The following is a 72,089-nucleotide window of genomic DNA, read 5'->3' as shown; positions in this document are numbered from 1 at the left end:
ACATAAATTACTTTCAAGATCCCTCCATTGAGTGGGGTTATACCACATGAACCTAAACACGAGACTTGACTCTCGGAAAGGCACTTTGGTTATACCACCGTCCTATCTTATGTTTCTCTCAAACCCGGGTGTAGGGCTTTATCTCACCACTCATATTTAAGAAGAAAGGAAGAAAGAGAGAAAAGAGAAGATAAAAGATATATACAATTATTTCCATCTTTTTGTTTTTTTGTTTTTTTTTTTTTGTTTTAAGCAAGTTATAGCATAGGGAATTAAATAAGGCCAAGTTAGGCTCAACCCTCTTTAGGGGGTATCCCCAGTGAAGTCGCCATTTCTGTCGCGTCATTTTTCGGAGATCAAGGCTATTTGATTAGCTTTTGACTCACTAATTTATTTCACGACCGAACATTTAATTTTTAAGGAAAAGGGGAAAAAAAGTTCAAAACACCCCATATTGAAAAGATTTAGGGTTCGGGGGTTAGTTACATAAAGGGAAGGTATTAGCACCCTCTACGTCCGTAGTACTCTACGGGAACCTCTTGGTTTTATTTAATTTAATGTGCTATAACTTGCTTGCTTTTGAAAAAGAAGTTAATGTGATGATTAAAAGAAAAAGAAAGTGAGACCTAATTTATCTACATTTTTTATTGTTTGGAAGGACATGGTCCTCTGCCTACGTACCCGTGAAGGATCAAAACCTCGTAGTTCGGGGTAGAAAACGACGTTTGATTGGTTTTGTGTTTTTTATTAGTTTTTTTTGAAAAAAAGGTTTTAAAAAAATAAAAGCCAAGTGGCAAATGAGAATTTGTTTGTGTTTTTTATTAAAAAAAAAGGAGATAACTCGAAGTATGATTAAATTGATTGATTTTTGATTAAGAAAATAAAAATGAAAAAAAGACGATCACTTGATTTAGGATCAAGGTTTATTATGAAAAAATGTTTTTTTTGTGATTTTTTTTGGTTATTTGCATGTTTTTGTGATTTTTGAATAAATATATAAACTAACGGAGCATAAAGAATAAAAGCGCGGTTACCCTAAGTTAGGAATATAAAATCTATGACTATTACATAAAAAACCTATTTACATTCTAAGGTCTGCAATAAAATTAAAATGCTAAGAAAAATAAATAAATACGAAAAAGAATAAAGAAAAGGGTCAAACACATGGTGGGATGCAATGGTAAACAGGGGTGTGCAGAAAGCAGAAAAAGGAATTGGGCTTTAAAGAAACGAACCGGGTCGCGGGTCATGGGTTATGGGTTGACCCGGTTTGGGGGATATATAAGGGTTGTAAACCCTAAGTTTCTCATTTCTTCTCCCCCTTTCTCTCTCTTCCGTCTCCTTCTCTCTCTGTTTCTCTCTTCTTCTCCGGTGGGAGATGGGGCGGCCGGGAGGAATCCGGCGCGGTGGCCGGCGAGCCATCGCGGCTGCGCCGCCGCGCCGAAGCTAACAAGTTCCCTTTTTTTGATTTTTTTTGGTTCTTTTTGCTTATTCTTTCCCTCTCTACTTGAATCTGAAACTATATTTTCAATAACCCACACTTAGAGGCCTAGATCTAAAGGTGAAGTAAAACTACCTTTTGAGCTTTTGATTCGGATTTGGATTGCACTGGTTACGGTCGGTCTGGCTTGTGCCGCCGCGCGCCTGGGGGTTGTGTCGCTTCTATATATGTGTGTGTGTGTGTTGTGTTGCGCGTGTGTGTGTGCTGTTGTGTGTCTTTGTTTTTCGTGTGCTCTGCTCCGTGTTGCTCGCTGTTGTTTTTCGTCTTGGCTTCTCCGCCGTTTTGTCTTTCCCGTGTTCTGTTGTGTGTTTTCTTTGTTATGCAGGTTATGTATTTATAGTGCTGTTTGGGGACAAGGATTTGTTACAAAAATTGCAGATTTTAGGAGATTGAGACGGAGATAGGCGCGTAACAGACTGGATGAGGATGAGGATGATGGTTTGTGATTTGTTACGCATGAACCTGGACTGTTCTTGGGACTCATGGACATTTTTGGGGCTTTGGACAATTTTGGGATTTAATAAAAAAGAAAAATTAATAATAAAAGGATTATATCTATATTTTTTGGTTTTAAATAAAATAAATAAAAAAGAAAAATTTAATCTAATCTTGGACTAAAATTAAAATTAGAATTCTAAAATAAAATAAACAAATAAAATAAAAAATAAAAGATGGAAATAAATAATTAAAGACTGAGAGAAGAGGGTCCGATTCGGAACTTTATGAGGTATTTCAAAATACCTCCCTGCCGAATTTTTCACTGAAATGTGAGTCTGATCCGAGTTCGGAGACGTGTGTCGGTGGGACCTTAGGTCAAAATTTGGGGTATGACAAACCTACTTAAATTGAGTTTACAAAACAAGGAAAACACAAAATCGCAGAACTGAGAACCCATAAGAAGAAAAACAAAATCGATTGAAGAACAACACTTGCTAACCTGATTTGCTTCGAATTTTATTTGAAATCATAAATGGACGTGAGAAAGTATGGTTTTGAAAATCTTCGCAGAACACAATCGATCGATTGGAGAATTATGGTTTTGGAAGAGGGGTTTTGGGGTGTAACCATGAAAGGAGGAATATGCTTTTTGAAAATCAAATTTTATAAAAGGGTAATATTGTCATTTTGGGGTGCAACCATGATTAACTAGGGTGCAAGTAGAAAAACTCTCACTCTTAATGATTAAATTTTGTTTTAGGAATGATTGTGCGGTTTGGGTAATTAACTGGATGATGCAACGTGGAGAGAATGGATACAAGATTGAAGTATGAAAAATTCACGTTATAAAATTTTGCAATTTCATTACATTTTGTGGAATTTTATGGTCAATTATATTCTATCTAAATATTATGGTCAATTATTGATATCCAAATATTATGGTCAATTATATTCTATCTATGTATGGAGGAGTATACTAGGAAGGTAGTAGTCTTTTATGTGAGATGATGGTGTCGAGTGGATTCAATTATTTTTGATATTGTCTCGAATTTTCTATCATTGTGTTGGCACAACTCAGTGTGTTTCGATAGTATAGGCTGTTTTGGAGTGTAGTTTTTTCTACGACAATTGGTTTTTCTATTGTTGTCTGTAGCATGTCTCTGTACTGTATTTTTTTTATCTCAAGCTGCAGGTTGTGTTTCTATTTGGTAGCTCTTTAGAAGCCCGTTTCTTTTATATAACAGAAGCTTATTTTTCTAAGTACCTTTGAAATGGTTACATTTCATGACCTTGTTCACATAATTTTGATTGTTTTCTTGCTTGCCAATTATTCTCATGGCCGTACAGTTCTTGCTTGCCAAATCATTGGCTTGGTTTGTAGTATATTATGCGGAAAATAAACAATGAGAAAAAGAATGTAAGTCTATTTTTGTTAGTTACATGAGAGAAAACAGAAAAGAAAAACAAGCAAAATTCATAAAAACTAGAAACTAGGTCCTTTAGAAGGACACCCCTAGAGTATCAACACCTGCTGAGCTAATTGGACACTTCAATTATGATATTATTCTTGATATAGTGTGTAATTATTTGAGTAGGATATTTAACTAAACTTATATCTTGGCCAAACATTGAATTAGTCTAGTGTGCAGTATAAATTAGAAGCTTTTGCTAGTGAGCAGGTTACCTTATGCTGGACTAATGCAATTTTAACAAATTTAAACTTCAACAATATTTCAAACATGATACAAATGAACGTTTGTAATTTATACACCATATATATTTGTGAAATTCATCCACGCGACATAATTGTTTCAAACACATGTTGCTGATTTACTTTTTATGATAGTATTGTTGATTGATTTAAATACAACAAAGCCAGAATGGGAGCATAACCATGGACTTTTATGATAAGATTAGAATCATGTATTAGCAATTTAAATAACTTCAAATATCTATTTACATTTTTGTTCATTACATCGTAAGCATTCTGCTAAAGAAAACCATTTCACTAAACTTTACAAGAACCTAACAACTTAAAACTTTACTAATACTCTTCGCCTGAACAAGCCGTACCGGTCGGAGGATTGAAACAAAACAGAGCATGCAGCTACAAATAGAGACCATATTGCCATACAAGGCTCAGGAGCACCCATTATAACAACTCCAGGAACTTACTATAACTCACCTAACTCATAACAGCTAGCACTACAAAAGCATAGACTAAAAAACAGAAAAAATTGGAACAGTAAGGGATCCCTCTCCCAAAACCAACAAGTTGTTGAGCACAGAAACCGCAGCAAACCAAACTCATCACATCAGCAAACCAGACTCTGCACAGCAGTAGACCAAACACAAAATAGTCGCCCCTTGGTCCAACTCCAAACAACCTCCGCTCCACCACACCAAAAATGTTACCTTAGAAGGCATTCCCTTGGATTTTACTACTGATAAATAAACCAACCAACCATAATGCTTCCTAAAATGTGATATGATATGTGACTCATTTATTTACTATAGACATATTTTTATGTGGACACACTATTTAGAACGCTTCTACATGTAACACCAGGTCCAGAACTAGGAGCAAGTAATTCAAAAGGCAAAACACCAGCACCACAAATTCCTATCACAATTCCTACAATCAATCACCTTCTCAATCTTTCCAATTTTTGCAGAGAATTCATAAAACGCTTCAACAATCTCAGCATCACCACTCCAAATCGAAGGTTGTTGCCTCTAGGATTCTAGGCAACAACAGCCATATATTTTGTAGCTTGCAATAATCTAGGATTCTAGGCAATGCATTGAGAAAATTCTTTTGTGGATTAGATATAAAACTTGCATATTCAGGATCGCTTTATTCTGGTATTAATCTTCTCATCATAGGGGACGATTTGGCATGTACCCTCCACAAGGGTATTGTCCAAAACTAAGTGCAGCATGTTGCAGGGATATGCATTCCAAATTAAGATTGTTAGGACCGAGACAAGATTGTCATTGTCGTTCAATTTCGGCCACCATGATTCAGAATACCAAGCTTGTAACTCTATCATTGATTATTAGGCTTGGATTTAGGTAGTAATAGTTCACATAGATGCATACCCAATTTTATATTGTTGACCAAATTAGAAGACCATCTTTTGCATAAGGGTAATCTTTCATTATTAGCTTTAGGCCATTTAGTTGTGTTGGGTCAGGTACTGGCATTCCCCTGAAATGTTAAAGAGTGAAAATCTTAGTTAGATTTATATGTAATTTCTTTACACCAAGTAAAGCAAACATCAATTGCATGTTAAGAAAAATGCAGGGCCTCTTTTCATTAGAAGTTAACAAGATCCTAAGAGCATCTCTTTCCCATTCACACCATCCTAAGCTAAAGCTAGGTGTGTATTTGGTCTACGGTGACAAAAATTGATTTTGTAAAATTGATTATATTTAAAATTGAGTTGAATGTAAAATGGCTTATATTTGGATAAATTCACATAGTGAGTTGAACAATAAATATAACTGTAAAAATCATGTCTGGAGCAAACACTACAAATCTTAGCTTCAAATTAAAATTAATTCTAGAGTGAAAATTCATAATTCTGAAATGCATTCGAACATGTAAAAAACAATTATACAAAGATTTTGAGCAGAAACAAAGAGTTATTGGAAGATATAGGAATTTGAGCAGTGCTGTCAAAAGTGAATTGCGAAAAAATAGCTGTCTATTCAAATTCTGCTATGCTGCCATACTATAGTGCTGCCGCTATAGCAACTATTTAACCAACACTTAGCAATTTGTTTAAATTTCACTACAATATAGTGCAATAGAGCTGATATTTGACAACACGGTGCACAACAACATTAAGTTGTTCAATGTACACGCCGAACCAGGTACCTTTGAATCAGACCTATTTATGCGTTTAAGACTTTGAAGATGTTTATGTCTTGATATCTATACTCTACGTTTAATCATATGATATTCTTCAAGTGTGTAACTAATAACACTTTGAAACACATTCAGGTGTAAAATCAAACCATGCAGAAAACAAAGAAAATCAATCAAACAATGGTATCAAGAATGAAGAAACACACATGTGACATTTCACATCAACAGAATTGTTATCAGAACATAAGAAACAGTAGGCAACTTCCATGGTAAAACTAGCTTCATACATGGCCAACTTCAACTAGCTGCTCAAAGGGTTCATCTATTTTCCTTTGAAAAAGAAGATAACTTTATAAAACCAATATCCAATTACTGTATCTAATGTATCTCTAATCAAAAGGACAAGCAAAAGCACATTGCCTATCCCGGACTACTTCCTGTATCAATGTGATCTGTTTAGGTATAGAAATCTCATTGAAGTAGGAAGTAGCATGGGGTTTCTTCACCTAAACATCTCAATCAGATAAACATTCAGAACAAACCCACACATTCTAGATGGTGCCTACCAGAAATTGAAGTGATTCTTTCATAAGAACTAAAAGGACATAAACTGGTTCACAAAACCAACACAACAGTACTTCTCAGATGCTCCATATGAATGTATGGTGGTAAATATGATCATAGAGTTTAAGCAAGCTCGACAAAAATAAGCCCTTGCATAATAATTCACACAAAACCAAAATTCAATTCACCGTTCATTGCAATTCACCTATCCAGGTTATACGGCATCTCGCATTTTCAAAATCTTCAAAACATAAAATCATAATCAATTATATGACTGAATACGTTGTTAGATTTTCTCAAAAACATTTAAGCATCGTAATGATGTCGAATTTCCGTCCAAATGCCTCTATAAAATAGGCACTATATGTCAATTATATGACTGAAGGATATATAGCTTGTGAAAAACTAAAACATTTTCAATAAGCTCCAACACAGTTACAACTTGTAGTAAAAGGTTTTGATCCAGATGATGGACATTGAGAAAAGATTTATGGTTTATCCAGAAAAAGGTTTTGATCTAAACAAGAATAAGATCTTGCTATTGCTATTGCTATTAGTATCCCTATTGTATAGCCTCTAAAAGGAATTAAAAAGTCAATCATGTTGTGCTAGAACTCCAACTAAAAAAATTACTTAATAAAACAACTAATGGGGCAGATTTCAAGCAACTTCTCCATTTATAACACAAAACAAAGTAGCACAAAGCATGATGAGTGAATAAAAAAAATGCAGAAGGATTATAACATATTTGTATCAGACCTAGCATGATTCATAAACCCCAAATCAAACAATCACAGTCAGTGAATAATTCAATATTCATTAAAGAGCTTTGCTATACACAAAGAAAGTAATTTCATGAAATTCTAGCGACTGCACTCTCACCGTTGGATTTTTATATGGCACAATATAAAAGTGGTTGTAACAATAAATGAGTGGGTGAATACAAATTAGAAAAGACTACAATACATGTCGCTGTACAATCGTGAAGAAAGTTTTCGCTTTAAATAGCTTTTTCCTTCATTAAAACATGGAGAACCCTAAACCCCCAAATCAAACAAAACAATTTGAACCATTTAAATAGCAATTAAAACAAGAAAACTTACTTACTTGCAAATCCGCAAGGAATAAGTTGAATGAGAGGGATGAAAGGCTTACTTACTTGCAAATCTGCGAGGGTTTCGTGACAGAGATGAGTTTCTTAGGGCATTTTCCCCAAAGATGAGAGAGAAGAAACGGTATGACTGGAGAGTAAATACGATGGATGAATTTGATGTTGATGAATCAATTTTTTCCCAAATTACAAATGGATTGAAGGAAGTAATGGTTAGGTTGAAAAATTGAAAGATGAAAACGCAGAAGCAGAATGTAGTCTGGACAATTGTTTTGAGAAGATAAAACTTAATTAATGTTTGGGTAAATCTGCAAAATAACAAAAGTATATGGTTACAATTTATATTTATAAAACTAAATAATAAGTATTTCAAATACAATGAGTATACGTGGCTACTTTTTATTATTGTTAACTTACATGGGTAAATTGCCCATGTGTTTGTAAAGGTAGGCTAGGCCTCAACTTACATAAAAGTTATCTATGTATAAGTTCTTCTTTTGAACAACACTACATGCTCCAAAGTTTTGAATCAAAGTTTGATAAAAGTGTCGTTCTTGTAACTTGTAAAAGTTCTTGTATTATTCTCTTCACATGCATGTACTTAATATAATATGGCTTTAATTTATAGTATACAAATAGGTAAATGAATGATCAAACTAGCTGTTATGAATAAATGAAAATATGATGTGGATGTACATTGTCTCTATACCTTCTATATTCTTTAACTACTATGACTAAATGACTTTATTTATTCATATTGATATTTACTCTCATGGCTCTTCATGTAATTGTAAGTTACAACTTTTGTATCCTATAAATAGGACCTACATTGCCATGTAAAGAACACACCTGTGAAGAAAATAATACAAAGTGCTTTTATATTTTTCTTCCTCTTCTTCTTTGATCTTATGCTTTGAGTTTATTTCATACACGTTATCAGTATGAAGCTCTATCAATCAGATGATGCTTGGGTAGTGGTGTTGAACCTTTGATTTAAAGTGAAAGTCAAATAAATTGCAGACATTATACCATACATATGCTTCATCCAGGTTAACTATTCCACCTTACTTCTTGGTTATATATTTGGGTGAAATTTATACCTGTTATGAATTTGTGCAAATGATATCTTGATATTTGATTTGATCGGTATTATACTATACCTCTTGTGAAGTTGTTCTTAATATATTATCATTTAATTGGTAGATGAGAAATAAAAATCCCTTAGTGGATAATGGATGAAGAAAGTTATGATTTATGAATACCAATTGAATAAGATATGCGTATCTTATTTGATATATGTGTAAGCTCGTAAACACAAACTTGGTTGAAAATGATGAACCAATGATTGATCTATTTATATGCAGTACAATATTTCTGGTTGTTTATTATTTTATAATAATTATATGTCATATTTTTACAACAAGTCTTGAATGATATGTGAAATTATTTTTCAAGTTTATCTTGATTGTATTTGTTTAACCAATTTTTTTTTTTATGGTTAACTTGATTGATCTATATTTATATTTTGTATATAATTTTTGTTGAAAAATTTCTTTGACTTGTACGGTCATCATATATTTCTTTATTTTTGTTAAATTCCGGAAGAATTTAATATTTGAAGTATCCTTGAAGGATTGTTTAAACAATGAAGTTCTTTTGTGATATAGTTCTTGAAGAACTATATTTTTCTTTTAATATTAAAGCACTTCTGAAGATTTTCTCAAATAATGAATTTACTTAACCATTATTTATGAATATTGGTGTTATAATTCTTGAAGAACTAATAACACCAAAGAAGATCATATTTTCAAGAAGTCCATAAGTTCTTAGTATTAATTTAAAAGAAAGAAATTCATAACCCGAAGTTTGTTAGATTATTATGTCAACAATTTGATTAAGATTTTATTTTTTGAACTTTTTAGAAAGCATTTGATAAGTATCATTCGTTAGTTGAAATTAACATTGAACAGCTGGTAGCATATACTCATAAAAATGGATTAGAAGATTCATTCGTCGACGCCAGCCCTTAGATGTATCTTTTTCCATCGATGAAAATGGTATCCTAAATGTTTCTACTAAGGAAATATCTAGAATAAATAAGAACGAGATGACCATAACCAATGACAAAGACGAGATGACCATAACCAATGACAAAGACAGGTTGTCAGCGTTCGAAATTAAAGAAATGACTGAAGAAGCTGAGAGGTGCAATGTGGAAGATAAAATTATTTCAAGGAAGGCCAAGGTAATAAGTGTGTTCATATCTTGTTTTATAAATCCAAGACTGTCTAGTTTTTTTTTTTCTTTATTTAGATGTCTTGCTTTTAGCAAGTGCTCAAATCTTTAGGTTAATTATCATTATCTAACATTATTGAAGTTTATTGTAAAATTTGCATTGAACATGTTACTTAAATTTTGTTTCTGTTTTCTACCTTGTTTTATAGTTTTAGCAGCATCTTTGAAAACCATGCTTCCATATAAAGATCTCTCTCAAGCCCTTGTGTGGTTGAAACCGTTGCAGAGCTAGACATCTTCAAGAAATAGAATTGACTCACTTCATTATATGTTTATATGCTTAATAAGTAAAAATAACGTGAATTTGATCTCTTAATTAAATAAGATTAGATTAAATTATGTTAAAATATGAAAAATAACATGACATTAATTAGTACATATATGGTAGATGATGCAACAAGTTCAACGTTGGGCCTTTTGTTGGCATCTATCTATCTGATTGATTTATGAAACTGATTTTCCCCATATTCTTCGGCCCAAATTAGAGATTGCAACCAATCTTCTTCTCCGTCTAAGCTAACATGTCAAGTTCAAGAGGTTTCTCATCAACTTCCTTTATAAAATCGGTGAACAGGGTGCAAAGGATGGATCCAAAACAAATTCGTATGGATCTCGTATTTCAAAACCACGAATTCGCATGGAAAGGACTAATGTGATACCAATTAAATAAAGAAAAATGTTAACTAGTGCCCCGGGTACTTTTTAAGCATTCTAATTCAAGAAATTATCCATTAAAAAGTCAATTGTTTTAATTTTCAATGCATTAAATACAAATCTGCACTTTTTTAATAAGGGACCAATATGAACACCGCAATAAAGACAAAGGACCAAAAATATGTTTAAACCGTCGTATTTTTTTAGCCCAAGGCAATCTTTTTCCCTTGCATCTTTGTCATTTTTACTTTCTTGTTATTTTGTAATCTGCAGGGTATGATACCTTATAGCTTTACAGTTACAAGTCATTTTCTCATTACTTTGGGTCTCTCATTTTCCATTTTTATTGGTATAACAATAGTTGCCTTGCTAGCCTTACTCTTGGCCGACCCTGCTACTTATAGAAACATGACTTATAATGCCTCACAATCGACTCTTGGCCCTTCTAGTCAAAAGGTTTTGTAATGTAATTATTTACGTAGCACAAATACTTCGGATAAAAGGAGTGTCAAGTGTCCAACAAGTGTCATCTTTGAACTCCAACAAATGTTATTATATTCAATGACTACTATTTTCTTAGATTATTACCCATGTGTGTGTTCAAGTGTCGTGTCTGGCATCCGTATGTCTATGTTAATTATCCCCACCTTTTAGATTCCGTCTTCAAAATTTGATTGTTAAGTGAAGGCCGAAGGGCTTTGTGTGAGAAATTATTCTCATTATCATAACTTGTATGGAACTGGAATGTGGAAGGCTTATATATAGTGGATATAAACTCATTCTTCCTTTTTAAGTCGTGCAACTAGTTTCGTTTCTTGTTGCTTATTGGGTATTGCGACATGCATACGTTTGTGTATTTGTTTCTGCATGCTTCAAACTGTCAATCTAGATTCTTGATGAGTTTTGTAAATACTAATTTGTTTTTTTGGTTTGTTAGAGCTTTCTTTGTTCCTTGTAAGAGGATTTACACATGTGACCTATGAAGCCCGGATATATATTATTAATACGGGTTTCATACTACACAGATACAGACACGACATGCATACACAAATTTGTAAAATAGGTTTATAAATAAGCATGGAGATTGTATTTTATAGTCACTTAGTCATCCTTTTAATTGTATGAATCGGATCACTTAGTATAATGAACCGATTCACTATAGGCAGAAACTCAAAAACATGAAATTTGAAGGATTTCATTGGTAAAGGGTTATTCTTAAGCTTGAATGAGAGAACCATTAAGAGATATTTCTTATATATACATCCAATTCAAATATAATCCTAGTTTTGACATCTAATCAAAACGGTCTAATCTATCTAGGATAACATGAACTTACACACTCTTTTTCTTTTTATGATGGCAATGTTGGATTTTTCCCTATTTTTAATTAAATATATAAGTGGTAATTACCCACTAAGTGCACATGGTGGTAATTATCCATTAATCAGAAAATAGTCTTTATTCTTTCTCTTAAATTTAGTAACTGCCCATTATGAGTGAGTGGAGGAGCAGTTTTGTTTTGCACGTTCACTAACTTCTTGATGGCAGAAGTTATGTAAAGGAGTGTAGTTCATTTGTTTTGGTTCGCTAAGCCTAACATCTCTATTCAGAAGACTTGCACCATCAAAGTGAGATTGTGGAATGTTTAGAAGAGCCTCAACTTCTTCAAGTAGGAGCAATGGCGGAAGGTATGCCTTAATCCTTTAATTTAAGTTTCCGCTGTTTAAGTAGTTATTTCTTTGTTCTTTATGAAATAACTTACGGGCAAAACTAAGATTATATTGGATTATGTTAAAAACATTAAAAATTATGGTTAATAAAATTCAAAATGAGGTATGTGCATAAGAGATGATGAATGTATGTTTGTCCTTGTTAAAACCATGTGGTTAACTGATACTACGCTCTTGGTATTGCAACAAGCTAGGGATTATGCAAGGAAAATAAACAAGACAGAAATTTAAATAAACTGAAAAAAATAATAACTTCATTCCTATCCTCTAAGGAGGCAGTCGAACAATATATATAGCTAGGTTAAGTTGCTACTAGGTGCTACTACTAATGGGCCTTATTACATCTTATTGAGTAGTGACTCTGTTGGGCCTAGGCAATTTTACCCATCACAAAGTCTTTGGTCCATGCGGGTCGGGTAACCTATCTCTTGGGTTTACCCAGGTCCAGCTTGCTAACATCACTATCGGCCCCACCAGAAACCTTGTCCTCAAGGTTTGGGACGCTGGATGAGATGAGTGGCTGAGATGGAGCGTGAGGGAGTTTCTGAGGGCGCGTGGACGCATCTGGGAGAGTGGGACGCGCGGCGTGTGAGAGGGAGGGGTCAGATGGAAGTGATTAGTCCTTGAGAGTGGCAGGATCATCCGACAGTGAGAGGGTAGCATGGGGAGAAGATAGAGCATCCAAGGGGTTAGAATGGTCCTTGGAGATAGAGAAGTCAGAACGCGGATCTAGAGGTGTAATGGCTGTCTTGGTAAGAGAAACCCTTGTGGAAATGAAGTCATTTGTCTTTGCTGAAGTTGGGAACTTTCCACTTTCTCCCTCTGAATGAAAATATCCAGGGTCTTTCCCTTCCTCTTCTTGTGTAACCTCTTGAAAGTTCCGATCCATTTCATGTGTGTCCACTCCTTCCTCAGCTGAGTTTTCACAAGCAGGTCCAGGAAGGTGGGCTGGAGTAGGGAAGGGCTCATCTCTTACTGGCTCTACCTCTCTGGTTGGTTCTTGTCTGAGTTCCACATCCCTAGAGGATAGACCTGGGTCATTCTCACCAAAAATTTCACGGACCAGCTCGGACGGAATGGTGGTGGAGTAAGGGATGGTGGTATCACCGTGAAAAGCACGAAGCTGGGAGATGTGGATGACCGGATGGATGCGAGAAGAAGATGGCAAGTCCAGCTCATAAGCTAGGGAACCGATGCGGCGTTTGATGGTAAACGGACCAAAGTAGCGTTTGGCCAATTTCTGGGAGGATCGATGTTTGATGGTTGATTGGCGGTAGGGTTGAAGGCGTAAAAGCACCAGATCTCCAGTGTCGAAGGTACATGCTCTTCTCTTCTTATTTGCCTGTGTTTTCATTTTTGATCTGCTTTTGACGAGATTAGCTTTGAGATCAGTTAAGATGTGCTGGTGCTGACCTAAGACAATGTCAACAGATGGGAGAGTGGCTTGGCCCTAAATGTAATCCTTGACAGTGGGTGGTTGACGGCCATAAAGTGCTTCAAAAGGGGATATTTTAATTGCGGAATGGACGGAGGTGTTGTGCCAAAATTCTGCTAAATGTAAGTATTTGTACCATTTCTTTGGTTGCTCACTCGCAAAACAGCGGAGATAAGTCTCCAAAGTGCGGTTAACTACCTCTGTTTGCCCGTCTGTTTCAGGGTGGTAAGCAGTGCTGAACTTGAGGGTTGTACCTTGAAGGCGAAAAACTTCTTGCCAAAATTTACTCAGGAACAGGGGATCACGGTCATAGACAATTGATTTGGGAACACCATGGAGGCGGCAGATCTCGGAAGAGAAACGAGCGGCCAAGGTTGGAGCAGTGAATTTGGTTGGTAGGCCGATGAAGTGGGAGTATTTTGAAAGGCGATCACAAATGACCCAGATGGCAGTGTGCCCAAAGGAATTCGGAAGGTGAGTAATGAAATCCATAGAGAGATCTTCCCATGTCTGAGATGGAATTGGTAAAGGTTGTAATAATCCTGGTTTTTTTGTGGGCAGGTATTTGTTTTGTTGGTAAACGGCGCACTGTGAAATGAACAACTTAGTATCTTTGTAAACTCCAGGCCAGAGGAAGGAGGCAGTCAACCTGGAGAGGGTAGGTTGAAGGCCAGAGTGCCCTGCGAGGGGGGTAGCATGATATTCAGTGATTAAGGCACGGCGGAGATCATCAAAATGAGGTACGAAAATTCTTCCTTTGAAATGAATGAGACCCTTGTTGAAACTATAAGAGTCAGTCATTGTGGTATTGGTCTGTATCTGAGTGACCAGTTGTTTTCCCTCTGTGTGAGTCGTGTAGTACTTGTGGAGGCTGGAGATGATGGTGGGTACAGCTGCAGTGATGGTGAACAAAAGTGTTGCGGCCTCTGAATCGGTGGCTTTGCGACTTAAGGCATCGGCAACCAGGTTAGACTTACCCGGTTTATAGAATATATTGAAACTGAAACCCTGTAATTTAGCAGCCCACTGTTGCTGTTCTGGTGTCTGAATGGTCTGTGTGAGCAAATTTCGAAGGCTTTTCTGATCCATATATATGTGAAAATGTCTACCAATAAGGTACTGACGCCATTTTTTTATTGCTTCAGTTATAGCAAACATTTCCTTTACATAGACGAAGGAGGCCTTCATGCGGTCACACATTTTCCTGCTGAAGAAGGCGATAGGGTGTCCATCTTGAGAGAGTACCGCGCCGATTGCAGTGGCTGAAGCATCAGTTTCTAGTATGAAGACTTTGTCGAAATTTGGAAGAGAAAGGACCGGTGTTGTGGTCATCCTGTTTTTAAGCGTTGTAAAAGCTAATTCTGCCTCTGTATTCCATTTTAATCTTGTAGATCGTAGGAGATCCGTGAGTGGAGCCGCGATTGTAGCATAGTGTTGAACAAACCGTCTATAAAAACCAGTTAGCCCTAAGAATCCTCGAAGCGTTGTGAGAGAGTGTGGCACCGGCCAGTCTAAAATAGCTTTAATTTTATCTGGATCAGGGGCAACACCGCGAGCATAAATAATATGGCCTAGATAATCCACTTGATCAACTGCAAAGACACACTTAGGCAATTTTGCAACAAAAGAATTTGAAGCAAGTAAATCCAGAACTATTTTCAAATGAAGTAAATGATCATCTAAACAGCGGCTGAAAATAAGTATATCATCAAAAAAAACTAAAACAAACCGTCTTAAATGAGGACGAAAAAGGTCATTCATTGCGGACTGAAAGGTCGACGGAGCATTGGATAGCCCAAAAGGCATCACTAAAAATTCATAATGATCGTCGAAAGTCCGAAATGCTGTCTTATGAGTATCCTCTGGCACAACCTTAATTAGATGGTAACCCGAGCGTAGATCGATTTTTGAAAAAATGGTGGCATTCCCAAGTTCGTCTAGGAGCTCGTCAATAGTGGGTATGGGAAAACGATCTTTAACCGTTACAGCATTGAGTGCGCGGTAATCAACGCAGAACCGCCAAGTTCCGTCTTTCTTACGCACCAATAGGACTGGTGAGGAGTATGGGCTAGTGCTGGGTGTGATGATACCCTCATGAAGCATGTCATCAATGATGGTCGTCATAGCTTCTTTTTGAGAGTGTGGGTAGCGGTAGGGCTTAACGTTAACCGGGGCTGTATTGGGGTGAATGGGGATACGTTGATCATGATGTCGAGACGGTGGTAGGCCATGGGGGGTGTTAAAGATGGACGGGTATGCGTGTAACAGTTCATGCACTTGGGGTAGGGTGGTAGTGGTTAAGATGGATAGGCTTTGAGTATCGGTGGCAGTATCAGAAGTGTGGTCTGTAAAAGTGAGAAGGTGTAAAGAGGCGATGGAGTCATTTTGTAGGTAGTGGTGGAGTTGGTTGGGCGTAGATGGCAGAGGTAAGGTGAGAGGTTCACCAGTGAGTGTGATGTGGGTGTTATTGTGATTGAAAGATATGTAGGGAACTGAAAAATCTGCAGTGATAGTTCCTAGATTCCGTAACCAGGCCATTCCCAATACCACGTCCGCTCCTTCAATAGGGAATAAGTAGAATGGGGCATGAAACATGTTGCGTTGTAGTGTAAGAGGAACATCACGGCACAGGTCGGCGCAATGAATATGTGACCCATTTCCAACCATGACAGAAAAATTTGGGATGGGTGTGGATGGAATGTTGAGGTGAGAGGCGATGCGGGGTTGAAGGATGTTGTAGGTGCTGCCTGTGTCGATCAGAACTGTGACTTTAAGCCCATGAAGTGTCGCGTAAAATCTCAATGTTTGAGGGGAGAATTGACCGGTCATAGCTTGGGGTGAGAGGTGAAAGTAAATGCCGTCGGCTTCAATGGGGGGGTCTGTGTCAAGTTGGGAATCGTCGGATTCAAACTGATCATCTGGGTCAAGAATGAGCAGTAGGTAACGTCCTATTGTACATCAGTGACCAACCACGTACTTCTCGTCACAATTATAACACAACCCTAAAGCGCGTCGTTCTTGCATTTGAGTAGGGGACAAACGACGGATAGGTAACTTTGTAGGTTGGGAGGGCTTTGGTGGGACGAGTGGGCCGGTGGTTTTACTGGTGGTTGTAAGAGGAAGACTAGTTGTGGGAGGTGTGTTGTGGGGGGTGGGGAAAGTAGCGATGGCTGTGGCTTGATAAGGACGTGAAAATCTGGGTTTAGCATCTTTGAGTTTCGCTTCTATAAGTTTAGCCAAACCAATGGCTTATGAGATAGAGTGTGGCCTTTGAATGGCTAGTTCGTTGCGGATCTCTGGAATAATACCCGAAATGAAACAGTTAAGGAGGGCTTCGGTAGGCAGTCCCAAAACACAATTGCCCACCTTTTCAAAAGCTGTTTGGTAGTCCGACACAGTGCCGGTTTGTCGCAGCTTGAAGAGTTGAGCTTGATGGTTCTCGTAAGTGGATGGGCCGAAACGTAACTCTAGAGCGCGAGAAAATGTCGACCAGTCGGTGAGTTGATTATTCTGAAACATTCACTTGTACCAACTTAGGGCTTCACCCTTCATGTAGAAAGCTGCCATTTGAAGGCGGCTGTCTGGGGGGATATTGTAGAAAACGAAAAACTGCTCCGCCTGAAACAACCAATCCAAAACTTCGGATCCGTCAAAATTTCCCATTTCGACTTTGGGGTTTCGAAAAGGGGGATAAGAGTTTGGTGTGTTATATTGTGGTGAATATGAGTGATTAAAGTACGGGGGGTATGGTGTAAGAGGTGAGGAGTAGGGACCGTTGTAAAGTGGTGATGTAATGGCTGAGAATCCAAAAGGAGGTGGTGGATATGGTGGCGGTGGGGGGTAGACTGTTGTAGTTACTACCGGTTGAGGGATATAGCCAGAGGTAAAGTTGGGAATGGGAACAGTGAGTGGTGTGGTGGAGTAAGGTGGTATGTGATAGTTTGTTGTGTAAGTGGGTGGAGTTGAGGAGAAGGGTAGTGGTGTAGAAAGGGAAAAGGACATTTGTGTGGTTGATGATTGTGGTGGAGTTTGTGAGAGAGATAGGGGAAGGGTAGTAGTATGGATTGGTGTGGTTGGGATGGGAGAAGAAGAGATATGAATGATTTCAAAACCTGTAGATCTGGAAGAGGAGGCTGAAACCGGTTGTGAAGTTGTAGTGGGAGTGGCTGTGGATGACTGGGTTTGTTATGTAACACCCCGTTTTCCCAATATGAAATTTTCTTAAAACATTTATCAGAGTAAGCATCGTAAACAACGGGATATCATATAAACGTAATCCAAAACAGTTAAATAGTGATTTAACCAAATATCTTAAACATCGCAGCGGAAATTATGTCATAGTCATAAAACGTTTTGGCACGCAGGCCTCATCTTAAATCTTAAAAGAAATTAGTTCATAATCATAAACAGCATAAAAGTCACGTAATAGAATGAAGCATGCATAATCATAAAGCCCCATCCCGTTACGTATCAGAGCGACCTAGACGACACAGTGAAGGCAAGGCCACTCACGACGGAAACAGCACACTAAGCTCGATCACCTGCACGTTACCCACGGTCGAGGTAACATTCAAACAGAAGGGGTGAGATTTCATAACAGAATAGCGTTAATCAATGCAATTAAGAATCATAAATTAACATCCTAATCAATCTTGATCATAATCATTTTAAACATAATCATCATTGTATCCTTAATAAGCATTTATCACGTAATCACATAATCAATCATCATCAACAACATAACATTATCACGTAATCACATAATCAATCATCATCAACAAAGCATAATAGACATGACAATGTGACAATGCTCCTAGACTCCGTATATGCATGTGGTACCAATCGTCATCATAAGTATAAATAAACTTTAATCGTGCGGAGGACAAAGCTCCTAATAATCGTGCGGAGGACAAAGCTCCTAATAAAACGTGGTGAGGACTAAGCTCAATGATATGCTATGCATGGACTCTTAACAACAAAACTTCGTAATCATGTGCATTCAATAACTTGAAGCGAAACGTCATCATTTTCATTATATTCATAAATAAACATTGCATACTCAGTTAAATAACAGCAGCAGCATAGTCAAGTCACATATCAGCAGGGAGATATCAATATATCAACAGCAATTCAATAGAATCATAATCGTTTCATTACATCTCACATATTGCATAATACATTAATCATGCTCAATTAATATCAACATATCTTAATAGCTTTACAGACTGCATTAAACGTTATCATAAGGTTTCATTACCAATTAGGGGTTCACTCCTGATCAAAAGGTGCGACACAGATCGCACAACCACTCAAACAGCTACATTCTGGACTTGCTCGCGAGGCGAGAGTTCTCACTCGCCATGGCGAGTACCACTCAAATTCCCAACTAATGTTGTTTGGGGTTCAATCCTGTCCTAAAATCATTCCTAATCATCTCTAGGTATGTTTAGGCACTTAAAGGCACTCAAGGTCCAACTAAAAAGGTCGAAACACGAAATATGACATGCACTCTGCCTAAGCTCGCGAGGCGAGGAAGGGTTGCTCGCCATGGCGAGTTGCACCAAACAACTCGCGAGGCGAAGGGAAGGGGCTCGCGTGGCGAGCGATGAAGTTCATCACTCGCGAGGCGAGGATCATCACTCGCCGTGGCGAGCGATGAACAGAAGCACGGGCAGACTAGGGTTTTTCTCAAAAATTCATCACACAACATGGTTCAAAGCCTAATTTTGATTCCATAACCCATCCTAAACATGTTCTAAGGTTAAAGGACGGTTTCTACATCAATCTAAACAAGTTTTACCGTTTGATCATCAATTTTTAGGGTTTTGACCTAATTCCAAAACTTCTCTAAATCAATCCTAACTTTGTCAACTAATCATCAGAATTACAGAGATTAATGTTACTGAGTTATTAGTCCCACCCTTACCTTGTATGAAGAAAATCGCAGCACTCTACCTTGGTTCTTCTAGACTTGGCTTTTTCTCCCTTTTCCAAAAGTTTTCACGTACAAAGTGTTTTTTCTAAACCTAGGTCTATTCTTTTATATCTCCTCTTAAAATACTTATCTTATCTCACTTTCTCCCCCAAAACTATCTAAAATATCAAAACAGCCCTCAACTAAATATTTTATATTATTTTCAAATCTTTATTCTATTTATCAATAAAATAATTCTCATATCATAATCAAATCCTCCAAAACTCATAACTTATCACGTCATCAATCAAATCACTAAATTCACCACAAATCATCAAAACATATCAAAATCATGCATATACTATATAATTATAATATAATGGCCTAAACTCGATTAAATAACGATTAAACGAAAGTGGGCGTTACAACTCTCCCCCACTTAAAAGATTTTCGTCCTCGAAAATTTACCTCAAGCAAACAACTCTGGATAAGACTCCAGCATCTTACTCTCAAGCTCCCACGTCAAGCTTTCACCAGTCGCTCCCGACCAAACGACTCTCACGAGAGGTATCTCCTTGCCTCTCAACGTCTTCACTTTACGATCATCAATCCTCAACGGTAAAGTCTCTACCGTAAGGTTGTCTCTAACTTGCACATCGTCACTCTGAATTACATGAGATGGATCCGGAACATACTTTCGAAGTTGCGACACATGGAAAACGTTGTGCAAATTCGTAAGATGCGGCGGTAAACCCACTCGGTAAGCCACCGTTCCAACTCTTTCCAATATCTGATACGGACCAATGAACTTCGGGGTCAACTTCTTTGACTTCAAAGCACGTCCTACACCAGTCATAGGAGTGACTCTCAAAAACACGTGGTCTCCTTCCTTAAATTCAAGATCTTTTCTACGCTTATCATGATAACTCTTTTGTCGACTCTGCGACGCCTTCATTTTCTCTTGGATCATCTGAACTTTCTCAGTAGTTTGCTGAACAATCTCTGGTCCTAAGACCGCTCTTTCTCCTGATTCAAACCAACACAACGGAGTTCTGCATCTCCGACCATACAAAGCCTCGAACGGTGCCATTCCAATACTAGAATGATAACTATTATTGTAAGTGAACTCGATCAACGGAAGATGACTGTCCCAAGTTCCTCCTTGTTCAAGAATACAAATTCTCAACAAATCCTCTAGCGACTGAATTGTCCTTTCCGACTGACCATCTGTCTGTGGATGATACGCCGAACTCAATCTCAACTTCGAACCCAAGGCCTCTTGCAAACTTTTCCAAAATCTAGAAGTAAATCTTGGATCTCTATCTGACACGATGCTCGAAGGAACACCATGCAACTTCACAATCTCCTTGATATAAATCTCTGCCAACTGGGCAACGGGAAAACTAATATTAATAGGTAGAAAATGAGTTGACTTCGTCAACCTATCAACAATAACCCAAATTGCGTCGTTCCCTCTAGGAGTATTTGGCAAACTCGTCACAAAATCCATGGATATACTATCCCATTTCCATTCTGGCACGTCTAAAGGTACCATCATCCCAGCGGGTTTCTGATGCTCGACTTTCGACTTCTGACAAACTAAACAGGAATACACAAACTGTGCCACATCTCGTTTCAAACCAGACCACCAGAAAATCTTCTTTAAATCATGATACATCTTCGTAGCTCCCGGATGAATACTCAAGCTACTTCTATGACTCTCTTCAAGAATCATCTTCTTAATCTCTTCATTGTCTGGGATACAAATTCTTCCTCGGAATCTCAACACACCTTGATTGTCGATTTCAAAATCACTGTCTTCAGTCTGATCTCTAGCAACCAACAAGTCCACAAACTTTACATCGACTTTCTGTGCTTCCTTGATGCTTTTCAGAAATTCACTATCAATCTTCAGCATACCCAGTTTCACACTCTGAGGTGACCATTCGCAAACCAAACTCATATCTCTAAACTGTTCAAGCAACTCGAACTCTCTGACCATCATGGCGGACATATGCAATGTCTTCCTACTCAAGGCATCTGCAACAACATTAGCTTTACCTGGATGATAATTCAAACCAAAGTCGTAATCTTTCAACAATTCGAGCCATCTTCGCTGTCTCATATTCAATTCCTTCTGATCGAACAAATACTTCAAACTCTTGTGATCACTAAACACTTCAAATCTCGAACCATACAAGTAATGTCTCCATATCTTTAATACAAAGACTACGGCCGCCAACTCGAGATCATGCGTAGGATAATTCTTCTCATGAATTCTCAACTGTCTTGAAGCATAAGCTACCACTTTACCTTCTTGCATAAGTACACCTCCTAAACCCAACTTGGACGCATCATAATATACCACAAAAGGTTCATCTGACTTCGGCAAAATTAACACTGGAGCAGTCGTCAAACGCTTCTTCAATTCACCGAAACTTTTCTCACAATGAACGTCCCACACAAAAGTTTTACCTTTACAAGTCAACTGTGTAAGCGGAAGAGCTAACTTAGAAAATCCTTCAATAAATCTTCTATAGTAACCAGCTAAACCCAAGAAACTTCTAATTTCAGTAACGGACTTAGGAGTATCCCATTGCGATACAGCTTCGACTTTAGACGGATCCACAGCAATACCATCTCCGGAAATAACATGGCCTAGAAAACTCACTTCTTTCAACCAGAATTCACACTTAGACAATTTAGCATAAAGCTTCTTCTCTTTCAACACTTGCAAAACAATCTTCAGATGCTCAGCATGTTCTTCTTCAAAATATCGTCGATAAACACAACCACAAACCGATCCAAAAATGCATGGAAGATGCGATTCATGTACTCCATAAACACTCCAGGTGCATTGGTCACACCGAAAGGCATAACTTTATATTCATAGTGACCATAACGCGTTCTGAAAGCTGTCTTCTGCATATCTTCATCTTTTACTTTAATCTGGTGATAACCTGATCTCAAATCAATCTTGCTGAAAACTCGTGAACCCACTAGCTGATCCATCAAATCATCAATTCTCGGAAGTGGATACCTATTCTTGATAGTTACCTTGTTCAACTGCCGATAATCAATACACAACCGCATACTACCATCTTTCTTCTTTACTAACAAAACCGGCGCTCCCCAAGGTGAAACACTCGGTCTAACAAACTTCTTCTCAAGCAAGTCTTCCAACTGTTTCTTCAACTCAGAAGCAGACATACGATAAGGTGCCATCGAGACCGGCTTCGTTCCAGGAACAAGATCAATAGAAAACTCAACTTCTCTCTCTGGAGGCACATCAGGAATCTCATCTGGAAAAACTTCAGGAAATTCACACACCACCGGTAACCTATCAATCACTGCTTGATTCTCAATAGATAAGGTAGCCATTAACGAAAACATCAAGATACCGTCGCGTTCCAGTTGCTTCAGCTGCTTAGTAGATAAAAACTCTGCACCACTTTCCTCTTCGACGGAAGAGAAATGTACTGACTTGCTAAAACAATTAATAAGAACGTGGTTGTACTCTAACCAGTTCATACCCAAAATCACATCCATACCACTCAAAGGTAGACAAACTAAATCCATTTCAAAATCACGACCAAACATAGACAAAGGACATTTCAAACATACGAGAGAAGTAGTCACCGAACCCTTAGCTGGAGTTTCGACAACCATCTCTCCATTCATATCAGACAAAACAAGACCCAAAGCAGAAACACAATCGAAAGCAATAAAACAATGCGTAGCACCAGTATCAATAATAGCAACTAAAGGAGTATTATTAATATAGCAAGTACCTCTGATCAAACGATCCTCATTCTCTGTCTGAGTCCCAGTCAAAGCAAAGACCCTACCAGTAGTTGGCGCCCTCTTAGGCTGAGTACACTGTGAACTAATGTGACCCTCTCCATTGCAATTAAAGCACACAATGTCTGTACGATTGCAATCAGCTACAACATGACCTTTCTTGCCACACCGGACACACTTCTTGATTTCCTCAGGGCAGACGTTGCTTTTGTGTCCTTTCTCACCACAATTGAAACACACAATCTCTGCAGCATCCTTCTTCTTAGGCCGCCTAACATCGACCATCTTCTGTTTACCTTTGTCAGCGGGGGCACTGTACGGCTTAGGACGACTCTGCTGTCCCTTGCCCTTCCTTTCATTCACTACCTTGTAGTGAGCCTTCGTATCCTCTTCATAGATCCTGCAGCTATTAACCAAATCCTGAAAAACTCTCAGCTGTTGGTATCCAATCGCCCTCTTAATGTCGGGCCTCAAACCGTTCTCGAACTTGATACATCTCGAGAACTCAGCATTCTCAGCAGTATAGTGCGGATAGAACTTAGACAGCTCCACGAACTTGGCAGCATACTCTGTCACAGACATATTTCCTTGCTTCAGCTCAAGGAATTCGATCTCTTTCTTCCCGCGAACATCTTCCGGAAAGTATCTTCTCAGGAACTCTCTCCTGAAAACAGCCCAAGTCACAACAGCTCCCTCCTGCCCAAGGGTAGGCAGAAGAGCAACCCACCAGTCATCAGCTTCCTCGGCCAGCTGATGAGTACCAAACCGCACTTTCTGATCCTCCGTGCACTGCATAACCGGGAAAATCCTCTCAATCTCCTTAAGCCACGTCTGGGCTCCATCAGGGTCATAACGTCCTTTGAAGGTCAGAGGGTTCTTCTTCATGAACGTCTCCAACATCCTAGCTTCCGCGTTCGCACCAGCATTCACGTTAGGTTGTTGTCCCACAGCTTGGGCAACAGCTTGTAGAGCAGCAGCTAACGCAGCATCGTTTCTTCCAGCCATTTCCGAGATTCTACAAAAGTAGCAACAACAACATAAGATAGTAATATAAATATTACTAAGACTCGACACGACTCTCTAATTGACCGGACGGACCGACCTGCTCTGATACCAATTGTAACACCCCGTTTTCCCAATATGAAATTTTCTTAAAACATTTATCAGAGTAAGCATCGTAAACAACGGGATATCACATAAACGTAATCCAAAACAGTTAAATAGTGATTTAATCAAATATCTTAAACATCGCAGCGGAAATTATGTCATAGTCATAAAACGTTTTGGCACGCAGGCCTCATCTTAAATCTTAAAAGAAATTAGTTCATAATCATAAACAGCATAAAAGTCACGTAATAGAATGAAGCATGCATAATCATAAAGCCCCATCCCGTTACGTATCAGAGCGACCTAGACGACACAGTGAAGGCAAGGCCACTCACGACGGAAACAGCACACTAAGCTCGATCACCTGCACGTTACCCACGGTCGAGGTAACATTCAAATAGAAGGGGTGAGATTTCATAACAGAATAGCGTTAATCAATGCAATTAAGAATCATAAATTAACATCCTAATCAATCTTGATCATAATCATTTTAAACATAATCATCATTGTATCCTTAATAAGCATTTATCACGTAATCACATAATCAATCATCATCAACAACATAACATTATCACGTAATCACATAATCAATCATCATCAACAAAGCATAATAGACATGACAATGTGACAATGCTCCTAGACTCTGTATATGCATGTGGTACCAATCGTCATCATAAGTATAAATATACTTTAATCGTGCGGAGGACAAAGCTCCTAATAATCGTGCGGAGGACAAAGCTCCTAATAAAACGTGGTGAGGACTAAGCTCAATGATATGCTATGCATGGACTCTTAACAACAAAACATCGTAATCATGTGCATTCAATAACTTGAAGCGAAACGTCATCATTTTCATTATATTCATAAATAAACATTGCATACTCAGTTAAATAACAGCAGCAGCATAGTCAAGTCACATATCAGCAGGGAGATATCAATATATCAACAGCAATTCAATAGAATCATAATCGTTTCATTACATCTCACATATTGCATAATACATTAATCATGCTCAATTAATATCAACATATCTTAATAGCTTTACAGACTGCATTAAACGTTATCATAAGGTTTCATTACCAATTAGGGGTTCACTCCTGATCAAAAGGTGCGACACAGATCGCACAACCACTCAAACAGCTACATTCTGGACTTGCTCGCGAGGCGAGAGTTCTCACTCGCCATGGCGAGTACCACTCAAATTCCCAACTAATGTTGTTTGGGGTTCAATCCTGTCCTAAAATCATTCCTAATCATCTCTAGGTATGTTTAGGCACTTAAAGGCACTCAAGGTCCAACTAAAAAGGTCGAAACACGAAATATGACATGCACTCTGCCTAAGCTCGCGAGGCGAGGAAGGGTTGCTCGCCATGGCGAGTTGCACCAAACAACTCGCGAGGCGAAGGGAAGGGGCTCGCGTGGCGAGCGATGAAGTTCATCACTCGCGAGGCGAGGATCATCACTCGCCGTGGCGAGCGATGAACAGAAGCACGGGCAGACTAGGGTTTTTCTCAAAAATTCATCACACAACATGGTTCAAAGCCTAATTTTGATTCCATAACCCATCCTAAACATGTTCTAAGGTTAAAGGACGGTTTCTACATCAATCTAAACAAGTTTTACCGTTTGATCATCAATTTTTAGGGTTTTGACCTAATTCCAAAACTTCTCTAAATCAATCCTAACTTTGTCAACTAATCATCAGAATTACAGAGATTAATGTTACTGAGTTATTAGTCCCACCCTTACCTTGTATGAAGAAAATCGCAGCACTCTACCTTGGTTCCTCTAGACTTGGCTTTTTCTCCCTTTTCCAAAAGTTTTCACGTACAAAGTGTTTTTTCTAAACCTAGGTCTATTCTTTTATATCTCCTCTTAAAATACTTATCTTATCTCACTTTCTCCCCCAAAACTATCTAAAATATCAAAACAGCCCTCAACTAAATATTTTATATTATTTTCAAATCTTTATTCTATTTATCAATAAAATAATTCTCATATCATAATCAAATCCTCCAAAACTCATAACTTATCACGTCATCAATCAAATCACTAAATTCACCACAAATCATCAAAACATATCAAAATCATGCATATACTATATAATTATAATATAATGGCCTAAACTCGATTAAATAACGATTAAACGAAAGTGGGCGTTACATGTTATGGTAAAGCGGCAAGGAGAAGAGCTTTGAGAGAGTCGTGACTGGCGGTTAACGACTGTTGGAGTCTCTCTTCACGGTCGATTAGTTTTTGGTCGAAGGTTTGTTGTTGGTTGTCGAGTTTGGAGTGAATGAGATCTAGCTGTTCGGTGAGATGGGTGTTGGTGGCTTGAATGGATGTGTTTGTGGCTTGCAGGGAGGTGTTGAATTGAAGGGTGGCGGCTGCAATGGCCTCATCAATATCTTTGGAGGAGGTAGATGGTGGTTTAGGAGGCATGGTCGCAAAAGAATGAAAGCACCAATGATACTACGCTCTTGGTATCGCAACAAGCTAGGGATTATGCAAGGAAAATAAACAAGACAGAAATTTAAATAAACTGAAAAAAAATAATAACTTCATTCCTATCCTCTAAGGAGGCAGTCGAACAATATATATAGCTAGGTTAAGTTGCTACTAGGTGCTACTACTAATGGGCCTTATTACATCTTATTGAGTAGTGACTCTGTTGGGCCTAGGCAATTTTACCCATCACAAAGTCTTTGGTCCATGCGGGTCGGGTAACCTGTCTCTTGGGTTTACCCGAGTCCAACTTGCTAACATTATCACCCGTCTATAATGTGGATATAGGGAAGCTCTAGGTCTTTTTCATATTCTCCATTGAGTCCATGACTTCTATCTTTGATAGTATTGAATCTGCTCCCAGTAAAAAAAGTGTCGACTATTTGAATAAAGGAGAGGGTGATATTACGAAGTTTGGTCATGTGTTGTCAAAATGTATGTTTCTTATTTTGAAACTCTAGTGTTGAGTTTAATCGGAGACAAGACAATGCAAACACTCATACTTTAGTAGGGGTAATCACATCCTTAGCCAACTCCAATATAATCATTCATTTGCCAATCTGTATGGTAAGCATTGTTTCCTTAAAAAAAAATCAAAATGATTTGAGCAAGGATCAAACATAACCATATATTTAAGCTGCATTAAGAATATAATTTGTTATCAAATTTGTATGTCAGATGCTCTATCTTTTTTAATAACCAATACAATAATAGTCACTTCAATATAGCTCTCTATGATGAACAAATAGTGAATAATTGATAAGTTAACTTATAATGAATGAACTTATAATGGATAGTTGATGAGTTAGTTTAACATAAATGATTGAAGTTGTATTGTTTGGTAAAATTTGTCGTTAAATTAACTTATAATTATGAAATGACATAAAATTAGTTGTTGAATTAACTTAATTTGAGGTAACACTTTTGTTCAATTTATCTTTTTTTTTTTTCCGATTTAATCCCTTGTGTTTTAAAATGTCAATATCATTATCCTCTTTATTAAAAAAAAAAGGCTTAAATGCTCTTTTGGTCCCTTAACTATTTAATTGGTATCGCTTTGGTCCCTTAACTAAAAAAAAGATTGTTTGAGGATTTTAAGTTTTTTTTTAGTCTCGTTTTGGTCCCTTCTGTTAGGTTTCCGTTAGGGTTTTAAAAAAAAGTTAACTCCTGGACACGTGTCACCTATTGGCTCTAAGTCTTTTTTTTTTTTTTTACAAAAAAAATTATTATTATTTTTTTAAATAAATTGTTTTTTTGTAAAAAAAAAAAAATCTCAGAGCCACTGACAAGGTGATACGTGTCCACACTTAACGTTTTTTATTAAAACTAACGGAAACCTAACAGAAGGGACCAAAACGAGACTAAAAAAAAACTTAAAATCCTCAAACAATCTTTTTTTTAGTTAAGGGACCAAAGCGATACCAATTCAATAGTTAAGGGACCAAAAGAGCATTTAAGCCTAAAAAAAATGAAAAACTAATGCAAAACTTATAAACTGTTTCGGACCAGCTAGAACCCCAATAAAGCAAAACCCATTAAGCCAAAGCTCACGACAAACAAGGCTAAACACGGTGAAGGAGCGTGTGAATGTGCAAATCACCGCACATGAGTACGCCCTAATTCCATCGAACTCCACTATCCATGTTGTAACACCCCGTTACCCAAAAGCAATTAAATCACAAATATACATCAGAGTAATTCCACAACGGGCATGCTACACGTCATTTCAAAATTTCTTAAATAGAAAATAAAACTATTTAATCAAAACACCTTGATATATATAAAAACATAGCATCGGAATAGTTTTCAAAATCCAACAACAGTCTATGGCATTAAAGGCCTTAGCTAAGTCAACAACATTGTTCAAAAGACAATAAAAGGCTCCACATCACAATTCCAAAATTTGATACATGGAAAGGAAAAACAACAATAATATAAATAATAATTCCCATTCCCACGTATCAGAGCCCTAGACACGACATTGAGCCACCACTAACTACTCAGGATCACCTGCAAGTTACCCATAGGAAGGGCAACATTTTCAAGCAGAAGGGTGAGATTCACAACAATAAAAATAGATATTAAATCTTCAATTGAATCTAACACCCTATAACATCAAATACATCATCTTGCAAATATACATAATTAATTCACAAGCAACAACAACATCATCATAATCCACTTAACAAGTATGTATACAATGTACATATTCACCAACAACATCATCATCATCAAGTAACAACCACAATCAACAACTAAGACTCATGCAAATGACATGACAACACTGCTAAGACAACACCTTACACTTCTCAATGGATGCAAATATGCATGTGGTACCAAACAGGACCGAAGCCCTCACCGCTGTTGAGCAACTAGTACTCCAGGACATGAGTCCTCTCCGCTGTTTTATGCATATGCAATGGACCTACTTGTGTATATCTACATACAACTGACCATGCAATGCAAACTCCATGTGACACCACTTAAACAACATGTATGATTCAATAAATAACATACATTTCAGTCATCATCAGTAATCATCAATCCAACAATCCAATCATCCAGAAATAATGCACAATTAAGTATAACCATGCTCAAAAACAACACTCAATCATCTACTATTCATGCAAGCAAATCAGCACTCTAAACTGCACAGCTCGCCTCGCGAGCACATCTGCTTGCTATGGCGAGTTCACAAAATCACTAGCTCGCCATGGCGAGTTCAAGGCGAACTCGAGGCGAGTGAAAATTAGGTGCTCTCGGGAAAAATGACATTTTCTCACTCAAACTTCTATACTAAGCTCCCTAATCATCTTTTTAACCTAAAACTTGTTCCAGTCTTCATTAATATCATCTAGGTACCTTAAACCATCCCCAAAACATCTTATAACAACTTTTCAAAAATCAAGTTTTGATCTGGGCTACTCGCCATGGCGAGTTGGTCTGCTCGCGAGGCGAGCTATGAAGTTGCTCACTCGCCATGGCGAGCAAGGCTACTCGCGAGGCGAGCGATGAACTTCTGTACGGGCAGAAAACTGGTTTTTCCCAAAAATCCCATTTTTCTTCCAATCACTCCCCAAATCAGTTTACAGATACATAATTAAGTGTTCTATGCAACCAGAAACTAATTCTAACATCAAAATCATGCTTACAACTTCAAAATCCTCATTTTATCATAAAACCCCAAAATTCCAATTCCTCACCAAAACCTGTTAAACTCAAAATCAGAAATCAGTAACTACACTATTGAAGTAAACCTCACCCTTACCTTAGAATTGCAGAAAGAAACGCACAGCAATTTGGTTTCTTGAGTTCTACTTGCTCTTCCCTCCTTTCTCCCAAAACTGTCAGTTTCACATAAAAGTGTTTCTGACTCTAATCTTTCTATCTTAACTGCCTTCTCAACTCCCCATTATTACACTTAACTCCCTTTAATTTTAATAAATTCTATTAATTCCTCAAACACCAAAATAATTATTATTTCACACTTATTCTAATTATTATTAAATAAACCATATAATAAAATAATACACCACATAAATCACCAAACATCATATATAAATATATATATATATATATATATATATATACCCATATAAATCAAAATAATTCAATATAACAATTAGGGCGTTACAACTCTCCCCAAATCACAGAATTTCGTCCTCGAAATCTTACCTCAAGCAAACAACTTCGGATACGACTCCCGCATCCTACTCTCCAGCTCCCAAGTCAAACTTTCACCAGTCGCTCCACCCTAAACGACTCTCACAAGAGGTATCTCTTTACCCCTCAAGGACTTCACCTTTCTATCATCAATCCTCAACGGCATAGTCTCAACTGTTAGGTTGTCCCTAACCTACACATCATCATCCCTCGGTATCACATGTGAAGGATCCGCAACATACTTCCGAAGTTGAGAAACATGAAACACATCGTGCAAGTTCGAAAGATGTGGTGGCAAACCAACTCTATAAGCCACTGTTCCAATTCTCTCTGAAATCTGATACGGACCGATGAACTTAGGAGTCAACTTCCTTGACTTCAAGGCACGTCCAACACCCGTCAGAGGAGTGACCCTCAGAAAAACATGATCACCCTCCTGAAACTCAAGATCCTTTCTTCGCTTGTCATGGTAACTCTTCTGTCGACTCTGCGAAGCTTTCATCTTTTCCCTTATCAATCTGACTTTCTCAGTAGTCTCATGAACTAAATCCGGTCCCAACACAACACTCTCACCCGACTCAAACCAGCATAAAGGAGTCATACACCTCCGACCATACAAGGCTTCGAACGGTGCCATACCAATACTCGAGTGATAGCTGTTGTTATAAGTGAACCCAATCAAAGGCAAGTGACTATCCCAAGCTCCACCTTGTTCAAGCACACACACCCTCAACAAATCTTCCAATGATTGAATTGTCCTCTCCGACTGACCATCTGTTTGAGGATGATAAGCCGAACTCAACCTCAACTTCGAACCCAAGGCGTCCTGTAAACTCTTCCAGAACCTAGAAGTGAACCTCGGATCCCTATCCGACACAATACTTGACGGTACACCATGAAGCTTCACCACACTGTGAATATAAATCTCTGCTAACTGCGCTACCGGATAACTTATATTAATAGGAATAAAGTGTGCCGACTTCGTCAACCGGTCGACAACAACCCAAATAGCGTCATGCCCTCTCGGAGTGTTTGGTAAACTCGTCACAAAATCCATAGAGATACTGTCCCACTTCCAGTCCGGTACATCCAACGGTGTCAACAACCCTGCAGGCTTCTGATGCTCAACCTTTGACTTCTGACAAATCAAACAGGCATAAACAAACTGAGCAACATCTCTTTTCAAACCGGACCACCAAAACAGTTTCTTCAAATCATGGTACATTTTTGTAGCCCCCGGGTGAATACTCAACCTACTCTTGTGACTCTCCTCGAGAATCAAATTCTTCAAATCATCACTGTCAAGAATACAAACTCTTCCTCTGAACCTCAGCACACCCTGATCATCAACTTTAAAATCACTATCCTCAGTGTCATTACCTGAAGTCATCAAATCAACAAACTTCAAATCCGCTTTCTGAGCTTCTCGGATACTGTTCAAGAAGTCACTATCAATCTTCAGCATCCCCAACTGTATACTCTAAGGTGACAATTCACAGACAAGACTCATGTCTCTGAACTGTTCTAACAATTCAAATTCTTTCACCATCAAAGCAGACATGTGCAAAGTTTTCCGGGTTAAAGCATCAGCAACAACATTGGCCTTACCAGGATGGTAATTTAAGCCAAAATCATAATCCTTCAATAACTCTAACCACCTCCTCTGCCTCATGTTCAGTTCCTTCTGGTCAAATAAATACTTCAAACTTTTATGATCACTGAACATCTCAAATCTGGAACCGTACAAATAATGCCTCCAAATTTTCAAAACAAAAACCACTGCAGCCAATTCCAGATCATGTGTAGGATAATTCTTCTCATGAACACGCAATTGCCTAGAAGCATATGCTACCACCTTACCATCTTGCATCAGAACACCACCTAAGCCCAGCTTAGATGCATCACAGTACACAACAAACGGTTCTTCTGGTCTAGGCAAAATCAAAACAGGAGCAGTTGTCAATCTTCGCTTCAATTCATTGAAACTACTCTCACACTGAGCATCCCACACAAAAGATTTACCCTTACAAGTCAACTGAGTCAACGGAAGAGCCAATTTCGAAAACCCTTCTATGAACCTGCGGTAATAACCAGCCAAACCCAGAAAACTTCTGATCTCAGTTACCGACTTCGGAGTCTCCCATTGCGATACTGCATCAACTTTCGAAGTATCCACTGCAATACCACTACCAGAAATAATGTGACCCAGAAAGCTCACTTCACTTAACCAGAACTCACATTTTGACAACTTAGCATACAACCTCTTCTCTTTCAAAACTTGCAAGACAATTCTCAGATGCTCTGCATGCTCCTCTTCATTCTTGGAATAAATTAAGATATCATCAATAAACACCACAACAAACTTATCCAGAAAAGCATGGAAGATTCGGTTCATGTACTCCATAAACACACCAGGCGCGTTAGTAACACCGAAAGGCATCACTTTGTACTCGTAATGACCATAACGTGTCCTAAAGGTCGTCTTCTGCATATCCTCATCCTTCACCTTAATCTGATGGTAACCAGATCTCAAATCAATCTTACTAAAAATTTTAGCACCAACCAACTGATCCATCAAGTCGTCAATTCTAGGAAGCGGATACCTGTTCTTTATCGTGACTTTGTTCAACTGACGGTAATCTATGCACAGTCTCATACTACCATCCTTCTTCTTAACCAATAACACCGGTGCTCCCCAAGGTGAAACACTGGGTCTTACAAATTTCTTATCTAACAGGTCCTCCAACTGTTTCTTCAATTCAGCTAACTCAGAAGCTGACATACGGTATGGTGCCATCGACACCGGCTTCGTTCCTGGAACAAGGTCAATTGAAAATTCAACCTCCCTCTCTGGTGGCACATCAGGAATCTCATCAGGAAATACTTTTGGAAATTCATTCACTACAGGTAACCTGTCAATCACAGCTTGATTTTCTAACGACAATTGTGCCATTAGAGAATACATCAGAATTCCATCACGTTCAAACTGTTTCATCTGTTTTGTAGACAGAAACTCAACCTCACCTTCTTCCTCAGTAGAAGAAAAATGCACCGTCTTACTATAGCAGTTGATATGAACTCGATTATATTCTAACTAATTCATTCCAAAAATAACATCCATACCCGACAACGGCAGACAAACTAAATCAACCACAAAATCTCTACCAAACATAGATATAGGACACCCCAGACAAACAAGAGAAGTGGTTATTGAACCCTTAGCTGGAGTTTCAACAACCATTTCCCCTTTCATATCAGATACATCCAAACCCAACTTATAGGCACATTCAATAGCAATAAAACAATGAGTAGCACCAGTATCAATAATAGCAATTAAAGGAGTACTATTAAAGAAACAAGTACCTCTGATAAGTCGGTCCTCATTGGTAGTCTGCGTACCAGTCAATGCAAACACCTTCCCACCAGTTCTAGCCTTCTTCGGCTCAGGACACTGTGAACTGATATGACCCTCTCCATTGCAATTGTAGCAGACAATATCCCCACGCTTGCATTCAGCTAGACTGTGACCCTTCTGACCACACCTGAAGCATTTTCTATCATCTTTACCACAAACATTACTCTTGTGGTCTTTCTCACCACACTTGTAGCAATCAATCTCAGCAGGAGCATCTCTCCTCTTGGGCCTCCTATCATCACCCATCTTCTGCTTTCCTTTGTCAGCAGGAGCACTGTAAGGCTTAGGACGATTATGTTGTCCCTTACCCCTCCTCTCACTCATTATCTGGTAATGAGCTTTGGTGTCTTCTTCATAAATCCAACACCTGTTAACCAACTCAGAAAAGACTCTGATCTGCTGATACCCAATAGCTCTTTTGATGTCCGCCCTCAACCCATTCTCAAATTTGATGCACTTGGAGAACTCAGCTGTCTCCGCACTGTAATGAGGGTAGAATGTGGCAAGTTCCACAAACTTTGCAGCATACTCTGTGACAGACATGTCACCCTGCTTCAACTCCAGAAACTCAATCTCTTTCTTTCCCCGGACATCTTCCGGGAAGTACCTACCCAGGAACTCTTTCCTGAACATATCCCAAGTCACTACCACACCATCCTGCTCCAGAACAGGCAATTAAATAGTTAAGGGACCAAAGCGATACCAATTAAATAGTTAAGGGACCAAAAGAGCATTTAAGCCTAAAAAAAATGAAAAACTAATGCAAAACTTATAAACTGTTTCGGACCAGCTAGAAGCCCAATAAAGCAAAACCCATTAAGCCAAAGCTCACGACAAACAAGGCTAAACACGGTGAAGGAGCGTGTGAATGTGAAAATCACCGCACATGAGTACGCCCTAATTCCATCGATCTCCACTATCCATGTTGTAACACCCCGTTACCCAAAAGCAATTAAATAACAAATATACATCAGAGTAATTCCACAACGGACATGCTACACGTCATTTCAAAATTTCTTAAATAGAAAATAAAACTATTTAATCAAAACACCTTGATATATATAAAAACATAGCATCGGAATAGTTTTCAAAATCCAACAACAGTCTATGGCATTAAAGGCCTTAGCTAAGTCAAAAACATTGTTCAAAAGACAATAAAAGGCTCCACATCACAATTCCAAAATTTGATACATGGAAAGGAAAAACAACAATAATATAAATAATAATTCCCATTCCCACGTATCAGAGCCCTAGACACGACATTGAGCCACCACTAACTACTCAGGATCACCTGCAAGTTACCCATAGGAAGGGCAACATTTTCAAGCAGAAGGGGTGAGATTCACAACAATAAATATAGATATTAAATCTTCAATTGAATCTAACACCCTATAACATCAAATACATCATCTTGCAAATATACATAATTAATTCACAAGCAACAACAACATCATCATAATCCACTTAACAAGTATGTATACAATGTACATATTCACCAACAACATCATCATCATCAAGTAACAACCACAATCAACAACTAAGACTCATGCAAATGACATGACAACACTGCTAAGACAACACCTTAGACTTCTCAATGGATGCAAATATGCATGTGGTACCAAACAGGACCGAAGCCCTCACCGCTTTTGAATGGTTAAAGCATTCATCAGGACCGAAGCCCTCACCGCTGTTGAGCAACTAGTACTCCAGGACATGAGTCCTCTCCGCTGTTTTATGCATATGCAATGGACCTACTTGTGTATATCTACATACAACTGACCATGCAATGCAAACTCCATGTGACACCACTTAAACAACATGTATGATTCAATAAATAACATACATTTCAGTCATCATCAGTAATCATCAATCCAACAATCCAATCATCCAGAAATAATGCACAATTAAGTATAACCATGCTCAAAAACAACACTCAATCATCTACTATTCATGCAAGCAAATCAGCACTCTAAACTGCACAGCTCGCCTCGCGAGCACATCTGCTTGCTATGGCGAGTTCACAAAATCACTAGCTCGCCATGGCGAGTTCAAGGCGAACTCGAGGCGAGTGAAAATTAGGTGCTCTCGGGAAAAATGACATTTTCTCACTCAAACTTCTATACTAAGCTCCCTAATCATCTTTTTAACCTAAAACTTGTTCCAGTCTTCATTAATATCATCTAGGTACCTTAAACCATCCCCAAAACATCTTATAACAACTTTTCAAAAATCAAGTTTTGATCTGGGCTACTCGCCATGGCGAGTTGGTCTGCTCGCGAGGCGAGCTATGAAGTTGCTCACTCGCCATGGCGAGCAAGGCTACTCGCGAGGCGAGCGATGAACTTCTGTACGGGCAGAAAACTGGTTTTTCCCAAAAATCCCATTTTTCTTCCAATCACTCCCCAAATCAGTTTACAGATACATAATTAAGTGTTCTATGCAACCAGAAACTAATTCTAACATCAAAATCATGCTTACAACTTCAAAATCCTCATTTTATCATAAAACCCCAAAATTCCAATTCCTCACCAAAACCTGTTAAACTCAAAATCAGAAATCAGTAACTACACTATTGAAGTAAACCTCACCCTTACCTTAGAATTGCAGAAAGAAATGCACAGCAATTTGGTTTCTTGAGTTCTACTTGCTCTTCCCTCCTTTCTCCCAAAACTGTCAGTTTCACGTAAAAGTGTTTCTGACTCTAATCTTTCTATCTTAACTGCCTTCTCAACTCCCCATTATTACACTTAACTCCCTTTAATTTTAATAAATTCTATTAATTCCTCAAACACCAAAATAATTATTATTTCACACTTATTCTAATTATTATTAAATAAACCATATAATAAAATAATACACCACATAAATCACCAAACATCATATATAAATATATATATATACCCACATAAATCAAAATAATTAAATATAACAATTAGGGCGTTACACATGTCATTACGAACGGCCCCCTGAGTTGGTGCCGCACTTCGCGGGGACCGTTAGTGTTCTTTGCGTCAATATAAAGGTGATTACGCGTCACCCTCAAAGTACACTTTACTTTTACCACTTTCTGCACGTAATCACCTCTTTCAGTTACTGACTTGAGTGTTAAAGTGTTAACGTTCCTGGAGACACCTTTCTCCTCAACCATGAAGACTCGACCTCCGCCACACTGGATCACCGTGAACAATCGTTTTGATTCCTCGATCGTCATCGGATATATCATAAACAAACCCAAATCTTCATCTTATAAACTTAGAAACCCGAACTTCATCGAAAAAATCCCATAAAAAAGGATACAATATTGACATTTTATAACATTAAAGATTAAATCGAAAAAAAAAGTAAAGATAAAAGTGTTACGTGAATCAAGTTAATGAACGAATTGTATAATATTACCAAATATTTATTTATTTTTTTCAATTAAGATTTCATGAGTGAAATTGATATAAATAATAATAAACTATAATCTTGTTTTTTTTTGTCAAGTAGTCTAGTGGTTGGATCTTACACATCTTAAATGTAGAGAAGTTAAGTGTTAGAAGTTCCAACTTTGACCCCCGCATATATTATTGAATGTCCCTATCAAAAGCTCAAGGGAATAAACTATAAACTTTATACTATAAGTTACTTGAACTAGCTCATACAAAAACACTACTCCCTCCGCCTCTAAATAATAGTCATTTAAGGTTTATGCACGTTTATTAAGGAAATGATTAATTGTGTTGATTTTAATGATAAAATTAATATCACTTAATAAAATATCCTTATTAAGTGTAGTTAGTGGAGTAGTTAAGTTGGATGAAATTTAATAAATAATGATATCCTATGAGAAAAAAAATAAATGCTGCATTGGTATTCTAAAGTGATAATTATTTTAAGAAAAAGAAAAACGGATAAAGAGACAATTATGATGAGACGAATGAAGTATAAGCGGGTGGGGAAGTAATTATTATCAAAGAAAGTTTATTTTAGTCAAATGAATAAATTTATAAGACATAGGTAAAAATGTAAGGATATTTTTGTCTTTTGCATAATAATCATAATGAAAACACTAAAAAATTGTAGAACAAGAAGCGCTTAATCGGTGCTTTTCTTCTTGTCCACGATACATTCACAGAGTTAAAACCTCTTTCTTTTCCTCCATTGCATCGCATTACTCGTGAGTCTCTCTCTCTCTACTCAGTTTCTTAATCAAACCCTCGATTTTCCGATTATAATCTTGTTGGTTTTCAGGTTGGATTTGAAATTGAAGAATGACGAAATCATTGGATGTTCCTCCAAAGGGTGGATTCAGTTTCGATCTATGCAGAAGAAACGATATGCTTGAAAAGAAGGGTCTTAAATCCCCTTCTTATTTGAAAACTGGTACCACTATTGTTGGTCTAGTTTTTCAGGTAATAATGCTTTACTTTACTTTTCACCCATTTTCTTTTGCTTGCTTCTTTATGGTTTATGTTAATCAAAACATTAGAAGTAGGGTCCACCTTCGACGATGAATCCAATGCTTAAGCCCTTATATTTGTGTGTTCTTTCTCGAGGTCTCAGGTTTGAATCTTCCAGTTACAATTAATGTGGGGTATTTGCTCTGGCTTTTAATGGGCCCTGGCTAGTGGACGTTGAGATTGGTCTCCACATAAGTCGGTCTTTGGACCGGATACCTAGTTTTCAATTAAAAAAAAAAACAAACTTAATTAAACAGTTATCATATAAGTGTGTAAATTATTTTGATTTTGATGATAAAAGATAGGTCTCTTTGAATTGACTTATAGGTCTCTTTGAAATTGACTTATTTAAGTTTATCTACTGGCATGACTCATGAGTACTTGATGTGAGACCGTTTGAGAGAACTTAAAAAACAACTTATAGGTTATACAAAAACAATTTAACTTTATTTTATTTTTATCATACCTAAAGGCTATCATGATTATGTTATAAGCTGGAAATTAAATTGTTTATCCAAAATAAAGTCAACTGTTTTCATATGAATTATTTGCTGTCTTGATTAGGTATCATGTTGAGCTTGTGAAAATAAGCTGAACATAGCTTATGGACTTGTTATAAGCTGTTTTCATAAGCTCTCTCAAATAGTCTCGCAAGTGCTTATGCAATGGATAAGCTCAAATAAGTCAATCCGAATAGGCCCTAAATATGATGTTAAGCCTCAGATTGTAACGTAGAGTGTCTCGAAATATGGTATCATACTCTCAAGATTTATGTTATGGAAAGTCAAACAAATGGTGGAAGTAAAGTTAATATGGGTGGGTGTTAGTGGTAAGGAGGATTTGCTTAGGCTGTGTCGTATGTTTATACATTATGATGATAATGCAATGGTTGGTTCTAAAGTTATGAATTATCCTGGTATTATAATAAAGAAGGGTATTGGGGAAGGGGGCATCTTGAAATTCTTTCATTAACAACTTTTTCGATTCAATTACTAGCTGTGAAGTGTGAAGTGTGACTACTCTTTGTCTCTGCCAAATTTGCTTGTTGATGGTTTTAGTATCTTGCCATATAGTAATTTGTTAAATTTCACTCTAAAATATGTGAAGGATAAATAAAGAAGTAAAACTCATGCATAGTTTATAGAAAAGGTAGTGAATAATTGTCTAGCTCTTAAACTTATTATAATTTGGTTTTAACTTTTAATGTTAAAGCTGATGTTTGATGTACACTTTCAACATGGTTTTTTTTTTTGTAACTGTGTTTTTATGTTCAATTTTCTATAGTTTGATTGAATGTTGACGTTTCCCGAAAATAAATTGTCTCAGGATGGTATCATTCTTGGAGCCGATACCAGGGCAACTGAAGGACCCATTGTCGCAGATAAAAATTGTGAGAAAATTCATTATATGGCACCAAACATATATTGCTGTGGAGCAGGCACTGCTGCTGATACAGAGGCTGTAACAGGTATCTTTCATAATGCATATTTTGTTTTGCACATTTTTATTTCATTCTTCATAAAATTTTACATATGGCTAGTATTTAGGCTCTGATCTTGTTAATTTAGTAATGCCATTGAAAATGAGATGCTTGTTATTTACTGTAGACATGGTTAGCTCACAGCTACAACTGCATCGCTACCATACTGGTAGAGAATCGAGGGTTGTTACAGCACTGACTCTTCTTAAGAGACACCTTTTCAAGTTGAGTTTCAGAATTTTCGGTTGTTTTAAGTGATTTTGCTCCTTGTATCAACCACTGATTCTGACTCTTTAGATTATGTGCAGTTACCAAGGTCATGTCTCAGCTGCCTTAGTTCTTGGTGGGGTTGACATCACTGGACCGCATTTACACACTGTTAGTTCATTGTTTAAACCTTTTCTTCTAGATTTAAAGTTTTTTTTTGTTCGGAATAGATACAGTTGGATTTCTTGTGACTATTTGAGTTCATGCTTTTCAGATCTATCCACATGGGTCAACTGACACCCTTCCATTTGCTACAATGGGATCGGGTTCACTTGCTGCAATGTCTGTATTCGAGTCTAAATACAAAGAAAGTTTGAGTGTAAGTAAGCTTATTAAGGCTAAGAAATCGTGTTTGCTTGCTTCTATTTAGCTTTTATTAAAATAACTATATGTTGTAGATAAAAGAAAACAAAAAACTACCATCCAATTCAAAATGTTTAGTGTACTTCCAATTCAGGATTTTCATATCCAATATAGTATAGACTGCAATAACCGAACAAACCAAAAATTGAAAAATGTGCTTTTTTGAATGGATTGGATCAATTGTCAGTTACTATGATCCAAACCCATAAATTATATTATTGATGCAAGTTCATTTAGTATTTACACACAAGTATCATACTAGATGAGTGATTATTAAACTATATTTGAAGTTTGATATTGTTGGCTAAGGCACATGTCCATAATGTATTGTCTATACTATATGCTTGATGTAACCATTTTATAAACTAGGAGAATGTTAACCAGTGCCCCTGGGGCACTGGTTAACAAGACCCTATAAACTATTCTAAAATAAATACTATAGACAATAATCCAAATAAAAAACCAATCTATACTGAAATAAATGGGATTGGATCATATTTAATTTTAAAATCAAACTATTGGTATGGTCAAATAACAAAATCGAAGCGATCAGATTTAGACGAATTTCCCCTTCAAAACCGATTCTATCCAATCTGCAGACACCCTTACTTCCAATAATCAGATGAAAACAAATAATTGATGAGAATAAGCTAATAAATTGGTGGGTAAAATTAGTGGAGAGATCGGCACGTCTGTTGTCTCCTAGAAAGTTTTATTATTGTTATAGATTATGAGGAAAGACACCCTTCCAACTTCTTAGAGTACTACATTTGATAAGATTCTGCCAAATGTTTATTCTATTTACATTGACATTCCTTTTTAAAAGGATGAAATGAAACTAATGTCAATTCAGTGTCTAGATGTAGAGATGTACTCAATTTTTTAAAAAAGAGACCTTAGTTTTCTGTTCTTAATTATAAGCAAATTTAATTTAGACCTAGACCTATTTAATGTCATTGTTCCAAAATTACCCTTCACATAATTTAAGCCAAGTGAAATGTGAGGATCCTCTACAGTATGTATCATGAAGTATAGTTTAAGAAATGTAGTTCACATTTTTTTGAGTTCAAGAAGATTAAATGGACTTAACTAACATCCTTAATCTGTCAGTAGGTATTTAGTTTTGCTTATAATTTAGTCAGGAAGGAATACACTCTAATTGTTGTAATTGATGCTGATGGGTGTTTGTACCTTCAATCATGTCTATATTTTGCATTTCAATAGAGATTTAAGTTGCTATAATCATTTTGATCTTGTGCAGAGGGATGAAGGAGTTAAGCTAGTCGTTGAGTCGATATGTGCTGGTATATTTAATGACTTGGGAAGTGGAAGTAATGTTGATGTTTGTGTGATAACCAAGGTTAGTGCTTTGATGCCCAATCCTACAAGTTGTTTGAGGGGTTAGATATAAATGTAATATATGTACTAATTTTTCGTTAATGCCACACAGGGACATAAGGAATATCTAAGGAATCACCTCCAACCAAATCCTCGTACTTTTGTCAATCCAAAAGGCTTTACCTTCTCCAAAAAGACAGGTTTGTTGCGAAATTTATTTATTTAATTACACTACACTTGAGACTGCCATAAAACTATATTGTTTTTCTTATCATTGTGAGTCCATATTTTGGAATCATACTAGCATGATATATTATGTCACCCGTTAAAGAAATTTTATGATTGAAATTATAGTTTTCCGATTTAATGCAATGTTATCAACATCAGACAGTGGAATGCTATTGCTTGATAGCATAATGCATGATGGCTGCTACAATGAAATTTTTATACAATTTATATAATTTATACGTAAAAATTTAACAACTGGCTTTGACTAACAGCGAGGAGTGTAAATTATAGTTTGCCGATTTAATGCAATGTTATCAACATCAGACAGTGGAATGCTATTGCTTGATAGCATAATCATGGTAGACAAACTCGCGATCTGGACCGTAGAATCGTATGGTTCCACGATCTTGCCTGGCCTCTTCGTGCTCACAGGTGGCCGGAATCGGAAATTGGTAAGAACGGCTTGGATCGCCGTGCAAAAACGTGGAAGCGGTGGTAACGTAGATCCAGCCGCGTTAGGTTGAAAACCCAGAAACCGGGTTCGCGGGTCGTTTTGTGACCCGGTTAGTGTTTCGTTTTCCAAAAATCCGGGTTTACCGGGTCGGGTTCGTGACCCGGTTCGCAAAAAAACACATTTTTTCAATCAGAAAGTAAAAAAAAACGTTTTTCACCCTTCTTAATCTCTAAAACGGTTTCAAATCCTATCATTAAACCCATTGATTATTGAAGATCTTCCCAATATACCACTATCAATAATTAGGGTAATTTTCCAATAAACCCATTAATCATGGAACCCCTTACCAATGCAATTTCCAGCACTCAACTTCCTCTCTTAATATGAAGGGGAAGATAATGGAGAAGATAATGAAGGAGGAAATGATGACCCATTGGGTGATTATGACCTCCTTCAACATGAATTGTTTGGAAATTATTAACCATCAAGATAATTATGATTAAGTTTTATTGTTGTTATGGAGTTGTATCATGTATGAGTACTGTTTTGAAGTTTTTAAGTGTTTTTTTTTTCTTTTTCTATTTAATGAAATGAATTTGAGTTTTATTTAAAGATTTTTTTTCTATTAAATTATGTTGCTTCATGAGTATGTATGAATTCATATGCAATATATATGAATTTCTAAATTTGGTAGGATCTTACGATCCGTGTTACGATCCCCCGATTCACGATCTCATGGGTCCTACCCGATCTTACTTAGGATCTCGAGTTTGTCTACCTTGAGCATAATGCATGATGGCTGCTACAATGAAATTTTTATACAATTTATATAATTTATACGTAAAAACTTAACAACTAGCTTTAACTAACAGCGAGGAGTGTAAAAATGACAGCAAGAATGAAACAGGAAAAGTCCTAATGTCGTTTTGGCGTTTTTTAATTTCTTAGTTCCTAAAATACCCAATCAAAACCCCTAAACCTTCCTAAAGTTTGTGGAATTTTCAATTTCATTATGAGGTGTGTATCTATCTTGCTTCAACAGCCGCATATCAAACCTCTCTGCTACTGTATGTTTTGTAGTGGTAAGGGGCCGCTACGCGTTGTTGACTCTGCAGTTTTAACTTAGATTAATGTATACAGTATGTATTGTTTCTTGCGCTACCAATTTAAAAAATTTACCCCAAAAAAAAGGAGGAGCAGTCTATGCATGGTAGTAATGTAATCTCAGTATTAAAAGGGATTTTTGTGAGCATCTTTAGTAACCTTTACAGTTATTTCATCTTGTTTCATTCACTATAAAAAAGCGTAGCACAATACACAGGGCTACGTAACGTGTTGGGGTGTATGGCTGATTTTGTGATGTCACCTACACAGATCCATTAACTATTTAAACACAATAATAGTAATTGCCGGCATGACTTGTTCAATCTTATATTTCTTGGGGGTTAATCTGAAGCTCAAGGAGTCTAATTGCACTTAACCCTATGTTGGTGAGTCTAGTTTAGCCTAGATGATATGCACACATGACAATTTTTAAACAAGGCAGAATTCTACTGTGAGTTTGAGAAGATAATTAGACATTGATATAGGCTGCCTCTTTTGTGACTTTACTTATTCTGCCTCCCTTTTTCTCATTGATTTTTTTTTTGGTGGTGGCCGGGGTTCGAACCCCAAACCTTGGCACCTTGCATATTTTATGCATTGTTCATACCAACTGAGCTAAGCTCACGCGGACCCCTTTTTCTCATTGATTAAACAGTATGATGGAGTGCATTCCTTTTAAAAATTGATGTACAAAATCTAATATTGATATTTATATCTGTTACAGAGGTTCTCTCAACAAAAATTACACCGTTGAAGGAGAACGTCGAAGTAATTGAAGGAGATGCCATGGAAGAGTAGCAAGATTCGTCGAGTCTGAAACTTATAGTGCAAAGTTTGTGATACTTATAATTGTACTTTCAGAGGCTTGGTTTTTATTTACATAAAATGATTTGGATTTCATTAGATTGTTGTAAGTTTTTTACATAACATAGCATAAAACAGAAGAAAGAAAATAACTAGCAAGACAATGACAAATTAGTTGTAGAACCAATTCATCTTACTATTGCTAAAGTCTCTTATTTGAGTAAATTCATCATTAATATATTTCAGCCTATAAAAATTCATAAAATCCAACGGTCTGAGCACTTTTTTTTTTTGTGATCATCTTAAGCACTTTTAGATTTTAGTTCCCTAAAATAAAATAAAATAATTTTAGATTTATGTAAAATTTAGAGAGATGACATAAAATTTCAATTTAATAACCAATTTTGTAGAACATGAATCAAATAAAACGATATCACACAATATAACATAAAACAATATTACACAATATAACATTATCAGAATGATAAGTGCTAGAAGTTATTTACAAATTCGGGGAACTTTATCACTAGATTACTCAAGGAAAAATATATTTTAAAATGTGATTTTCTTGATTCAAGCATCAGTCACAATCCAAGATATGTTTGGTGGAATATTTTAAATGCTAGGGGCCCGTTTGTTTTATATTTTAAAAAAAAAAAATAGATTTTTCTTTGTATTTTTTAGAAATTTACTCAAAAATAGTAGAAGTTATTTCAAACTCATTTAGCATTAGTTAAAAATGAGATTTTGTCATTCACGTTTAAATATTCATTGTTAGAAATTTTAGAAAGTAAAAATCACTTATTTTTTCAAAGTAACATCTTTCAAAAAATGATTTTTATGAAAAGCTATTTGAAATAGCTTTTTTTTTGAGATTTTTTCAAAATTTTAGTTTCCAAAAATAATTATAACAAAATGATGAAATACTTAGAATTACATTTTAAGATAAACTATTCAAACAGATTTTTTCATTCGAAACTTTCCTTTGAAAAATCTTTCTTAAAAACATTATAGAAAAAAATATTACGCAATAAAAATCTATTTTAAAAAAAATAAAACAAATGGACAAATATGTTGTTCAAAGAGGTTTCAAATGGAGTATTCAGACAAGAGTTAACATTATAGAAAATTGCTCTTCTGACTTCAAAAACGATATATTGACACATGAAAATTACCTAAAACCTCCCAGCGGTAGTTAATTACCGTTCTGCAAACCGACATCAGTTAACTGCCGCTGGCCTCAGCGGTAGTTAACTGCCGTTGCAATGTTTATGATATGAAAACAGAAACCTCCATTTTCTGGTTAGAGTACACATGCAAAAATAGTAGAAGTTATTTCAAACTCATTTAGCATTAGTTAAAAATGAGATTTTGTCATTCACGCTTAAATATTCATTGTTAGAAATTTTCCAAAGTAAAAATCACATATTTTTTCAAAGTAATATCTTTCAAAAATGATTTTTATGAAAAGCTATTTGAAATAGCTTTTTTTTAGAGATTTTTTCAAAATTTTAGTATCCAAAAATAATTATAACAAAATGATGAAATACTTAGAATTACATTTTAATATAAACTATTCAAACAAATTTTTTCATTCAAAACTTTCCTTTGAAAAATCTTTGTTAAAAAAATTATAGAAAAAAATATTACGCAATAAAAATCTATTTTGAAAAAAAACTAAAACAAATGGGCAAATATGTTGTTCAAAGAGGTTTCAAATGGAATATTCAGACAAGAGTTAACATTATAGAAAATTGCTCTTTTGATTTCAAAAACGTCATATTGACACATGAAAACTACCTAAAAACCCCCAGCGGTAGTTAACTACCGTTCTGCAAACCGACATCAGTTAACTACCGCTGGTATCAACGGTAGTTAACTGCCCTTGCAATGTTTATGATATGAAAGCATAAACCTCCATTTTCTGGTTACAATACACATGCAAAACTTCTAAACTATAACAAAAAATCACCCAAACTTCAATTTGCTCGAAAATCAATCAAATTTCATCAATTAATTCACAAGTAAGTTATATTCTTCATATTTACAAGCAATGTAGTTTGTTTAAGGTTTTATTTTACATATTTTTGAGCAAAATGTTAGTTTCACATTAGGTTATAAAATTGAAAATTAAGCATGATTTAGATGTTTTAATGTATTGTTTATGCTAGAATTGTTGTTTAGAGTAAGTGCAGGTACAATGTAGTTGTTTAGATGTTCAAATAACACTAATTGTGCTAGTAATTTGAAATGCACTTAAGGTGTTTGATGAAATGCCTAAGAGAGAAAATCTTGCTTTTTTGTGTATTTTTTTTTTTTTTTTGCAAATATGTTCAATTTTATAATGTATGTATGTTATAATGATTATAAGTTTGTAGTTTTGCTTTTTTTGATAAGTTTGATTAGTTTGGACATAATGATATAATAACCATATTTTGAGCATATTGATATAATGATTAGTTTGGATTTGTGTGTTATAATGTATATACATCTATCAAATATCAATCAAAATCATATATGCCTAGAATATGTATCCTTTATTTTGTATACCTTTACGTTCCTTTGAAATGCCTAAATACATTGTCCACTTATGTGTGTTTTTTTTAATTTGTTTTGTAAAGATATGGCTAGGGAGGAGGATGAGCATAATCGGTTTATTAGAGAGGCCAGGATGCGTAAAGGTAAAGAGGTGAGTACCGCTAGCGCTCGGAGAGAGAAGGTGGATCAAAACCCGTATGTCCCAAGGCTCGGAAGTGCAGGGACTCGAGGCTAGTTGGAGAGGGCTCACAGTCGCAGATGGATTACTCTTCCCAGGTGGTTGATCCGACACAAACGTATGAGTATGTGGAGAGATTTCAGGGATATGATCGGATGGAGGAGGAGAATATATTTTATCAGCCGCAAGAGGAGGAGGAGGCAGAGGATGAGGAGGTGGCAGATGATGAGGAGGTGCCACAGGATGTTGTGGTGGATTATCTTCAGGCAGATAATATTGTTCCTGCCTGAGCCCCAAACTCGGCGACGTCGCCGTGTTTCGTTGATACCGCCATGCCCTTGAAGTAAAATATTTTCACAAGAAAGGGGGCTTTGAATTGTGATCTGTTTAAAATTTACATAATAAAAATTTTCTTTTAATTTATCAATCACGATTAGTTTGTTAGTAAATTAATAATAACAATAATAACTGTGAGGTGTATGATTTTGAACAATAAATTAAAAGTAAGTAGAGAGAGAAAAATGACACACGAAAGTTATCGTTGTTCGTCAAACGCCGGCTACTTCCACTCCCCACACAAGTGTGAGATTATCCACTAGATAGTTGCGTTAAATAACGTCAACCACAACTCCTCTTTTCCTTGTTCACAAATGAGTAACCTTTACCCTTGCTAGATCCGACTGATCTTTCCTGCAAACGAGTAAATCTACCTTTGCTTTTACAACCAAAAGATCAAACGAGTACAAATCACTCTTACTAGATCCTCCTGATCTTTTCCTACAAACGAGTGATTTTACCTTGTCTTTTTACACACTTGTTACTTACAAGCTTTACAATGCAATAAGAAATAAATTCTTACTTTGACCAAAATAAAATATTTGTGGTAAAACTAAAAAGAGCTCAAAAACAAAAGAGCAATTTTTAGAATACTGAAACAAAGTAAAAATGAGAGATTTTGTGAATTTGCTTTGTATGCTGAAAATATTTCTCAAAATTCGGTGCCCATTCCTTTGTCATGAGCTTGTTATTTATAGGCCACCAATTGCTCAAAACAAATTACTTTCTCCCCTTTCCCACGTGAGGAGTGTATGACTCATATAAATTCACATGTGTAAAGCCAATTCTAAGGTCCCGCATGTTGCTTCCAATTCTTCTTGTTTTCCCACGTGTATGGGCAATATCTTTCTTCATGCAATTCCTTTTGAGACAAAAGCTAACAACTCACAACTCATTTATCTTCTTTCAATTTCCACGTGTAGACATTTGGGTGAAGAAGGTACACATATATGCAAATTAATAGCTAGCATCCATTTTGTTCCTTGTTCCTCTTACAGCCAAAAGAAGATATTTGTTTGTACTTACTTTTACCATTTGATTGGAAGTGTAGTGGTATTGGAGACATAAAAAACTAAGAGCATAAAACCACTTGTAGTATTTGTCCAACGTGTTGCTCAATTTTGGGCAATTATATCTAATTTTGTCTTTTGCATTCTTATCCATTAATTTCTTGCTTTGTCCATTGTATGAGATACTCAATTAACTAGACCATCCACCCGTGCTGTCGCACGGGTCATCTCGATTGAAAACAAAACATTCAAATGTATTGAAATTAAATATGCTTGCGGTACAAAATAAATTGTTTCTAAAGAAAATACATTAAAAAAGACCTTAAATCGGTAGATTGCAGAAAATCTCCTTATAACTACATTTGAAGTGCTATTCATGCTATTACTATTATCATCATTCATTAAAATCTTCAACCCATTCCTGGAGGTCACCTTGGATATTGCGACGTAAAGTTGACCTCGTATGTAGTGTACGTTGTGTATACAATTATATTTCAAGGAATTTATGTGTATACAATGCGGTTTTTTTTTTTTTTAAAAAAAAAAACTATCAATGCAAGCGTCTCCCTCATATGTTAGCAGAATTTTTAGACCACTCTTTGAACTAATTTCAAACACTAAGAGAGATGAGCAAAGATAATATAGAACAATCGAACCCTTAAATTGTTTTATGAGCCACTTTCTATTCATGAACAAACACTAAGATTGGCTACGTGGAGTGAAATGACACATTATACACAAAACAAATCTTAAAAAACCTGCTATTATACAAACAAACCCAAAAAAACATTATTGATTATTGAAATGGATGGTCTGCATAAATTAATTTTGACATTATCCTATTGAAATGGGTGGTCTGCATAACTATTGTTCTATACACAAAATAAATTAATTTTGACCTAAAACAGTAGACTGAAGAGTTATCTTGCAAAAATTATGGACAAAATAATTAACCTTAGTTGATTCAATCAAATCTGATAGTTGTAGAAAATCATCAGAGAGGGACTGTAATCGGACCAGTAAAAAGAATTAGAAACTTCAGGCAAATCATTAGTTAATTTTTAGTTATTGTAAAAGCTGCACCCTATAACTTTTTCTAAATCGCGGCGGCACACCGTGATTTCGATAAAGTAAGTCATCACCGAAACTCAAAATAAGCTTCAATAGTGAATATACACATCTAAGTATAACCTTGTGAAATAAGCCCCTTATACTTGCAGTCAAAGAAAACTACCTTAAAACTCAATTTAAATTACTTGCAATTTGAAATAATTCGAATACGGAAAACATTATACATGTAGAGCAGATTGTAATTGATGGTGCTTTTTCTTCCTCATTTTCCTCTGCCCCTAGAAGCCATAATCTAAGCTTAGTAGCCTTGATTCTGATCGTTATCAGATGTCACTCTGCCTTCATACGTTCCACAATCAAAGCTTAGTAGCTTACAATGTGATTCCATAAGTATGCCCACTTGCAATGTGATTCCATTAGTAGCCTAGTAGTTTCATATGTTCCTACCACATAATGAAAAATTATAACAGATTCATATGTTCCTTTCAAACACCAAAACCATAAGTTAAAAGTAATTACATACTGTCAAGCAATATGTAATTGGGACCAAAATATGCATAACCATACTACAGAATACTGAACTTATTTTTCGAAATGCAGAAAATGGTTAAACTGTTAAAAAAATATAATTATCTGGCCTTTGCGGAACCAAGCTCCATATGGGACTGTAATCTTGAACTTCAGGTCATCAGCCAGTTCACGAATGAGTGTTCGAGAACCTAGCAATGGCACAACTGAATCTTGGTCTCTGCTGTCATAATAATTTAACACATGATTAGCTTCTTAGTAATCAGAGGATTTCAAGAGAAATGATTAACAGAGATTTGGAAGCCTGAGAGTGAGTAAAACTTGTAAGGAGTCATTCGGATAAAAGATGTAAAATGAATAATAAAGTATAGTATCTACAGGGACAAATCACCTAATTAATGTATAACTAACTTATTGATATTAACATAATTAACATTCTGTAACATAGCTTACTATCAATATGTAAAATTAAATAGTCAATTGGTCTCTTTTGTTGAAATTAATTACCTGAAAACCCATACTGGAATATTGTTTTGAACAATCCGTTTGAGAATTGGAAGCATATTAATGTTAGGTTTTGTATCACTGTAATTTAAAACACTGCAATAAAGAAAAAGTGCATATCAGACATCAGATCACTAATGAAATGAAGAAGAAGAAAAAGACATATCTATTATGATTATAGCAGTCAAGATTTCAAGTAAGTTTGAAAATCTCAATTATCAAAATTCAAGCAAACAAAATCAACATGAAAGGCAATGATTGTTTAGACGTGGGTTCTAAGTGCAGCAAGGCATAAACACATAAGCTAAAATGACGAAAAAGAGTATAACAATTGAGAACCAGGAAATGCAACAATTAAAATTGTAAAATAAGTCCATATTGGGATGATTGGCACTTATCTTGCCGGTTTTGACTTAACTCATGAGAAGCCTAACCTTATCAATGACCTTGTGCTTCAAGAGCTATACAGTACCACCACCTATTCTCCTTCCACTGGTTTACAATCTAATAATAGAATAATCATTTTGCTCTTGATCAGCTAAACATTCATGGAGAAGAATACTATTAAAGTTATACATTAAACACCTAATTACATGCTTAAAAAAAATTAAACATCCTATTTTACTTGTACTTGACCCAGCCACTTCATAGTAATTACATATTAACGAATCGAAATTGCAGACATATCATCTATGGCTTACAGATTCAAATGCCTAATTGCAAAATTCTTCATGTAATATGCTATTGCTAAACCAGTGAGCTATAAACAACATCAGGACCATATAAAACACAAACCAAACGCATACGCCTGCCTCATGATTACGGAAAGAAAACAAAAGAAAAAGGCTAGGCACAAAACAAAAAAGGTGCAGCCCCTAAAACACCTACATCACAACGGTTCCGAGTGACATAACCAAAAACACGCTACCTGAAATAGCAGCACCCTCACGCAGCCAACACAGAGGCACCACACAGCCTGCTGTCCCTCGAGAACACACCACAAAAAACATAAACCACCTCGACAAAGTCCCCCAAAACTATCACTATTTTCTCAAAGGACAATCTTTATCAATTTATGTAAAGTTTATTTATTTATTTGCATTAAAAAGGACACCAGTGAGCTATAAACAACATCAGGATCCTATAAAACGCGTACGTCTTCCCCTTGATTACGGAAAGAAAACAAAAGAAAAAGGCTAGGCACAAAACAAAAGAGGTGCAGCCCCTAAAACACCAACATCACAACGGTTCCTAGTGACAAAACCAAAAACCTGCTATCTAAAATAGCAACAGCCTCACGCTGCCAACTAAAGTATACCAAAACTATCATTATTTTCTCAAAAGACAATCTTTATCAATTTATGTAAAGTTTATTTATTTGCACACTATTTTATCATAACATTGACAATACTTGTTGTGCAAATTTACATCTAATGGAACTATATTTCATATTAGTTATTCACACCCATTATCGTGATGATAGTGGCTCATGGCTCATGATGTCAAGATACTCATGGAGTAGGAATAATAGGATACAAATAAACATGAGTGGCAGTTTTTCAATGGAAAATTTCATAGCAAGAACAAACTTTGGATTACATTCTTTAAAGCTTATCACAACATGTATAGGTAGTTTAATACAAAAAGTCAATGAGAGAGGAGAAGAGCAGCGAATGAGAGAGAATGAGAGAGAAGATCGTTGATGAAAAGAAAAACCTTCCGCGACAGTGCCGATTCACTGAGAACTCCACCTTCTTCAAGCTCCTTTCCTATCAAATCGGAAAAATCAATCAAAACAACACCGGTGATACCAAAATCCTAATCGCGAAATCAAAATCAAACAAAACGTAACGAAACTGAAAACGCATACCGAGGGATCGAAGGTCTTGAAAATTTTGTTGCATAGAAGCATTCTCTTTCAATAAAACTTGAAGATGCTTATTGCCTTGGTGAGGCTGACCGGCGATGAAGAGAACACCCAAACTAAGACACGAAGAGCTACGCGAGAAACAATGAGAGAGAGAGATGGAGAATTGAAGAAGAATGTCAGAAAATGAAGAAAAAAATAACGTGGGAGAAGAGAAGAGGCTTTTTTTTAGAGAGAAAACTGGAGTGAGAGAGAAGAGAAGAGGGACTGAAAATCGTTGACTTTTTCTGATTAGAGAAAAATGGGCGTGAGAGGGGAGTGAGAGAGAGGGAGAAAGAGCAAAATGCAAGGAAATAGGTTTGTTTGGTTCAGTTGCCTTTGCATTGAGAAGTGGGTAACTGCATGTCTTGGAAAGAAGCGAGCACAATTCCAAGTGGTGGGATATTTGAATTTCAAAATCTGCATTAATTAGGCACATATGCACACATTTCAAAAGGGTGCATGATTTGAAATTCAAAAATCCCATTAAATGTGGTTAAATCACAATTTTCCCGCTCAAAACCAAGGATTAGGGTTTTGCAATTGTTGTGTGCATTGTAGTTTAGGATTAGATAATAAGGATTTTTAGGGAATTCGTTTATGTCAATCCTTTCGATATTAAGTTCCTGCAACTAAAAATTTCTCACACAAAGATGTTAAATACAATAATATCAGAATCCATTTATAAACTAAAATCTAAATATTTTTTTTCATCTTTAAAACTAAAATAGGGATTTATGAATATTATCTAATTATTCTCCCCCTTTTTGACGATGACAAACTATATTAGAATTTGATTTATAAATGTGTTCCGATTTACACTCCCCCTCAATTTGATGCAAATCTTTTGAGAAAAGGATTACCCTTTTTTTTTAAAATTAGGCTCCCCTTAATTTGACATTCCGTTAATTTAGATTAATAAGATATGAAGTGTCTGTTTACAAAATTGATTTGTAAAGGAGTGATAGGGACCCTTTTTAAACATAGTCATATGTACTTTTCTCAATAAGGATACTTGTGTTCATCAAAAGAGGTTAAGTAACCATTTCGAACAAGATGAATTGTTTTTATCCAGAATAAGAGAACTTAAGATGCATATATATTTCAAGGATAAAGAACTAAACTTAGAATACAATAACATGGATTTAACATAGATAAGGACTGCCTTCCATACAACTACATTAAAGTTCTATTTTTAGCCATAACTTGCTAAACAACAAAAGTCCATTTTTTAAGATTCTTAGCTAAAAAAGGAAAGACACATAAATACTAAAAACAGAGCATCCATGTGCTTAATAGTCTACAACCAAAACATATAAAAGGGCATATTTTTCAAATTAATTTCATGCAGAGTGCGCGCGCAAGACACACTTGCTTTCTCCCACTTTTTGTCATCTTCAAAAAGATAGCACAAGACACCTTAAGCAGAGCATGCTACTGCTGATTTGGAGGTGGGTTGGATGAAGAACCAGGATCCTTGCCAGAAGCAGGAGCCATCATCCCAAAGTATTGAAACATGAAGGACACAAAGCTTTCACGCAAATTGTTCACATCTCCTCGAAGGGAGGCAATTTCAGCAAACAACATCTCATTGGAGATGGCTGAGTTTTCTGGTTCGATTGGAGGATCATTTTTGGGTGAAGTTCCAGTTGATTTAAAGCTATCACAAGAACTGAAATGCGAAGGAATGGGTGGCATATCACTCAAAGGAGGATCGTCATTCTTTGGAGAATGAAGGAACCTGTTAAAACAAGAGGAACCAAACAGAGCAGAGTTTTCGCAGTTAAACAGAGGAGCTGTAGGGACAGGAATTAGTTCGACATTGTCTTCAATTGACAGTTTGAGATCAGTTGAGACGTCACTCCTAAAAAAAGGTCATTTTCGGACGAAATTTCGAACGGTTTTGGGACGGAATTTACGGAACTTTCCCTCGGAATTCGGACGGAAATGCTTTTTCGGACGGAATTCGGACAGATTGGGCGTTGTCCGAAAAAGCCGCGTCGCAAATCGTATTTTCGTCCCAAATTCCGTCCGAAATATATTTCAGACGGATTTCGTACAGTTTTCGCACAAACACAGTTGTGGGATATTGGACTAAATTTCAAACTAATTTCGGACGGAATTTAATTTAATTTCGGACAGAAGTGAATTTAATTTCCTACGGATTTCAGACGGAATTTAATTTAATTTCCTACGATTTTCAGACGAAATTGAGTTATAATTTCCTACAGTGTTCAGACGGATTCTAGATAAATTTTCAAACGATTTTCGGACGGATTTAAATTGCTTTAAAATATTTTCCATGCTTTTCAATTGTGGTTATAATTTTTTTTTCTTGTACAAAATTGTCACAATTCATATTTTTTAATGATTTTGGGATAAATTCCAATATGTAAAATTGATATTCAATAATACATACTAAATCAAATAAAAATAAATAATAATTCAAGAGTAAACAAATGCTCATTGTCTGAAACAAAAATATATAAACTAGATTTATATAAGTACTCAATGTTCTAACACAGTATATCACAAACTAACATGACTAAATTGTTCATTAGTCAGTACTCAACAATAAAAGTAACACAATGAAGTGCACTAGCAGGGATAGGGGAGACAACATAACTCCAACCAAAAGGAAATAGCCAAAAAAAAAAGGTAAACATGTTTGGAAACATAACTCCAACCAAAAGTAACTCCCATGACAAAGCCAAATACAAGACAGCAGCAGTCAAACACATAATTCATAAAATAAAATAAAAAGAGAAACTGGTAGCAACAACCACAAAACAGTTGAACAACAGAAAATCAGTTGGGCCAAACTTATCATTCAAATCCAAAATTATCATCATTGTTTTCATTAGAGGCTTCACCAACATCATTTGGTTCATCTTGCATAGGTGTCGCACATGCAAAGTTTGGAGGCAATGGCATATTCAACTTTTCAAAGAAAGTTGCAAGCATGCTTTCATTTGACTCAATTCTTTTTTGTTGCTGCTCTAATTTTTGTTTTTGCTCTTGGTTTATACGTTCTTGCTCTTTTACCTTTTCTTTCCATTTTAAGAGCTCTTGTTCCATGTTTTTTTCCTTAAAGGCATTCGAGCATGAACCAATAGTATACTTCGAAGTATTTGTTCCTATAGAACCTAAACCATATAATTTTCCTTTTTTACCTTTAGGAGCTACTTCCTTCCAAATAGTCAAGTCATCTGGCATATTATTATGGCTTTCGGAAGACAATCCTTCTTCCTCTTGATTTTGAGACATAGATATTTCCAAAAGCTCTGCTTTTCTCTTCTTAAAAGCTCCCCGCAATTTTGAATCATGTTAGTCATTTAACTAACAACCAATTAAAATCGGTAATTTTAGTAAAATCATAGATAAATCTGGTTTTGGTTCGGCTAGTTGCCGTGCGCAGGCTGCTTTGTTAGCAGGTCTGTTTGATACCAGGTGTGGTGGCCAGCTTTTTGCCTTTCTCAGCTCTATTATCATAACTAAATTATAGATAAATATGTAATGTTAAAGAGCTACTTACATAGGCATGCTCAGCTCTACTATCAACCCATTTCTTATCCTTTCTGATATGGCAAATAGCAAATACCTCCTCCATTGGAGGCTTGACTCCTGTTTCATTCTCCTACATTTTTTCCATAACTTGAATGAGAAAATTTCCAATATGTTTTTCATAAATTAGTGAGAAAATATCATGTGTCTTACCATCCTACGTTCCTTCTCACCCATAGATATAGAACCAGCAGTATGAATGGAGCTACCTTGAGTTGAAGCAAGATTTGTAGTGTTTGCCACTGATAAATTCTTAAAATTTTTATCAGATGCCCAATAATGTATTAATTGATTCCATACTGGCTCAGGGATGTACTTTGGCCTGTATTCAGAATTTTTTGCATAATTTTTCCACTCTTGAAACATCATACCTCTGAATCTAGCTTCTCCCAAGCAAAACAGACCCAACAAACCAAGGCAATTAGACCAACACTAACAATAAAACCACATCGGAAAAACAATTGGCATAATGTACATATCAAGGCTGAACATAGTAAAACATCAAGGCAGAACATGGTAAAAAAATTATTAGAAATATTAAAATAAACAAATTCATTCCTTATTATCACTTTGATCCCTAAACCCTTCATCATTGTCTCGCTCACCAACCACTATCCATCATCTCTTCTTCTTCTTCTTCTACTTCTTCTTCTTCTTCTTCTTCTTCTTCTTCTTCTTCTTCTTCTTCTTCTTCTTCTTCTTCCTCCGCCTCCTCCTCCTCGTCATCATCATCATCCTTGTCCATGGCATCATTAACTATCAACTCATGGTCATCAACCTCATCAAATCTTCCCTCAACATCTAGTAAAGTCGCAGGCAAATCTATGTCAGCTGAGATGCCAACCATATTTTGATCCAGAAAATCCTCTTGATATGCAGAGTCATCAACTTGTTGATCCTCAATCACACCTCTTGCCTTTGTTTTGACTACAAACCACCAATCTGCATTAATCCTAGAGCATATTGGATGTGGAGCAAAATAAACTTGAATTGCCTTATCTGCAATAATAAATGGATCATACTTCCCATAATGTCGATTATGTCGAATTTGAATGATTCCATATTGTTTATTAAGCCTTGTTCCTCTATCAATTGTAGGATCAAACCACTCACATTTAAACAACACAACCTTCTTCAGTGGTATTCCAGGATATTCAATTTGAACTATTTCTTCAAGTTGACCATAAAAGTCATTTTCATAGTCACCATAGCCCGTACCTTTAACACACACTCCACAATTCATAGTAGACTTTCCAATTGAATGTGCTTTCGTGTGAAATTTGAAGCCATTCACAAAGTAAATAGGCCATGTTTTTACAATTCTTAAAGGACCCCATGCTAAAGCATGTATATTTGGATCTAGCACATTATTTGAAGGATTGTCAACCTATTTAAAAATCACCCAACAATAAGAGTGTTACTAAAAGAACACGTAAAAAAATAATATGTATGTAATCAATATGCTGAAAAGTATTCAAAATATACTTACATATTCTTTTAACCATGCTGCAAAGTTTTCTTCAATGCATTTATCAGCATGTTCATCGCTCATATTAGGATGAGTTTTTCGTAGTGTCTCAGCAAAGATCCTATTGTTACATAATTTAATTCAATTATAATTATCACAGTTAGGAAATGAAGAATTATAAATTTTAGAAAGTACTTACTCAATATAGGGTTGAATCTCATCACAGTTGATTAATACATGATTCATGGCAGCAGTAAATTCCTTATCCTCCAAAAAACGACTTTTGCATTGACCAGCAAATCTACCAGGCAAATTAAAAATGGGAAATAAAGATTGTGCCAAATCATGATCACCCCCTGTTCTTCCAATGCTAGTATTGTTGGATTGCACACTTGTCTCGAAATAATATGTGCAAAATTGAGAAATCTCCTCAATAAGGTATGACTCAATTATTGATCCTTCAACACGTGCCTTATTTTTAACCTTCTTTTTAAGGTGATGGAGAAATCTGCGATAAATAAAGAATTTTTTGGTAACACAAAATTTACAAAAAAAAAAAAATGAACTATTGATGTAGACAATAAGCTAAAAATTATGTCTATGGTGCATGAAAATAATACCTCTCAAATGGATACATCCATCTATATTGCACTGGACCTCCAACTCTTGCTTCATATGGTAAGTGAATGGGTAAGTGTTCCATTGAGTCAAAAAAACCCGGAGGAAAAATGCGTTCCAATTTACATATCACTATTGGAATATTTTTCTCAAGGCTAATAAGATCATCTACTCGTACTGACGTTGAGCATAGATCTCTAAAGAACTGACTAAGCTCGGTTATAGCTTTCCATGTTTGATCTAGTAATGAGCTAAAAGCAATTGGAAGTAAGCGTTCCATGAACACATGACAATCAGGACTTTTCATTCCATGTAACTTTCCTTCCTTCATGTCAACACATCTAGCCAAGTTTGAAGCATATCCATCTGGCATCTTTAAACATTTTACCCATTCACAAATTGCTCTTTTTTGCTCCAGAGTAAATGTGTAGTTTGCCTTGGGCTTTATGGTCCTCCCATTACTGTGTTCAAGTAATTCTAAGTCCTTGCGCTTGCAATACAACTTCAAATCCATTCTTGCCTTTATATTATCTTTAGTTTTTCCTTTGATATCCATAACAGTATTAAACACATTATCAAATACATTTTTCTCAATATGCATGACATCAAGATTGTGTCGAATCAAGTTAGTGCTCCAATAAGGCAATTCCCAAAAAATGCTTCGTTTTTTCCAATTATGTTTATCTCCATAACCTGGAATTCGAACTTCATCAATATTGTCCATTATCATTGGCATTGTCTGAACTTCATTCCATACTTGTTCGTCGGTCAACCTAGGAGGCGGTTCTGATCTCACAACCCTATTCTTATAAAATCCATCCTTATTTCTTCTAAATGGGTGATCACTTGGCAAGAATTTTCTTTGATAGTCAAACCATGATGACTTACCACCATTCTCCAATCGGAATGCTTTTGTGTGATGCATACAACAAGGACATGCCATTTTTCCGGCTGTCATCCATCCTGACAACATTCCATATGCTGGAAAATCATTAATTGTCCACATTAAAGCAGCTCTCATTACGAAATTTTGTTTTTTGGAAACATCATAGGTTAAAGCACCCTCGTCCCACAATGACTTTAACTCATCAATGAACGGCTGTAAATACACATCTATCTTACTTTTGGGATTTCTACGGCCGGGAATGATCATTGTCAAAAACAAATAAGGAGTAGACATACACATCCATGGAGGGAGGTTGTATGGAGTCACTATTACAGGCCAACATGAATATGGAGAAGCAGATTGACCAAAAGGAGTAAATCCATCAGAACATAATCCAAGTCTTACGTTGCGTGATTCAGAAGCAAATCCTGGATACTTTTGATCAAAATGCTTCCATGCTTTTGCATCAGAAGGATGTTCAAGGACACCCTCAACTTGTTGGTGCTCATAATTCCATCTCATATGGCGTGCAGAATTTTCTGACGCGTATAGTCTCTTTAACCTTGGTGTGATCGATAGATAATGCATACTCTTCAAAGCTAACTCTTTACCCCCTTTACCTACCCTATACCTTGGAGCATGGCAGAACCGAAATTCTTTTGCCATTTCGTAGTCTTTGTAGTACAACATACAACCGTTGATGCAACAATCTATTACTTTACTTTCCATTCCAAGCTTTGATACCAACTTCTTTGCATAGTAGAAATTAGGGACGAGACAGTTATCCTTACGCATACCCTTCTTCATAGTTTTTAGTAGCTTATCAAATCCTTTTTGAGACATATTCCCCTCAGATTTAATAGTCAACAGTTCAACCGCCATAGATAATTCAGAGTGGGTATCACAACCCTCCCACAATGGTCGTTGCGCAGATTGTAACAAATCATAAAAGAGTTTGGCTTCCCTGTTTGGAGGTTCCTCCTGTTGTGGCTCAAATTGGTCCAAATTTTCTGGCCTAATAGCATCAACAATCATAGCCTCATAGTTATTTCTTTGTGACTCAAAACTTGACGGCTGGTTACAAGTGCTTTCTCTGTTCACGTTATTTGCATTTCTACTACCTGAGCTTAAAGAACTCTCCCCATGAGAATCCCAACACCAATAGCTTGGTTGGAAACCATGCTTATACAAATCAAGGGTAACCTCACCTGGAGTTAAGAAATCTATGTTTCTATGTTTACTGCAAGAACACCTAAGCTTACCCCCATTATCTGTAAACTCAGGTTTCCTAATTGCTTGTTCTATAAAATTCTTAACACCACTAACAAATTCAGTTCTCATTCCTGCCCGATTGGGAAGTAAGTCTTTTATACATCCATTTTCGATGTTCAGGAATTCCCATACTCTGTTTCATGTTAATAAATTTAGCAATGCATGTATATATCTAGAAATTTCATAACTTTTATAGTAAAGTGTCCATGATGTCCTAGATCTTACAAGACTGTTCACAATATGCTAACTTGTTATGTCACTATGGATTTACAACTAATAATTTTCAAAGTGACTAACAAATCAACATGATACTAATAGTTTTCATATAAATCAAATAAACATAAAACAACTAAATCATAACAACAACTAATAGTTTTCATACAATCAAATATTATTAAGAAATCATAACAACATGATACTCACTGTGTTATTATCTACTTTAAGTGTTATTATCTAGCTAATCAATTAAAATGTTTGCTCTGCACCAACTATGAACCTAAATGGAAATTGTGTCATGCTTTTGATGTGATAAGAGTTAACCATTAAGTGAACCTGACTTTAATATGAGTGTGTGGTTTTGCATCTCAATGATATTCTTAAAAGTCTTGTTAGAATTGTAGCCTTAAACGATGATACTAGAATTCTTTACAATTCTTGAGGTAATTCTGTGTCATATTGCACCCAAAAACTTTGAAGATTTTCAAGGCTACCAAGTATGTGCAGAGATGATGATTACATGCTCCAAAATTAGTGAATACATGACACAAGACAGGATTCATTGTAGAGAATAATATCAGGATCCTGCAATCAATCAAATTAATGCCCAGGCATTGTTCATCCTCCCTATCCCTCCCTGAAAAATATGGAATTCCATATCATGACATTAGGTGTGCCCAATCAAAAATTTATGAGTCTTAATTTTTGTTCAAGCATAAACATTTTCCAACTCTCTTTGCAAGTCTTGTAAAGATTCTATTCGTTGTTGGTAATCTAAGTCATTCCTTCATACTCCCTTAATTCCTATTTAAATGTCGTTAAGATGAACTCACTATCTTCAATTGATCCTTCTTTGTTAAGATCTTATTTATCACACATTGAGTTGTATTAAATTTACTATGCGGATGTGGTGTTTATCTTGGTATTCCATGAATGTTTGTGCGAAGTAGAAGTTAAATTTTAACTAAAAGAACTACAGCACCAGCAGATTATGCCTACAGCAGAACCATGGATAGTACCACAACAGAACTACTACAGCTGCAAAAAAAACACAGCAGCACACCACACAATACCTCAACCAACCGAGACTGATGCCAAAAAACAAGACCAGCAGTAACATAAAGCTACCAGCAAGAGCAGATACTCTCCTAACATGAGTATCGACAGCAAGAGCACCGAGACAACACCAAAAAACTGCCAACACCCCCACACAAACCACCGAAAGATTAAAACTTCAAAAATCAAGAAACACATAGGAATCAAGCTTAACGTGAGTATGGATCTTAGCAAACAATATAAACCAAAGCAACACCCACCTAAGCAAAACATCACCTAAAAACAATACTAAGGGAATAAAAAATCAACCCACCGAAGCAACACAACACCTAAAAACACAAGACCCACAATTGGAACAGCAAAAACCCACAATATATTTCAACAACAAAGGTGAATCCAGGTCCATGTAGTTAAGAACACTAAAAACCCTAATAAGTAAAACAAAATAAATACAAGAAATTGAACCAAAAATCAAGTACAAGTTTATGGGAACATGGTTGATTTGTTGAAGAGAACACACATTATAATAGAGAGAGTGGATAGTAATACCTTGAAAAGCTTGAAACTGAGAATCCTCAAATCTGAAGAGAAGAGAATCCAAACTTGAACAGCTTGAGAAATTGATTGAAGAGCTTGAGAAATCTTAAAATTGGTTTTTGGAAGAAATTGATTGAAGAGCTTCCTAAATTGATTGTGAAATTGATTTTAGGGTTAGAAAGAGTGAGATTGGTTATGAGAGAGAGCAGTACACGAGAGGGAGATTTTAGGAGTATAGGCGGGACATGAAATTTTCACACTTAATAAAAATGAAATAAAAACCCTCAATTCCGTCTGAAATCCGTCTCAATGTTTCATACGGTTTTGGGACGGATTTGTTTTTTTAAGGAAATTCGTGCGAAATTCGTGGGAAAAAACAATGTTTGAACATGTTATAAAATTTTCACACGATTTTGGGACAAAAATTTCGCTCCGTTAAAACCGTCCGAAAAATTCAGACAAAATCGTATCCGTCCGAAATCACTGTTTTTTTATTAGTGCGTTTGGATCCACATAGTGATCTTCATCAAGTGCTTTGTGAGAGTTAGAGACATCTAAAGAGGCGGATTGTGAGGACAAATGACTTTCAACTATGACATCGTTTACCAGACTGAAAAGAGGATTTTCTTCTTCTTCATCTTTGAGAAAAGCTTCTTGAGGTAGTGGAATTTCATGCAAGCCTAGAGTTCTAGTACCATCATGAACCTTGAGGTGAGAGATGTTCTTACAATTGAATGGCTTCAGATTTTCTGTGGCTTTTTCTCCGATGAAGGAGAGTTTGAATTCCTTGAAAACTTTGGTTAAGGCCATAGAGTAGGGCACCGATGAAGGAGAGTTTGAATTCCTTGAAAACTTTGGTTAAGGCCATAGAGTAGGGCAAGCCACCATTTCTTGATGTATCTTTGAGTGCAGCTATTATGTGCCTAATGATTAGATATGGAAAGTTGATTCTTTGTCCAAGAGTTAAGTAATGCAGAATCATGAGATCAATGTCATGAACTCGATACCTATTTCGGCTGCGAGGCAACAGACTATGAGTACAAAGATTATGCAGAATCTTGTACTCATTTTTTAAAGCTGTTACAGGAAAGTCTTTGGCTGGCTTTACATTATCGAAAATTTTGTTTATCACAGAGTTTCGAGGCCTTCTCATACCATTTCTTACCATACAACTTCACACCTGATTTTGGTATATTGAATACCTTTGCAAGAATGTTAGTGGTGATAATGATGTGAGTATGATCCATCAGACAGAGTATTACATCATGTCATTAAAGAAACTTAGCAGATGAGTAAAATTTTTGAACGAGATTTGGATAGATTACCTCATCTATCTCACAGAACTCTTTCCAACCGATTGCGGTTATAACACCATCTATCACGATTCTCCTAGTTTTCATATCTTCAAAATCAAAGGATTTGCTTTCACAAAGAGGGCTGGATGAGATTTCAGGAGCTGGACTTGTTAGATACGGATTTAAGATCATCATCTCTTTAATGTTGACAGGTTTTGAGATGATATCTTCCAGCATTTTTTCTTTCTGAGCCTCCTTGCGATCGTATGGTGAAAAAGCTGATGAAGATGATTTGAGTCGTTTGGCAGGATTTTGAGTTTGCATGTTGGAATCTGGTTCATTATCAAGGTTAATGTATGAAACTTTAGAGGGTTTTGAGCTTAGCCTAATGGATTTTCTAAGATCATTTGAGAAGGACCGTTTGGATTGTTCGTTTGGTTTAAAAAGCTCATCGAACGTTTCAACTTTCACTGGAGCTGAAGTGGTGAAACATTTTGGTGGTGAAGAAGAGTAAAGGTCAGTTTGTGAATCTGGAATGATGATTGATTCAAGAACGTAGGTGAAGGAAGCTGGAGGGGTGGGTGGAGGTGATTGACGAGGAGAAGAAGGAAAGGTTTGGTCAACAGAGAGAAGAAGTTCAGAGAAGGTTTGTTTTTAGTTTTCCATTTTTGATTTGGTTCTGAGAATAGGGTGAATGACTATGGAGGAAGGGAGTTTTATGGTGAAGAAGAAAATTTGTGGAGTGGACAAGAGTGATGGCTTTGAGTTGATGTTAAAGCAGAGTTATGTCTACGTAATCAGAAAAGAAAAAGATGAATTTTTAGGTTAGCCTTTTGATCAAGGTAAGATCAAAGAAATGAACGGCCATGATTTGCTTAGGGGAAAGGATCTTGTCTGATTAGTGTTGGAAAGTGGAAGAGAGAGGCGCGTGGGTTGAGAGAAACAAGGAAAATGAAAAATTCATTTGAAGATTTTGTGGAGTAATGGAATAGTTTATGGAAAGAAGAAAGAAAGAAATAATGACACTATTAGTTGTATTTCTTTCTTGTGTCAGCGTGAGAGAAGAAGGGAGATAATTAGTAAATGACAAATAAAGTGATAATAATAAAAAGAATCAAATTAAGAAAGGATTTTTAATTATTTTCAGTTTATCTTTTAAGAGAAGAAAACAATCCTCTACCAAAGATTTTGTGAAAATATAAGCCAATTGATCGTTTGTGTTAACAAAAACAAGTTCAACTTCCTTTTTACTCACATGATCACGAATAAAATGATGCTTAATTTCAATGTGTTTCGATCTGGAATGTTTAATAGGATTTTTTGATAGATTTATAGCACTAGTATTATCACATAATATTTGAATACCTTAGTGAAAAATCTTCTAATTGATTTCTAATCCATAATACCTGAGAGCAGCAGTTTGCAGCGGAAATATATTCAGCTTCTGTGGTGGATAGTGCTATAGTGCTTTGTTTTCGACAACACCAACTAACTAAAGCTTCTCCAAGTAGTTGACATGTGCCACTCGTACTTTTTCTTTCTATTTTATCTCCGGCGTAGTCAGTATCACAATATGCCATAAGATAAAAGTGTGTTCCCTTTTTATACCATAAACCGACACTTGGAGTCCCTACAAGGTATCTGAAAATTCTTTTAACTGCAATGTAGTATGACTCTTTTGGTGCAGTTTGAAATTTGGCACATAGACCAACTGCATAAACAATGTCTGGTCTACTAGCAGTTAAATATAAAAGGGATCCAATCATTCATCTATATTCTTTTTTAGGAAAGTCTTTTCCATTTTCATCTTTGTCAAGATTTGATGAGGGATGCATGAGAGTGGTCATAATTTTGGCTTCATTCATCTTATACTTTTTAAGAAGATCTTTGATATATTTTTTTTGAAAAATGAAAATACCATTTTTATGCTGTTTGATTTGTAATCCCAAAAAGAATTTAAGTTTTCCTTTTTATGAAAATGAGTATAATTATTTTTCAATTTTTGTGAAGCTAGTCTCTTTCTTTTTCTGAAACAAAAAGGTTCAAGATGTCCATATTTTTCACAATATGTACATTTGTATCTTTCACATGTTTTTGTATTTTTTTCAGGAATAAAGTACTTCTCATAAAGTTTTTGTTTTTGATTATTTTTGAAACCTATACATGCTTTATCAAAGACACTTACTTGTGATCCCATGATTATTTGAAATGTTTCAGTAGATTTAACAAAGTTTGAGATATCATTTTTTAATTGTAAAATATTTTATTTTAAAATAATGTTTTCCTTTTGAGAGTCATTTTTATTTTCAAAGACTTCTTTTAATTGAGAATTTTGAATATTTTCAATCAGATTTTTGTTTTCTTTTTCCAAAATTTCCTTCTCCCTTTTCAGTTCAAGATTTTCATTTCTCAATCTTTCACATTCTTGTTCTAAATTTTGAGAATTATAAAAAAAGATTATCAAACAAATATTCAGTTTTTTCACATGATGAGCAAAGATCAGGATTTACCTCTTAATTACATGATGCGCTTACCTTCTTCTTCTGAGCGGTTGTCTGTTTGAGGAACCTCCTTCAGACATAAATTTTATTTTAGACATGTTTTCTTTCTTTGAGACTTCTACACCGTTGGCTGTTTAGGCTTTGAGATTTCTTCTACAACGTTGGGTGTTTAGGCTTTGAACCTTCTTCCTTCTACACCATTCGGTGTTTAGGTTGTGTTGGAACTTATCTTCTGGATCTTTTTCCTCCTGCACCGTTGGGTGCGTAGGCTTTTTAGAGGCAGTGCTCTGGTACCAATTGAAGTAAAATATTTTTACAAGAAAGGAGGGTTTGAATTGTGACCTGTTTAAAATTTACCTAATAAAAATTTTCTTTTAATTTATCGATCACGATTATTTTGTTAGTAAATTAATAATAACAATAATAACTGTGAGGTGTGTGATTTTGAACAATAAATTAAAAGTAAGTAGACTGAGAAAAATGACACGCGAAAATTATCGTGGTTCGCCAAACATTGGCTACTTCCACTCGCCACACAAGTGTGAGGTTATCCACTAGGTAGTTGCGTTAAATAACGTTAACCACAACTCCTGTTTTCCTTGTTCACAAATGAGTAACCTTTACCCTTGCTAGATCCGACTGATCTTTCCTGCAAACGAGTAAATCTACCTTTGCTTTTACAACCAAAAGATCAAACGAGTACAAATCACCCTTGTTAGATCCTCCTAATCTTTTCCTACAAATGAGTGATTTTACCCTTGTCTTTTTACACACTTGTTACCTACAAGCTTTACAATCCAATAAGAAATAAATTCTTACTTTGACCAAAATAAAATATTTGTGGCAAAACTAAAAATAGCTTAAAACAAAAGAGCAATTTTTAGAACACTGAAACAAACTGAAAATGAGAGAGCTTTTGTGAATTTTCTTTGTATGCTGAAAATCTTTCTCAAAATTTGGTGCCCATTCCTTTGTCTTGAGTAGAGCTGTCAAAAATGGGTCGGACTCATGGGCCGGCCCATTGGCCAATATTTTTGGACCGGGCCGGGCCTAAAAAACTAACTAAAAAATGCACTCGGGCTTTTTCGGCCCAAGCCCATTTGGGCCATACAAAAGTTGGTCCGGGCCAGCCCATTGGCCCATATTTCATTTTATTTTTGTTAAAAAAATTATCAACTAATTTAAAATTTATTAACAAAAAAATATTTAAATAAATAAACTTAATAAATATGGATGAATTTAGCTTACAGTTTTAAAATTTTAAAGTTTATAAATTATTAATTTGATTTAATTGAAAGAATAATCTAGAGTTTAATTATTATTCAATGTTAAGGTAAAAATTATTTATATTTTTATATCCATCCAATCATATTTTAGCAAAAAAATAATGGTGAGTAACTAATACATAATAAAATACATAAAAAAATTGAATAAATTTTAAAAATAAAACATAAACGGGCTAGGCCGGGCTGGCCCATGGCCCACCCGGGCCGGGCTCTAGAATTCACGGCCCAATCATAAACGGGCCGGCCCATTTCTATAGTCGGGCTTCTCGGGCCCGAGCCGGGCCAGCCCATTTGACACCTCTAGTCTTGAGCTTGTTATTTATAGGCCATCAATTGCTCAAGAAAAATTGCTTTCTCCCCTTTCCCACGTGAGGAACGTATGACTCATATAAGTTCACATGTGTGAAGCCAATTCCAAGGTCCCACATGGTGCTGCCAATTCTTCTTGTTTTGCCACGTGTGTGGGCAAGATCTTTCTTCATGCAATTCCTTTTGAGACAAAAGCTATACAACTCACAACTCATTTATCTTCTTTCAATTTCCACGTGTAGACATTTGGGTGAAGAAGGTACACATATATGCAAATTAATAGCTAGCATGCATTTTGTTCCTTGTTCCTCTTACAGCCAAAAGAAGGGTGGCATTTAGCATGCACAAGGGAAAGATTTGTGCACCATGCACAACTTGTGCATTTAAAAGCTGATAGCCAATTACAACCGTTGATATATTAATATTATACTCCAACGGTTGAGATCTAGAGAGATAAAGGCATGGGTTACCGGTTGTTGCTTTTGCATGAACAGTACACGCGGTCCCACCATCAGAATAAATGTTATTATTTAATTGCTTTTTTTTTGGAAACATTTGTATTGGGCTTGGGCCTTTGTTTTAGCATTAATGAATGGCATTATTGGCTGAATTTAATTTCTATCATTTTAATGTTGTTAGTGAATGAATAAAAATTGTGTGTAATAATTTATGAAAATCAATAAATTGTATAATCAACCCATTTTAGATTCTCGCTGATTTCAATCTAACCCTTCTTCAATTCTCATTTTCATTCACTCTACTCTCTTGGGTTTTTATCAAAATTTAAATTCTTTTATCTATGTGATTGCATTTTTTTTTAATGTTTAATTAATTAATAATGAAAAAAATCTGGGTTTTTTTATAAGATTTTGTGTATCAATTCAATTTAAAATTTATTATTAAGTGAATTGTGTTAGTTCATTTTTACTCAGTGTTGTGTTTTTGTTCGGTGAATGAAATCGGCGGGAGATTAAAAGTTTAAATCTTCCAATTGTTTAATTATTCAATTCAATTGACGTAAGTTTTTTTTTTTGGAATTTTCTATTGTTTTTATTTATAAAAGTTTAAAATGAGAATTTGGGGTTTTGATTTTTGTGTTTAAAAGAAGATTTGAGGTGAACATAACATAAATTCATGATATTTTAAGATATATTTGTGTAGAAATTTTTTTGACTCAAGGAAAATGATGAAGATTCAAATGAAAAAGATGAAGATTCAAAGGAAAAAGATGAACATGTTCATATTGTTTCTGGATTTTTTTATTTTTAATAAAAATATATTTAAAAAAATAAAATTATATATTTTTAAATAAAAAATGAGAAAAATGATTTATATGTGCTTTTATGAGAGATAAAGGACCTGAAAGGGAAAAAAAAGATAAAGGACCAAAGTGTTAAAAATAAATAAGATAAAGGACCCCTAATTTAATTTTGACAAAAATTTAACATTTTAGGTTTTTGTGTGTGATATATTTTAAAGACCATATACATAATTTATTAATTATCGATTTTATGTTTTTGTATTTTTATGAATTTAGTTGCCGTATTTTTAATCTTGAGCTTTATTAATAAAATTGTATTATGTTAATTATATATATATATATATATATATATATATAGATATAAAATTTGTTTTAGTTAGGGTAAGAGTTGTGAGTTTGATCAGTCGTTTTGACATCTTTGAAGTAGTTTGGGTCAAAGAATCTTGTCATTTGGGTGAGAGTTGTAAGCTTGATTAGTTGATAAATAGTTTGATTAGTCATTGAACATTCGTCTAAATACTTTGACTCCAAGATTCTTTCAGTTAGGGTAAGAGTTCTGAGTTTGATTAGTCGTTATGAAATCTTGGAATTAGTTTGGGTCCAAGATTCTTGTCATTAGGGTGAGAGTTGTAAGTTTGATTAGTCATTGAACGTTCATCCAAGTACTTTCACTCCAAAGTTCTGTCAGTTAGGGTAAGAATTTTGAGTTTGATCAGTCGTTCTAAAGTCTTTGTGGTAGTTTAGGCCAAGGAAACTTTTCATTAGGGTGAGAGTTGCAAACTTTTGAGTTTTTTTTCTTCTCTTTTTTTATTTTTCCCATATTCACACAAAACACATTTTAAAATGGGGAAGGAAAAAGAAACCCTCCCACAACTGTAAAACTATTTTATACTAGAGCACCGACCCGTGCTGACGCACGGATCATATCCATAGTAGTAATTGATGATGAAATATAAAATAATATAAGAGTGCAATGACATAGTTTATTTTGTAATGAAACATTACTTTGCGAAATATAACGTAATATAATATTAAAATGACATAAGTTGTTTAACACAAAAAATGTTCGATACTTTGTGAATACCTTCAAAATGACCATACATCGGAAAAATAATATTACACAACGAAATACTACGCATTACGAAAAACTTTTTTATATACCACATTTGCGGAAAACAATTTATTTAAGCAAGTTATCTCTAACGTTGCAACAAACTAATTATGAGTCTCCTCAGTTAGAGGAGACCCGCACACCTAATGAAATCAATAATATTTTCAATAAATAAAGTAAGCCTCCCATGCGGAACACAAACATCATTTACATTTTGTTTTTTAAATGACAAACATCCATTACATGAATATCCAAATCATTGACAAAGAAATCTAAATATTGCATGTCAATTGCAAAACCTTCACTCCAGCTCCACCAAAAATAATATACTTCAAAAAAACAGTCACATGCCAGTTCAGACAAAACAAATAAGCAAACACACCTCTGTAATCAGCAGAAGAGGCAACAACAACTAAAGCAAATTTCCAAGCCTGCACCAAACCATCAATAAACAGATAAAAAATAGAAAATTCTAAAGATAATATCCAGTTGATCTGCATAAAACATGATTTCATCACATTTCAAAATAATGAATAATGTTAGTAACTATTGTGTTACGTAGGCACAACATCCAAGCACACAAAAATTAGGTACAATGTTTTATAAGTACAATTTTGAATCATCTATCACAAAATTTTAGCTAACACAAATACTATGAATGCAATACAACCAAAAAGTTGGATATCTTAAACTATGGTTTAATTGCTCTGTCATTGATAACAACTTAAATGTTAAAATTGCAATAATGCATTGTTCCTTTTTCCTTCAATTTCTTAGCAACCTAATTTATAGGCATTAAACATGGTTATGTCAAAGAAGACAAACTTGCTTATGGGATGCAAAATTGACTTGCTTAATATTATGTATTTGAAATGGCTGATATTTTGGCACTCTAACATGTAGGTCATGCATTGCATTTTCCATAACAAATGCTTCGAAAAAAAGGTTAAATCCTCTTGCACAAAAAATCAAGAATTAAGTCATATAGACCAAATGAAACTCTAATCAACGTAATTCAGAACTAACTTTAAAAAAGAAAATAGAAAAAAACTGAACTTGCAAAGGCCTCATTAAAGGAAATGTTGTTTTATTCAGAGCCAACATTATCAAAAATCCTTAATATTGAAATTAAAAGTCTTCTTGTAAAATTTATTTTACATATAAACATTAATCTACAACTATACGGCAGCTCAGGAGTGAGTTGATTGCCTAAAACATATGAAAAACAAATGTAAGGTATATGATCACCAAGAAAGAGATTAAATTACTTAGCATGACTATACCTGCACTTACATTAGCTTAGAAGGAAAATAAGAGCATTTAATGATTTGAACCAATGACTTTGATGCATTTAACTTGTTTGCATTCAAGTTAATTACTCCATTGTATGCGAACGGTAATTTGCCAATAGAAACTAACAATCAACAAATAGTAAAAATCAAAACTATCTTGGAAACATAGAGCCAACAACATGATAATTTTTGGAAGTAAACTTTGGAAATCAATCACATTATATAGTTTGAATTTGAAATACATTTTCTTCACCATACTGTTTAGAAGCCAACCAATTTCTATGGTAGAGTTTTGATCTAACAAATTGGTTGGTCTAACAAATGTTTATAATAAGAGATTCAAATTTATGAACCTCAATTGGACACATGACTCACTTTATTTAAATTTGGAATACATTAGGTGCTATATATATATATATATTAGTGAGTTTATATATATTGTGTTTTCTCGGTAAGACTAATTCTAAATTTTCCTCAAATCATAAGTGTTACTACTTACACATACTATCATTTAGTATCAAAACCTCTTGGAAAAGTGATATGTAATTATATTTCAAAAATGAGTTTCTACCATTGCAAAATACTAAAAATCCATGGAGGGTCATCACTTGGAATCAAAACCACTCATAAAAGTTAAATACATAAAACTAACTTACCTCAAATATATAGTATCTAATCATACAGGAATTAATGATTTGAAAAATATTAATATGATTATACTGCTCCAACAATGAGATAATCTTTAGGGAAATTAAAGATCTGAAACAAAAAGGGATTAATGAATATGGTAAAGAGACAAAGAGGAGTTAACAGAGAGACAAAATAAACACATGCAGATAAAATACACAAAATAGAGAAG

The 72,089-nt window shown here is 35.7% G+C and overlaps 2 protein-coding genes across 2 annotated transcripts; one reads left to right on the top strand and one right to left on the bottom strand.

Moving 5' to 3' along the window:
- The first annotated feature begins 38,012 nt into the window (after window positions 1-38,012).
- On the top strand, window positions 38,013-44,723 carry LOC11442392 (proteasome subunit beta type-7-B). The gene is made up of 9 exons (XM_003622398.4): window positions 38,013-38,166; window positions 38,241-38,401; window positions 39,776-39,917; window positions 40,057-40,153; window positions 40,238-40,307; window positions 40,411-40,515; window positions 41,821-41,919; window positions 42,010-42,097; window positions 44,408-44,723. Exons 2-9 carry the CDS (start codon window positions 38,261-38,263, stop codon window positions 44,479-44,481), a joined length of 816 nt encoding a protein of 271 aa, XP_003622446.1. The 5' UTR covers window positions 38,013-38,166; window positions 38,241-38,260; the 3' UTR covers window positions 44,482-44,723.
- Window positions 44,724-55,384: 10,661 nt separating this feature from the next.
- Window positions 55,385-60,704, bottom strand: LOC120576973 (uncharacterized). The gene is made up of 7 exons (XM_039827853.1): window positions 58,211-60,704; window positions 57,790-58,098; window positions 57,612-57,711; window positions 56,832-57,509; window positions 56,276-56,554; window positions 56,094-56,195; window positions 55,385-55,855 (listed from the first exon to the last, which is right to left on the bottom strand). Exons 1-7 carry the CDS (start codon window positions 60,433-60,435, stop codon window positions 55,385-55,387), a joined length of 4,164 nt encoding a protein of 1,387 aa, XP_039683787.1. The 5' UTR covers window positions 60,436-60,704.
- Between the last annotated feature and the right edge of the window lie 11,385 nt (window positions 60,705-72,089).

The sequence above is a fragment of the Medicago truncatula genome, chromosome 7 (genome assembly GCF_003473485.1).
Source record: "Medicago truncatula cultivar Jemalong A17 chromosome 7, MtrunA17r5.0-ANR, whole genome shotgun sequence".
NCBI classification, from domain to species: domain Eukaryota; kingdom Viridiplantae; phylum Streptophyta; class Magnoliopsida; order Fabales; family Fabaceae; genus Medicago; species Medicago truncatula.
Note: the sequence above shows the minus strand (reverse complement) of the source record. Positions and strands in the feature narration are given on the sequence as shown.

What these genes read in the sequence shown, in the direction of transcription:
- LOC120576973 (XM_039827853.1), bottom strand. Translation starts at nt 60,435, where the DNA reads ATGAGAACTGAATTTGTTAGTGGTGTTAAGAATTTTATAGAACAAGCA. An exon ending in GAGATTCAACCCTATATTGA is followed by an intron (nt 57,712 to 57,789) that starts GTAAGTACTTTC and finishes ATGTAACAATAG; the next exon opens with GATCTTTGCTGAGACACTAC. An exon ending in GTGAGAAGGAACGTAGGATG is followed by an intron (nt 56,196 to 56,275) that starts GTAAGACACATG and finishes GAAAAAATGTAG; the next exon opens with GAGAATGAAACAGGAGTCAA.
- LOC11442392 (XM_003622398.4), top strand. Translation starts at nt 38,261, where the DNA reads ATGACGAAATCATTGGATGTTCCTCCAAAGGGTGGATTCAGTTTCGAT. An exon ending in CTGGACCGCATTTACACACT is followed by an intron (nt 40,308 to 40,410) that starts GTTAGTTCATTG and finishes CATGCTTTTCAG; the next exon opens with ATCTATCCACATGGGTCAAC. An exon ending in TACCTTCTCCAAAAAGACAG is followed by an intron (nt 42,098 to 44,407) that starts GTTTGTTGCGAA and finishes TATCTGTTACAG; the next exon opens with AGGTTCTCTCAACAAAAATT.